Genomic DNA, 72,089 nt, shown 5'->3' on the forward strand with positions numbered 1-72,089 from the left:
AGATAAGAAATAATTACGGGGCTGAGCATTGTCTTCGGACTCCATAATAGCAATCTAAGGAACAAACTAACACTAAAGAAATAAGCTGGACTGAATTAAAACAAACTCCAACCAGCAACCAATATACTTCAACCAATCAGCCACGTCAACAATAACTCATCTATCAATGAATCAACACCAAATTATTGCAAAAAACAAGGCAGCTACAAATCCATACCAACACCAAAAAAAAAAAAATTTGCCCAATCCACCAATAAACATCAACCTAAGGTTGCCTAAACAAATACACAGAGAACGTATTGAAGAAGAGAAGAAAATCAGACCATGGTTGAAACCCTTTAATTGAAAAACTATGGCGGCGGCGCTAGGGTGCAGGAGTGGCGGCGTGAGGACCGGCGAGTAAGCTAGGATGGTCGCTGAAGGAGGGTAAGTAGAACCCTGCCTCTCTCGCGATCAGGCGACGTTGATCTGGTGTCGCGAGACCGGAAAGAGGGTCATCGGTGCTGGACAACTCCTACAGCCACTAAATCAAGATTCGGAGTCTTTATAATCGGTGGGCGGTGGTCAAAGGGTTAACGGCAGCGGCGGCTTGGTGGCTCTAATACCATGTTGTTTACTGTGAAAGTGTTTTAGGGTTTGATGATTCAACCCTAACACATAAAATATTATTTATATGTAAAGTACATGATATTACTGTTTTGCCCCTATTACTCATAACAGTCATCAATGAAGCCGGCTTCCAAACCTTTTTCCAAGCTCTTTTGGATTATGACACCAATGAATATAAGGATCTTCAACTGCTTGTTGCATTTTCTGAGCGATTCTAGGATACCACTTGTACCTTTCATTTTCTAGGCATTGGTGAGGTAATGTTGACATTGTATGACTTCTCAGCCATTACTGGCTTAAAATTGGGCAGTGAGAGAATTAAGGGTAATGATTCCATTTCACCAACGAAGATTGGGAGTTTTTTGGGTGTGATCCCTCCACGAGTCAATGGTAAAATGTGTCCTTGATGTGGCTGTATTCCAATATTGACAAGTGTGAGCTATGGCAACTGACACCCGGATGTTTATGCTCCTTTTCATTGGAACTCTCTTGTGTCCAGACTTGGGTAGCACAGTAAGTTTATGTTACTTGTGGAGTTTGAGGGACATCGATCGAATCAAAAATTATGAGTGGGGTGACATGGCTTATTCAACCCTCTTCCACTTTATGACTCAGCTTTCTCGGTGTAGTCTTTCAAGCTTAGGAGGTGCACCATTTGTTTGGCAGGTGAGGTTTTAAATTCTTGGTTAGGTGTATTTTGCAAAGATTATTTGTGTTGTTGATGTGTGCTGATTTTTTTTTTTTTCCCCTCTTTTTGCAGGTTTGGATGTGTGAACATTTTGGGGTTGGTCCACAGCTTTTGGAAGATGTTGATGATATGTTTCCACAATTTCTTTGCTGGCTGCCTAAGTATCATCTGTCAATGCCTCCCAAGCGTTCTTTGCAGGCTTGGCGGATGGTGATTGACGGCTTAGATGCCAATGAGGTGAGTTCTTTTTTTGGTGAAGTTCGGTTTGGTTTTTGTTTTTCTTTATGTTTAGGTATGGCTTCTCTTCATTTTGAGTTCTTTGTGATTTTTTTTGGGCTCTTTCTAATATTCAGATGTCCTTAAATCCTTTGCTTGGATGTAAGGAGCATGATGAGTGTGCATGGGCTCAGGAGTTAAATGATCGTCAAGTGATGTTTGAATGTGGCCATGGGAGGTATTGGTATCTTGGTGACCAGGTATTGGCTTAGGTTCAACACATGTACCCTCCTGAAACGATTCCTGCCCATTCTTTCCTTCTATCTGGCTGGCAGACCTTTTGGCTAATGAAGAAATTGCTCATGCTCGAATTGGCCACATAGTTCTTGGGATACCAGGAGACTATCTTGAATTTGTCCAGGCTCACTTGCAGGGTTGCTTAACTAACATCTCTGGAGCATCGATGGCTTTCTTTCTTTTCCAAATCAATTTTCATCACGACTCACATCATCATCTTTCATTTTCTTTTATTTTGCCCTTTGTGAAAATGTTTGAATGTTGCCTTTCTAGGCTTCATCTTCTAGAGCTGAAAGTCCTCCTCCTAGCAATGTTGGTGATCCTTCTACTTCTTTCACGGAGACATATCCCAATTTTCCAACATGGCAATACGAGATAATGAATTCTGATGGATCTTATAGCTTTGTGGATCTAGATCAGCTGGAGTATACCCCAAATCCCCTTGGACTGGCCCAGTACATTTCAAATCCCTTTGGTCTCTTGTCTCATTCTCTGTCTATGTAGCTAATTTTGAACTTGTGGCCTTATGCTCCAGGTGGGTGTTGATCTTGTGGAAGAAAGCATGCGAATGATTGGAGGTTTACAGCTGGTGGCACGCACACAATCTTCCTAACATGTGTTTAATGAAGTGAATTAGGGAAACGATGACACTTCCCTATTGTCTTTTGCTTGGGCTTTATAGTAATGAACTTAACACTTGTCTTTGATGATTTTGCAGAGCAATCGAATGGCAAATGCTGAGGCCAACACAAGATCTTTGGAAGAAAGAATCAGAAACCTTGAATTTCAGAATAGGCAACAAGAATCTCAACTTTATGCAAGTCAAGGGGGAGTAGGAGACACAAAGGGTGATTCTTCTAGGGGTGGGTCTAGAAGATCTTCCCGTAGACAGACTCGAAGTTCGAATGATGCTTGACTTGTGTTTAAATTTTCCTGCAAGAGACAAAATATTCCTTAGTCAAAAATTTGTATTAATTTCCTCTTTTAGCTCCTTGTCCTTAGATGACTTTAGCCTTGCTAGGATTTAGATGAGACAAGTTTAGAATTCACCTGATGAAGCTTTGTAGTGTACAATTTGAACTTCTTGGACCAATTTTGATGTGATTGTACTCACTTGAATGAGGCATAGCCAAATGCCCCTAGTTTGGAAATTTATGCATGGTGATTTCTTTAAAAAAAAGTTTTTTTTTTTTGGTAAAAGAGATGATTGATTTGATTTGTTTCAGAAAAGAGGATAAGGCATGACCGAATGCCCCTAGTTTAGAAAATGAATACATGATTTTGAAAAAAAAATTGAGTTAGTTAATTTCCTCTTCTCTCTTCTTCTTCTTCTTCTTCTTCTTCTTCCTCTTCTTTTTTTTGAAACAAATGATGATGATGATTTTTTTTGAAAAATGAATGAGGCATGCTCAAATTTCCCAGTTTGACAATCAATGTGAATTTTTGAGAAATTTTATTGCACAACTACTTTTTGGAATGAAGAATGGGGCCAAAACAGACCAAAAACGTGCCCAAAAATACAAAATAAGCTGAAATGCCTACAAAGGGACTGGGTGCCAATTGGCACTTAGGGAGTACTGATCGGCACTCAAGAAGTGTCGATTGGAACTTTGGGGTGCCAATGGGCACACCCAATCTTGCCCCAACTTTTCGCGTCAATTTCAAACTCTCGGAACTTATTTAAACATGGTTAGAGATTAGGAGAGCCTATCTTAACATTAAACCTGCAAACAAATCTTTGCATCAATGCTATCAAGAAACATCAATCATATACAAGAATTATTCATAACCAACAATCAAAATCCTCCTCATTCAATCATACATGATATCAACAGATGGGTTCGTAGCTATGATTCCGTTACCAAGACCAATTTCACTGCCTACAAGCTAGAGGGGATCAAGGCTCTAAGGAATGTCAAGATCAAGTGGGATTTCCTTTGTGCTGCTGTGAAGTTCTAGGATATTGAGGACCATATATTTCGGTTTAAGATTGTTGAACTTTGTCCTACAATCAAGGAATTTTTTGCTATTCTAGGTTATGAGTTTAGGAAAAAGTCTGTAGCAGTTTCCTATGATCCCAAGCATAGGGAGACTTTATCTAATGCCCTAGACCTTTTTACTTCAATTACTAGTAGTATGATTGAAGGGCGCATAGTGAATCTTCATGCAGTTGTTACAAGGCTTATTGATAAACGTACTTATGGTCTATCTAACAACATGCAGAAAAATTTTGGTTTACCTCTTTGCTTCATGGGAGAATTCTTGCTTTGCTTTGGAAGACTTGGCTTTATAGATGCTCAAGCCATAGGAATTGTGAGTCAAGTGAAGGATGGTGATAACCCTTCTTCTTTGATCTTGGCAAAAACTCTTTTAGGGCTGGACTCTGCATTTCTTGGTGGAGAATCACAACCATTCCTTGGGAGTCCCTTGACTTTGCAGACATGGTTGATGGAAAGACTAGACATGATAGCTACACCCACTATTGCCAATTATGGTCCTAGTAATTTCCCTAGTAGGGTTGTCCTCAAGACCAAGTGTCAGACTGAAAGCAACTGGGTGAAATTTTTGGACAAGAAATCCAATATATCAATTCAATAGGATTGTTATTGGTTGAAGTGCCCACCTCCTTTGTTGCGATCTTCGGGATCAGATTATATCTTCTTGGTTGGCTTAAGGAGGGCTACTACTATAAGGCTGATAAGCTCTTGAGACAATTCCAATATGAGCAAGGGATGCCTAGTGGTAGAGAGAGAAAACTTTTTATTCCCGTGGACATAGCTCCTTAAAATAATAATTATCTGAAAGATAATTATTCTAAAAAGACTTAATTATCAACAATTCCCTTGTTATCTGATTATCCTTTTTATCCCTATGCAACCAAGCTTATTTCTAATAAAATCCAACAACCAATCACATAAATTATTCAATTAATTTCAATTGTTTGACCAATCAGAATTAATTTCAATTAATCACATGTGATTAGCTTCACCCTCATACAATGCATGTAGACTATAAAAACTTGATCTTTTGATATCTTCCAATTTGACGACTCGATTTGGGAACTGGGCATATCGTTGCGACCATTAGAATCTCAAGATCATTTTTATGATATGCAATGAATGATTTAATGCATGAGATGCAACCATGATTTTTGGGTATTTGAAAGGGTCATTTTAGTCATCTTCCAAAACTAAATTATGGATGCAAAATCGCGTTTCTACAACAACATTGGTTCCCATAAACCAACCAAAAAAAATCTCAAAGCCATAGTGAAGAATACATTAAGAGAATCGCAATGGGGTCTTACTACTATAGTTTATGTGGTTGTTAATCATGGATGATTTTTTTCCACTAATGGAATACCTCTTATGTGCACTTGTGTGATGCATTCACCATTATGGATAAATAATTCTCTTTGTATATGCATAGCATAAATTAGTTCTATTGTACATACATACTAGTTGTGACATGAATATAGATGCATAACTTAGTACAAGATATGTTACTCTTTTTTTGTATTGTGACAAATTTATATCTATATATATCTAAAAACTGAAGCATAGCATTTATTGTTACTACACTCTTGTTGAGCCACATCAGCAACCACGTCATCGGTCCCACTAACTTTCTTTTTTTCTTTTTCTTTTCCTTCCTTTTGCAAATTAACATTTTCCGAATCACGTCCAAAAAAAAAAAAAGAAAAAAAAAACGCAATCTCTTAATTAACGTTTCCTAACTTTTCAATTTTCCATTTATTATTCCATCAAACCCAATCTAATAATAATTCAAACTTCTTTCAACCCTATGACTTTCCCTTTCCCTAATCAAGCAGTTATGAAAACTATTCAATTGCCAATCTATTAGAATTCCCAAAAAAATAAAAAAATAAATAAATAACTACTGATTTTTTGTCTATAAATTTGCAATTGCTCTACCTCACTCCTGTAAATTTTGAAAGTCCCTCTAAAGTGAATTTTTTTCTTCTTTCTGTTCTCCCCTATATTTTCTGGGTTTTTTGAATTTATTTTGTTAGTGATGTGCCGTCGGAGATCTCAAGTGCCAACAACATTGGTTCCCATAAACCAACCAAAAAAATCTCAAAGCCATGGTGAAGAATACAATAACGCTCCGTTTGTTTTGACGTAAAATATTTTCATTTTACAATGTATGATAGCATTTGTGAAAATGTTCAGGAAATCATTTTGTAAAAATTTTCAAATCACACAACCCACCAAATCACTGCAAAGTCCAACTAGATTAGAGCAAATCAAAGAAAAATTTTGTCTATTTGGAGCTATTGAAGCATCACTAGCAAATCCAAAGTCACAGCCTAGTAAAAAAAATACAACAATCGTTAGATCCACCTGACCAAGCTATAAAGTACACACAAAACCCATCAAACGACACTAGCCTCTGAGCACGCGCATGCTCAGAGGCTCTTCTATTTTTTGGGTTAATTTTAATAATTTGCATTCATTATAATTTGGGATTACTACATTTTCAAATTACCACAAAAAAAAAAAAAAAAAAAAAAACAAAAAGGTGTGATGAAAAAATTATTTCACCCACAAACCTATAATACTCATCACACCCCTTAGGTTTTTTTTTTTTTTTTTTTTTTTTTGGGTGATTGGAAAATGTAGTAATCTCAAATTATAATTAATGCAAATTATTAAAATTTATCCAAAAAATTAAAAGAGTCTCTAAGCAAGCGCATGAGCGCGTGCTTAGAGGCTAGTATATATAAAATTTATTTTTAAATGGTAGTTATGTAGTTATATTTAATCCTAAAAGATAGGCACATAATACACATCCACAACTAAATTTTAGAATACTTAAAAAAGCCACACAAAAAAAAAAAATACTTAGAAAGACTCTCAATGTTAGCATCTACTATTAAATCACTAATTAATCCTTTAATTTTTTTTTAAAAAAAAGTATTTTCTCTTAAAAAAATTGCAGTGAAAGGCACAACAAAATACAATATTAAATTTCATATGAAAGAGATGAGATTGAGAAAAATAAAGTTAACGTGTAACAGTTTCAATTAATTGAAAATCATAGTGTTACACAAATTGATAAACAATTGATCATGAACAAATTGAATCAAAAATTAAAGTTCCAAAGAATTTAAACGATTTGTTCACTTTTTATAACACTCAAAAGAACAAAGTAGGAAAAAAAAAAAAAAAGCCATGTATTAAACTAATATTAAAATTTAAAACAAAAATAGATAACAAAATTTTTTAATAAACAAATGAAGGTAGTACCACCACCATCAATTACTCCAGCAATCAATCTAATCACTATGTGATAATCTCTTCCAAACTGCATTTTATTCCCATCATTTTAATTTGCAATGAGACTTTTTTTATTTTGGGTTTAGTGGTATAATTTTTCATTTGTCCCAAATTGAAGTACTTTGGTTTCCTAGCCTTTTGGTATCATTGACATTTTTGAGTCCCATGTGAGTTGCAATGTTTGAAAATGAAACTAATCATTATCCAAAACACCCGATGGTTGTAGCTATGTATTTTTAAATTTTATTAGGAAAAAAAAGTAGAGAAAGGAGAAGAAGCAATACAAATTACTAATATCTCAAAATCAACCAATGGTGATACTGCATCATTTAAACACAACAAATTAATATTTCATGTGGCTTCCACCTTGCAAATTCCAATTAGCTCAAAGAGACTTGAGGTTCAATCCAAGCCAAAACTAAAAACTAATTGATGTTTTGGCCTAAATATAAAACAATTCATCATGAACAAATTGAATCTAAAATTAAAGCTCCAAATAATTTAATGGATTTGTTCACTTTTTATAACACTCAAAAAAACTTAGTAAAAAAAAAAACCACCCATGTATTAAACTAAAATTAATATTTGAAACAAAAATAGAAAACAATTTTTTTTTAATAAACAGATGACGGTAATTTTAACCAAAGCAATTTTTAAGGAAGTTTGAATTTTTATTTATTTATTTTTTTTTTTTAAGGAAACGTGGGAAGCAACTTTATAGTATTATCTTTTATTTTTTAAACTTTGAAAAACAAAGAGATATTTAAAAAAAAAAAATTATTAACAGTTATGTTTATCCAAAAACTATTTGAATGTATTTGAAAGACCATGCCCATGATTTCCACAATTCTCTGTTGGAGGGTGTGGTAGTGCCGTAGTGGCTAGTGGGTTTGTAATTTTTTTTTTTTTTTTTGGGAGAAACTATACCACAAGCCTAGGACTTTATTGAAGAAACAAAACAAAACTTAATGAACATCAAAGTCTATCAACTCGGCAATGTCTAAAGGCAAAACTTCCATCCAAATGTGGCAGCCAACAATGGAAGAGGCCTTTTTTGCAAGGGCATCTGCTACTATATTACCCGAGCAGTTTACATGACTGAAAATAACTGATGAAAAACTAGGCAGTAGGTGTCGTACATAATCTATTATATTTCCAAAGGAGGACAGTCTTGAAGTCCCCTGGGAAACTATAGAAATAATTGTGGCCAAGTCACCTTCAAATATTACGTGATGAAGATCAAGCTCAATAGATTGGAGTGAAATCAGTTTTGAAAAACTGATTTTCATAAATCTCGACAGATATCCTATCTATCGAGCAGCTATCAAGTATCGGGCTAAAACAGCTTTTTAAACCTCGATAGATAGTAGCTGTCGAGCTTTAAAATCCAACACTTCTTCACTTGATTCTTGGATAGACATGCATGATTTTAACACTTGAACTTGAAAATTGTTCCTCGAAGTATTAAACACATCCTAGATCTACCCTATTACAAATAAAGTGTGTTTTGTCAAAAGATTAGCCAATTCTATATTGACATATGTTCCTAACAATGATTCACATATGTCCTAAAATTGGGAGTGTGGTCCTATTTTGTAGATAGTATTTTACGTGGAAGTTAAAGAAGCATTTTTACCAAGTTTTGTCCCTATTTAGATTTTTTTTTTTTTTTTTTGATACTTAGTTTTGTTATTGGATAAACATGGGTTTTTCTTTTTTTTCTTTTTTTAGGAAAAAAAAAACATTGATGGGTTGTTTAACTTATTTTTATATATATTTTTTAAAAAATAAATGTGTAGTTGCTTTGAAGAAGTGGGTTAGTGAAAGAGTGTTCCTATTTTGTAGGTAATGTTTTAGTGCAAGTTAAACATGTATTTTTACCGGACTATCCTTTAGTTTTTTCTCTACTTAAACCTAGGGGTGTAGGGGTATTTTGGAACAAAGAAAAAAAATTCGATCCAAACAGGAGAAGCCCCTTAAATAGTAGTATAGACAAGTCCCGTGAAGCCACCGCCAACCTACCACTGTGAGAAATGAAACTCATACCTAAAATCCATCAAACAACCCAGGCTGTCCGTCAAGGAACCATCACCCCGCCTCTGCCACTGTCGACAAACACAAACCATACCCAAAATCCATTAGCACAAAAATCATTCACTTACCAAATCCACTGCAATCTGATCCACCAAAAGCAGCTCCACCACAATCTGACCTCCAAAAACTCAAGTCGACAATCTTAGATGAATGGTCTAATCTCTTCAATCTAGGTCTTGAAGGGTGATTTTCAAAGCTGAAGAACTGGGTCGGATTCGATAGGGAGTGGCGCCATCAGTGGTCTGTTGTTAGTGGGTGTTGTCGCTAGTCTCATTGGTTTGGCATGGGAGAGAGTTTGAGAGAGGGAGAGAAGAAATGTGAGTGAGGGAGAGAAGAACTTAGAAGAAGCGGGAGATTGGATCGGGTGAGAGGGAGTGAGAGTTTTGTAAAATGTTTTACAGTTGATTTTTTGTTAAAATATTTTACAAGTTTTTACACACAAACTTTGGTCAAACTGAAAATATTTTACAACTTTGACTATATTTTACATGCATAAAAACACTTAAAAATAGAAAAATATTTTACTACGAAACGAACGGAGCATAAAAGAATTGCAATGTGGTCTTACTACTATAGTTTATGTGGTCGTTAATCATGGATGAGTTTTTTTCCACTAATGGGATACCTCTTATGTGCACTTGTGTGATGCATTCACCATTATGGATAAATAATTCTCTTTGTATATGCATAGCATAAATTAGTTCTATTGTACATACATACTAGTTGTGACATGAATATAGATGCATAACTTAGTACAAGATATGTTACTCTTTTTTTGTATTGTGACAATCTATATCTATAAATATCTAAAAACTGAAGCATAGCATTTATTGTTACTACACTCTTGTTGAGCCACATCAGCAGCCACGTCATCGGTCCCACTAACTTTCTTTTTTTCTTTTTCTTTTCCTTCCTTTTGCAAATTAACATTTTCCCAATCACGTCCAAAAAAAAAAACTCAATCTCTTAATTAACGTTTCCTAACTTTTCAATTTTCCATTTATTATTCCATCAAACCCAATCTAATAATAATTCAAACTTCTTTCAACTCTATGAATTTCCCTTTCCCTAATCAAGCAGTTATGAAAACTATTCAATTGCCAATCTATTAGAATTCCCAAAAAAAAAAAATAAAAAATAAATAACTACTGATTTTTTGTCTATAAATTTGCAATTGCTCTACCTCACTCCTGTAAATTTGGAAAGTCCCTCTAAAGTGAATTTTTTTTCTTCTTTCTGTTCTCCCCTATATTTTCTGGGTTTTTTGAATTTATTTTGTTAGTGATGTGCCGTCGGAGATCTTAAGTGCCAACAACATTGGTTCCCATAAACCAACCAAAAAAATCTCAAAGCCATGGTGAAGAATACAATAACGCTCCATTTGTTTTGACGTAAAATATTTTCCGTAAAATATTTTCATTTTACAATGTATGGTAGCATTTGTGAAAATGTTCAGGAAATCATTTTGTAAAAATTTTCTAATCACACAACCCACCAAATCACTGCAAAGTCCAACTGGATTAGCGTAAATCAAAGAAAAATTTTGTCTATTTGGAGCTATTGAAGCATCACTAGCAAATCCAAAGTCACAGCCTAGTAAAAAAGCTACAACAATCGTTAGATCCACCTGACCAAGCTACATAGTACACACAAAACCCATCAAACAACACTAGCCTCTGAGCACGTGCATGCTCAGAGACTCTTCTATTTTTTGGGTTAATTTTAATAATTTGCATTCATTATAATTTGGAATTACTACATTTTCAAATTACCACAAAGAAAAAAAAAAAAAAAACCTAGAGGTGTGATGAAAAAATTATTTCACCCACAAATCTATAATACTCATCACTAGACATGGCAAAACGGGTCAAACCCGTTTGACCCAACCCGTTTGACCTGCAACCCGTTTGACCTGTAACCCGATTGACCCATTTAAAAATGACCCGTGACCCGTTTTGACCCGCGACTCGATTGACTCGACCCGAACCCGAACCCGACCTGCACGTTTTGCCACGTCTACCAATGTTGAGTAGATTGAGATTGAGGTGTAATTTTTATAAAATATTTACTTATTCTTCTTTACTTAATTTGTTATGTACTCCATTATAGTTTGTCATTTTTTACTTGCCACCTTCATTTTCTCTTCCTACTTTAAATAGATTGAAGATTATACCAAGATTAGTTTCTAGAAAGCTGAAACAAGAGTTGCACCAAATTTGGGTATCAATTCAAGTGTTTAGTGGTAATTGGTAACAATATCACTAGCGAGAATCTAACCACAATTAAGGAACTCATAAACAATTGACAGATTGCATCTATTTCCAAAAAAAAAAAAAAAAAAAAAAATTGTTTGAAAGATACAGGTCAACTTGACCCGACTCGCGACCCGACTCAACCGCGACCCGTTTGACCAGCAACCCGATTGACCCGACCCGCCCGTTTTGCCACATCTACTCATCACACCCTTTAGGTTTTTTTTTTTTTTTTTTTTTTTTTTTTTGGGTGATTGGAAAATGTAGTAATCTCAAATTATAATTAATGCAAATTATTAAAATTTATCCAAAAAATTAAAAGAGTCTCTAAGCAAGCGCATGAGCGCGTGCTTAGAGGCTAGTATATATAAAATTTATTTTTAAATGGTAGTTATGTAGTTATATTTAATCCTAAAAGATAGGCACATAATACACATCCACAACTAAATTTTAGAATACTTAAAAAAGCCACACAAAAAAAAAAAATACTTAGAAAGACTCTCAATGTTAGCATCTACTATTAAATCACTAATTAATCCTTTAATTTTTTTTTAAAAAAAAGTATTTTCTCTTAAAAAAATTGCAGTGAAAGGCACAACAAAATACAATATTAAATTTCATATGAAAGAGATGAGATTGAGAAAAATAAAGTTAACGTGTAACAGTTTCAATTAATTGAAAATCATAGTGTTACACAAATTGATAAACAATTGATCATGAACAAATTGAATCAAAAATTAAAGTTCCAAAGAATTTAAACGATTTGTTCACTTTTTATAACACTCAAAAGAACAAAGTAGGAAAAAAAAAAAAAAAGCCATGTATTAAACTAATATTAAAATTTAAAACAAAAATAGATAACAAAATTTTTTAATAAACAAATGAAGGTAGTACCACCACCATCAATTACTCCAGCAATCAATCTAATCACTATGTGATAATCTCTTCCAAACTGCATTTTATTCCCATCATTTTAATTTGCAATGAGACTTTTTTTATTTTGGGTTTAGTGGTATAATTTTTCATTTGTCCCAAATTGAAGTACTTTGGTTTCCTAGCCTTTTGGTATCATTGACATTTTTGAGTCCCATGTGAGTTGCAATGTTTGAAAATGAAACTAATCATTATCCAAAACACCAGATGGTTGTAGCTATGTATTTTTAAATTTTATTAGGAAAAAAAAGTAGAGAAAGGAGAAGAAGCAATACAAATTACTAATATCTCAAAATCAAACAATGGTGATACTGCATCATTTTAACACAACAAATTAATATTTCATGTGGCTTCCACCTTGCAAATTCCAATTAGCTCAAAGAGACTTGAGGTTCAATCCAAGCCAAAACTAAAAACTAATTGATGTTTTGGCCTAAATATAAAACAATTCATCATGAACAAATTGAATCTAAAATCAAAGCTCCAAATAATTTAATGGATTTGTTCACTTTTTATAACACTCAAAAAAACTTAGTAAAAAAAAAACCACCCATGTATTAAACTAAAATTAATATTTAAAACAAAAATACAAAACAATTTTTTTTTAATAAACAGATGGCGGTAATTTTAACCAAAGCAATTTTTAAGGAAGTTTGAATTTTTATTTTTTTATTTTTTATTTTTTAAGGAAACGTGGGAAGCAACTTTATAGTATTATCTTTTATTTTTTAAACTTTGAAAAACTAATAGATATTTTTAAAAAAAAATTATTAACAGTTATGTTTATCCAAAAACTATTTGAATGTATTTGAAAGACCATGCCCATGATTTCCACAATTCTCTGTTGGAGGGTGTGGTAGTGCCGTAGTGGCTAGTGGCTAGTGGGTTTGTAATTTTTTTTTTATTTATTATTATTATTATTATTTTTTTTTTTTGGGGGAGAAACTATACCACAAGCCTAGGACTTTATTGAAGAAACAAAACAAAACTTAATGAACATCAAAGTCTATCAACTCGGCAATGTCTAAAGGCAAAGCTTCCATCCAAATGTGGCAGCCAACAATGGAAGAGGCCTTTTTTGCAAGAGCATCCGCTACTATATTACCCGAGCAGTTTACATGACTAAAAATAACTGATGAAAAACTAGGCAATAGGTGTCGTACATAATCTATTATATTTCCAAAGGAGGACAGTCTTGAAGTCCCCTGGGAAACTATAGAAATAATTGTGGCCAAGTCACCTTCAAATATTACGCGATGAAGATCAAGCTCAATAGATTGGAGTGAAATCAGTTTTGAAAAGCTGATTTTCATAAACCTCGACAGATATCCTATCTATCGAGCAGCTATCAAGTATCGGGCTAAAACAGCTTTTTAAACCTCGATAGATAGTAGCTGTCGAGCTTTAAAATCCAACACTTCTTCACTTGATTCTTGGATAGACTTGCATGATTTTAACACTTGAACTTGAAACTTGTTCCTCGAAGTATTAAACACATCCTAGATCTGCCCTATTACAAATAAAGTGTGTTTTGTCAAAGAATTAGCCAATTCTATATTGACATATGTTCCTAACAATGATTCACATATGTCCTAACACTGGGAGTGTGGTCCTATTTTGTAGATAGTATTTACGTGGAAGTTAAAGAAGCATTTTTACCAAGTTTTGTCCCTATTTAAATTTTTTTTTTTTTTATTTATACCGGTTTTTTTTTTTTTTTTTAGGGAAAAAAAAAAAACATTGATGGTTTGTTTAACTTATTATATATATATATTTTTAAAAAAATAAATGTGTAGTTGCTTTGAAGAAGTGGGTTAGTGAAAGAGTGTTCCTATTTTGTAGGTAATGTTTTAGTGCAAGTTAAACATGTATTTTTACCGGACTATCCTTTAGTTTTGTCTCTGCTTAAACCTAGGGGTGTAGGGGTATTTTGGAACAAAAAAAAAATCCGATCCAAACAGGAGAAGCCCCTTAAATAGTAGTATAGACAAGTCCCGTGAAGCCACCGCCAACCTACCACCGTGAGAAATGAAACTCATACCTAAAATCCATCAAACAACCCAGGCTGTTCGTCAAGGAACCATCACCCCGCCTTTGCCACTGTCGACAAACACAAACCATACCCAAAATCCATTAGCACAAAAATCATTCACTTACCAAATCCACTGCAATCTGATCCACCAAAAGCAGCTCCACCACAATCTGACCTCCAAAAACTCAAGTCGACAATCATAGATGAATGGTCTAATCTCTTCAATCTAGGTCTTGAAGGGTGATTTTCAAAGCTGAAGAACTGGGTCGGATTCGGTAGGGAGTGGCGCCATCGGTGGTCTGTTGTTAGTGGGTGTTGTCGCTAGTCTCATTGGTTTGGCATGGGAGAGAGTTTGAGAGAGGGAGAGAAGAAATGTGAGTGAGGGAGAGAAGAACTTAGAAGAAGCAGGAGATTGGATCGGGTGAGAGGGAGTGAGAGTTTTGTAAAATGTTTTACAGTTGATTTTTTGGTAAAATATTTTACAAGTTTTTACACACAAACTTTGGTCAAACTGAAAATATTTTACAACTTTGACTATATTTTACATGCATAAAAACACTTAAAAATAGAAAAATATTTTACTACGAAACAAACGGAGCATAAAAGAATTGCAATGTGGTCTTACTACTATAGTTTATGTGGTCGTTAATCATGGATGAGTTTTTTTCCACTAATGGGATACCTCTTATGTGCATTTGTGTGATGCCTTCACCATTATGGATAAATAATTTTCTTTGTATATGTGTAGCATAAATCAATTCTATGGTACATACATATTAGTTGTGACATGAATGTAGAGGCATGACTTAGTACAAGATATATATATATATATATATATATTTTGATTTGTAACAAATTTAGATATTATTAATGGATGCCTTTGTTGTAAGACTTTTGCCAAAATTGTAGTATTTGATGTCAATGGAAAGAAAATTAAATCAAAGGACATGTATAATACCATATAAGGTAGCAATAGACAACCAAAAAAAAAAAACAAAGACTAGGGTGAAAGATTATCCAAGTTTGGACAAAGCCTCAAAATCCACAAAGACCAATTGGATGTGAGAAATTCCACGAAAATGTATGCATGAAGAAATTGAATTTGGATAAAATATGAAGACCAATTGAATTGAATTGTGTTTTCTATGACAAGTTCTCTCTCTCCTTATTGTTTTGATTTAATTTTTGTTTGAGCTAATACTTGGTTAAAAAGTTTAGTTGTAATCTAGATATTCAAGAGGAGAAAATTCTAAAAAGAAAATCAAGTTATTAAAAAAATAGCATAATCTAAAATCTAAAACTAAAAACCCAAATTAGGAAAACATAATGCACTATAACATAATTTAGAGAAATATGAACCACCTAAAAAATGGATAAATATCAATCAAATACATCCAAAAATAATAGAATGATATATTTGTATTTGTAGAGATATTGAGATGAAAAATAATTTTAGAAATTGTTTAATTTTTGAGAAGTGCTACGTCTACAACGTTTTCACAATAAGTCATAGTTGGTAAGTTATTATCAGTTCTAATTTAAACCTATCACTAAATTTTTTTTTTCAAACCAATAACAACCGACTATGTATGATTTGTTGTGAAATTATTATCGACATATCATTTCTCTTAATTTTTTGGTAGAGCAAATTATTTTTAACAAATTTAGGAGAACAAATTATACTTATATCAAAATTACAAAATAATTATCTATTCACATGCATTACATAAGTTTGCAACTAGTGAGTATTAAAGCACATGGTGGTTTGTGAGTGGTGAAGGACATGGATGTGTTGAAAGAGATGTCTCGAATCTTGAAGCCCAAAGAAGAAGAAATTATTAGGTTCACCTGAGGACTGCTGAAATGATCCTCCTAACCAATAAAATGTGCAATCCTTCCAGTAAACCTAATAATTTCTCCCACAAAAGAGGTAATGACGTATTTGTGAGACGAATATTGCTATGTACTCATGTGTGAGTGATTCACAAATGTATTCTTCTTTTTTATTATTCTTTTATATTCAAAATTATACCCTTTTTTAAAAAAATCACATAGAAATGTTATATATTTCGTCTAGTTTTTGTGGTTGAACTGGAATCAAATGATTCAGCAATCCATGGATTTGAATCATTATATTATATTTCCATTTCCGTATATGAATGGGTTTTATTGGTAATCTATAGAATTTACATTTTATCAATCAAGCGCATATTGTTGAGCTTTTTCCTAGGGGAACATTTTTCATGATATAAAATGTAATAAACTACATTGATACTCAACGGGGTTCAACTTACATATGATAAATTTTATTCAACTGTCCTTAATAAACAAGAAACAGCAGTACTAATTAATTGGGTCGTCAAATGAAGCTTTCAAACTCTTTGAAATTGCGAAAAATAGCATGTCTAGGCCTTCTTCTTATGATTTAAGACCCCTTTTTTGATGAATTTCTTCCAAGGATATGGATTTTGGGATCTACCTAATTCTACAATGGCTACGACCTACGATTGGCAGAATAGGCTTAACTGTATAGTTATTAACTTATGTCATGCACTCATTTAGAAATTAATATATGACTTTGTTATGCTTCTTATGATTGTAATCTAGGCATAAGGCAGACTTGAAGGACTACTAGTGTTTTTTTTTTTTTTTTGGGGCTGAAAATGGATAACCTAGTAGTATTTAATGTTTTGCTTCTTAAGAAGGAATGTCTACTATACGTGCCAAAAAATTTCTCTCCAAATCCCTTCAAACTTATTCTATATTTTTTTATTTGATATAAATTTTCAACTCGTGCTATATTTTTTTTTATTGGATGTAAATTATGAAAATATAAATGTTAGATTGCATGTTTTTATTATAGCTTTCAAGATTTCAAGAATGTCAAAAATCAAATAACTATACAATCAATTAAATATTTAAATTTCAAGATTTTGTGGTCTAAAATTATGCATAAAAAATAAGTTTATTGATCAATAGTAAATAATATTTGATTTAAACGAAATTTGATATATGTATGATATTAAATTAAGCAATTCTATGCATTATGGACAACTGTTCAATCTTAGACTTTGTTGGCCTTTTGAATTCCCACAAGTAGCGATTATTAGTTTTTCCTTATAATTATACCACTTTATATTTAGTTGTTGTTTCTAATGTTTCAAGAAGTGGTACCTTGTAGTTGTTCTCAAGTTTTGGTAGGAAAGCAAAGCTTTCAAGAACAATGAACACGACCCAAATTGGACGCGTAGCCAATTTTGAACACATATCGGTATCATGTAGCATCGAGTGCACTGGAACAGTGTCTGCAAGCCAAAGCCAAGGATGGATAAACAAGTTTCCTAGCAGTCAGTAGTATCAGAGAAGACCATATTTAAGATTTACTTCTATAGGCAGTGGCCCCTAGTTATTAAAACAATGGGGATGAGATGGAACATGAAAATACTTTTGCAGTACAATGTAAAATGTGGGTTCTTGAATTACTGTTGGTGAGTTTGGATTGGTTTATAATTCAACACAATGAAACTAGTTGGTACCATTCAAACAAAATAATTTATTAGGTCAAAACGTTCTCTCACACAGACTATATTTTGGTTCGGACATGGCTTATGTCCAGTGGAAATTTTCACTGGACACGTCCGGATACGGACACGTGTCCACTTTTGGTTCTTTTGCACAAAAAACTCTCACCTCGACAAAGCAGCACAGCAGTCTAGACCTTTGGAAAGGTACACTGAGCAAATTAGGAATCAATTCTAACATACTGATTGACTAGGGAATGAGAAAAAGGAAAACTCAGACACCCCATTATGCATTTGTACTGAAAAACACATGCAGGGAATCGAAACCTCAACTCATCATGGGTTCTACCCAACAGAATTTAGAGATTAAATCATCGGTGACTAAGTAAGATCTTTCAGTCTTTTTCAGAAGTGACTTTTCCTGAACTTTTTACTTGACTCTTTCCATCCTAGAGAATGCTTCAGTTTCAATAGTTTGATTAGTTTTGTGCAGAAAGGGTAAAAGAACATTTCCATTAGTCATGTTACATGGATAGAAAACTAGTCCCAGGTAAAAACGTCCCAGTACCAGTATTTCAAAGCTCCAAGCCATCTGATGGAACGCTCTCAGGAACGCTCCAGAGAAGAAGAAGCGGAACTCTGCAGAAGCACTAAAAAAGTTAAAAGAATCTCACTGTGATGATTCTCAGCAACGCCCTCCCCATGGTTTCAAAGCAAATGTTATGGGTCCTTCTTTTTTAGCGGAGTCCAGCACTACTAAGAAGTCCTTTAAGGACAAACTCATAGGAGAAATTCCAGGTGCTTATGCTCAGGCGTTTGATTTCTCTGAATACATCGACAACGGCATGGAATCGGAACCTGAATCTGAGGTGGATAGCTTGAGGCAAGGTGTTGCTGCGGTTCGTCTATCAAGAGATATTATCCACCGTATTAGAGCACCTTGGTCTAGTGCTCTCATTGTCAAGGTGGTTGGCAGAACAGTGGGTTACAATTTTTTGCTCTCCAAACTCCATTCTCTATGGAAGCCAAAGGGCAAAATAGACTGTGTGGACTTGGAATGTGATTTTTATCTCATCAGATTCTCCCTCAAAGAGGATCATGATGCTGTCCTTATCAAGGGTCCCTGGTTTATCGGGGAGCATTTTCTATCTATTAGACCTTGGTAGGCCAACTTCAGGCCTGAGGAAACTAACATTGCGTCTGTGGCAGTCTGGGTTAGGCTCCCACGCCTCCCTATTGAGTACTATGACCTTGAAGCTCTCAAGGAGATTGGCCAAGCGATTGGTATAGTGCTGTGGATAGACACTCACACAGCCTCCGAAGCCAGGGGAAGATATGCCAGATTGTGCGTCCAGGTGGATATTAATAAACCGTTGATTTATACAGTTCTGATTGGGAAATTCCAGCAATCGATAGTCTACGAGGGAATAGGCAAATTATGCTTCTCATGTGGTCGCGTCGGTCATCGACGTGACAATTGTTGTTACACCATTAAATCTCAACCGTCGAGCAACTCTGCTCAGGCAGAGGACTCACGCTCTTCGGATGGGGAGGTACGTTCACCAGCTGCAAGTAATGCTCCCACTACAAACTCTGACCCAGGACGACCTGTCACAGCAGGCTCCAATCCCACTACCGATACTGGTATGGTGACTGTACCTAACCATTCGCTAGAAGACAAGTATGGTCCGTGGCTTGTAGTAACACGCAGGAAACAAGCTAACAAATTTTCCAAGAGAACCAATGGTAACACGCCTTCAAAAGCTCCCTTTCTGGCCCCGACTCGGCCCATTATCCTATTGGCAGTAACATAGATATGGTCCAACCCAAAGATGGGAAAAGGAAGTCCACTGGGCCTGAATCGTCCGCAAATGTCATGCCTTTCTCTTTTGGGCAGTCTAAACCGTCTCCTCAAGGGTCCACTCTAAAGGCCAAGCGCAATCTTAAGGGTAAGATAGACAATCTGCATGTTGGGGCTACCCCTTTACCTAAGCCTGATGCTTTCTCAGACCAATCTTTGCCTCTCAAACACACTTCAACTCGCCCCTGTTTTTCAAGCTCTCTTGCGCTTTTTGATGGAACTTTCGAGTCCAAATGGGAAGCTCCAAGGGAGATGGGTAATAAAGGTGGTGGAAGCAGTGACCGAAATCCCAAAATTAGAGATCAATTTTCGACAGGTTCCAATTTGGCTCTTGATGGAAATCCCGTGGTGGACGTTCAAACCAATTATTCAAGAGCATTGAAAAGTGAAGGTCATTCTATGGAAGAGTGTGCAGCAGCTATTTCTTTTGCTACTCTTGTGCGAATTCGCCCCAAGCCCGGTGCCATTGGAAAGGTTGATCCTGTGGCGCCAACCGATCTTGATGTCTGTGATGGGGATTAAGAGCTCCACCATGCTTGCTCAGGTCCTCCAACCGATCAAGTTCATCCTACCCATTGCAATTCCCACGCCGGGGAAGGGGTAGCCCAAGGAGATAATGCTCTGGACCGAATGGTTTGTGAGGAAGGAGGAGATGCCTACCTCTCTTCCAGATGACTTTCTTCTCCTCTCCCATTTAGTCTCCATGAATTTAGTTATTTGGAACTGCAGGGGGTCCTTGAAACCTTCCTTTCAAAATCATGTTAGGGATTTGGTTCCTTTGCATGACCTAGCCATTTTTGTTGTGATGGAAACCCACATCGAAGGTGATAGAGCCAATGATATCACTGATAGACTTCCCTTTCAAGGAGCTATTCTCACTGATACCATAGGTTTTGCTGGTGGCCTTTGGTTACTTTGGGACACTAACAGGGTGGAGATTACCAATCTGGCTAGCATAGAGCAAGAAATCCATGTTCTCGTTAAGGTGAAATCTTCTAATCTTAGTTGGTTTTTTATTGCAATTTATGCTAGTCTTAGGTTTAGGGAAAGAAAGTTTCTCTGGAATAATTTATCTATTGTTGCCAATTCTCATAATATGCCTTGGTTAATGGCTGGTGACTTTAATGAATTACTCTCTGCTAATGATAAATTTGGTGGTAGACCCATCATCCCCTCTAGGGCCACTACCTTTAAAGACTGTTTTGATTTCTGCAATATGGCTGACCTCGGCTTCCAAGGTCCAAGGTTTACATGGACTAATAAAAATGATGTTAGCTCCATCATCCAGGAAAGATTGGACAGGTTTTTCGCCAACCCTGACTGGTGTTTGTTGTATCCAAAAGCTCAAGTATCACACCTTGCCAGGTCTCTCTCGGATCACTGCCCTATTCTTCTTGAGCTTCATCCTTAGAATAACAGTAGACTGATCAGACCTTTCCGATTTCAGAGCTTCTGGTTATCGGACTCCTTGTTCCCAAATATTGTTCGCAATGCGTGGGCAAACCAGTCCAACCCGGATCAAGCTACTAAAAAGTTTGTAAGAGAAGCTCAAATCTGGAATAGGGAACATTTTGGAAATATCTTTGTCAAAAAGAAAAGGTTGTTAGCTAGATTATTGGGCATTCAAAAGGCCAAGGCAAGCAGACCAAGTGTGTTTCTAGTAAACCCAGTGTGTTTCTAGTAAACCTGGAAAAGCAACTTCAAGGGGAGCTTAATAAGGTGTTAAATCATGAAGAAGAATTGTTGGTGATGAAATCCCGCATTAACTGGATGATCCAAGGTGACCGGAACACCTCTTTCTTTCATGTATCCACTATTGTTAGAAGGAAGCACAATAAAATCTTCAGTATCAAAACCACCCAGGGAGACTGGATTTCTGAGCAGTCAGTAGTCATGGATTTCATTCAGAATCACTTTCGAAATCATTTTTCCTCTGAGATGCTGTTTTCTTCCAGGCATGCTCCTCCCACCGCAGCAAACCTCCCCCATCTATCTGCATCAGATGTCCAAGCTTTATCTCTCCCGGTTCTGGATGAAGAAATTAAAAATGCCCTTTGGTCTCTCAAACCATTCAAATCCCCTGGGCCTGATGGCATTCATGCTGGCTTCTATTAGAGATTCTGGTTGCTTGTGAAGGATTCCGTCACTAAGGAGATCAAAGAAGTTTTCAATGAAAGGAAGGTTCCTGCCTATCTAAACCAGACGCATATCGCCCTTATTCCTAAGATAAAAGGGCCGAAAACCATCGATAATTACCGTCCCATTTCCCTTTGTAATTCCGTTTATAAGATTATCTCCAAAATTATTGTTACAAGGATTAGACCTTGCCTAGATAGTTCGGTATCTCCCTTCCAAACAGCTTTTGTCCTAGGGCAAAAAGGCGTGGACAATGCCATTATCGCTCAAGAGATAATCCATACTGTTGGTAGGAAAAGAGGTAAAGTGGGGAATATGGTCATCAAAATTGACCTTGAAAAAGCTTATGATAGACTTGAATGGTCTTTTATTCGAGATGTTCTTCAAGCAGCCAACTTTCCTTCGGATATGGTTCAGCTTATTATGAGTTGTGGGTCCTCCTCCACGGCTTCCATTTTAGTTAATGGTGGAGCCCTTGACTCTTTCCTTCCCTCGAGAGGTACTCGGCAGGGTGATCCTCTCTCTCCCTATCTCTTCATCCTTTGTATGGAAGTCTTAGGCAAAATCATTGAGGACAAATGCTTTCAGAAAGCTTGGAATCCTATTAAAGCTTCTTCTAATGGTCCATCCTTTTCGCACTTGTTCTTTGCTGATGACTTACTTCTTTTTGCGAAAGCTAACGAGGAAAATTGCGGTAATGTGAGAGAGGCTATTGAGGAGTTTTGCTTGCTGTCTGGGCAAAGAGTCAATTTCTCCAAATCCAAAGTTTTCTTTTCCCCTAATGTGGATCAGGAGTAGAGGGAAACATTGAGCAATATTCTTGGTTTTCGCTCCACCCCTAATCTTGGTAGCTACTTGGGATTTCCCCTTAGACATGCGGGTTCTTCAAATCAAGACCTTAACTTCGTCTTGAGCCGTGTTGAATAGAAACTAGCTGGGTGGAAAGCTAACCTTCTGTCCTTTGCTGGTCAAAAGGTTCTTGTCCAAGCTTCCATTAGCTCCATACCTTCCTATGTCATGCAATCTACTATTCTCCCCTCCAGAATCCTAGATAACCTAGATAAAACCAATCGGAATTTTCTGTGGGGCTCTTCAGAGTCTAAGAGGAAAATGCACTGGTTGGGTTGGGAAAAAGTCACTAAATCCAAGGCTGAGGGTGGTCTCGGTATTCAAACGGTGAAGGGTAGAAATTTGGCCTATCTCTCTAAGTTAAACTGGAGGTTCCATGAGGAGAAAAATGCTCTCTAGTCCCAAGTCTTGAGGAAGAAATACTTATCCCAAAGACGTCTCCAATCCAACAATGAGAAATCCCTTCCTAGCTCCCGTACTTGGAAGGCTCTTCAAAAAGGCAAGGTGATTTTTAATGTAGGAACTAGATGGAGCTTGGGTCGGGACAGTGACATTAGTTTCTGGTTTGATAACCGGACTTCAGAGGGTTCGCTGAGGTATCTTATTCACGGACCTCTCACTAGGGAGGAGGAGGAGCTGACAATTGGTGATGTTGAATTGGAATTTGGGTGGAATTGGTGTAAAATCTCTATGGAACTCCTTGCAAAGATCTATATGGAAATAAAGGCCATGCCCCATTCCTGTGTGTCAAATGAAAAGGATAAACTCATATGGGCTACTACCTCCAATGGGGAATTCAGCCTTGCTAGTGCATACAAGCTTGCAACCACTCAGGCTGATTTTGTTCCTCCTTTCAATGGTAGGTGGATTTGGAAGTTGAATCTTTTGCCAAAAATCCAGACATTCATTTGGATGTGTTTACACAAAAGTATTGCTACTTGAGAATGCCTTGCCAAAAGGGGTTTACATATTAATCCATTATGCCCTATCTGCCACCAATATCCAGAATCAATCTTGCATCTCCTTCGGGATTGCCCTGTTGCGTCGCAGGTCTGGCACAATCTCAAACCTCAAAGCCTTACATCTACTTTTTTTTCTCAAGACTTACATACTTGGTTTGAAGTCAACTGCAGAATGGTAAATAATGCCAGCCTTTTCTCTATTCCATGGCATACTTTATTTTCTTTTGGCATCTGGACCATTTGGATTCATCGTAACAAGGTGGTATTCCAAAACCAAGCTCCTTCTCCTTCTATTCACCAGGAAGTCATTCAAAGAGCTGTGGAATTTTTCTTTTGTGCTCAAGGGAATAGCTTGTATAAGCCAAGGATTCTTAAGATGGTAAGATGGGAAAGGCCCTATAGGGGCTGGTATAAACTGAACACGGACGGATCTACTTTAAGGAATCTCGAGATTGCTGGGGGAGGTGGTGTGCTCAGGGATGATGCAGGGTTATGGGTCAACGGTTTTGCTAGACAAATTCGGCGTACCACCAACTTCTTGGCAGAACTATGGGCTCTTAGGGATGGCCTCACTATGTGTCTTGATCTCAATATTAATGCCTTAGAAATAGATTTGGATGCTAAGGTGGTAGCTGATCTAATGAACAATTCGGGGTCCTCCAATGCATCTAACTCCTCTATTGTGGCAGATTGCAGATTGTTGATTTCTAGAATTCCCCAAGTCAAAGTGAGGCATTGCTACTGTGAATCTAATTCCTGTGCAGATGCTCTTGCTCGCCTTGGTGCAAAGATGTTTCCTGATTTTCTGTATTTCTCCTCCCCTCCCCCCAATTTGTTTAGCACCTATGTTTCAGACCTTTATGGTCTTTATCACTCCAGGCTTTGTCCTAGCCCAGTTGTAATTCCTCATCTGTTTTAGTTTTATGCCTTTCTCTAGATTACCAAAAAAAAAAAAAACTAGTCCCAGGCCATTAACCTTAATGAATTTCCCAAAGCCAATGGTTCTGCTGTCTCTAGGAATAATTGGATTATGGGAAAGGAAAAGGAAAAGGAAAAATAGAGCTTCCACATAGGGAAAGGCTCCCCTCCCGTTTAAAACTCTCCCATTCTCTCCCATTTTAATGTAGATGAAGGACACATGATAGATAAACAATCTAAAGGCTAAAAGTATGCCATGTCATTCTCTCAATTTTTTGTCTCTTTTTCCCTTCTTTTATTCTTTCTCCCATTAGCACTTTCATGGTCTGAGCATCAGAGGTGTTCAGTTCAAAACGTGCTAGAAATTTTTCGTTGCAATTTGGTTGCGTGCGACTGTGAGGGACACACCCAAGAAACTGTGGCAGTTGGGACTGATGTAGTGGTGAGTGTTGTGGCTAGAGCGTTGACGCCGTTAGCTAGGTCCAATAGTGGCACACGAAACGGAGGTCCTCCGATGAGCTTGTGGTAAAGCGAAACTAGATAAGTTGGGCCGTCTGGTTCGACAGCAGAGGCTAGGTTTTTTTAATGTGGGTTTGGTTTCTCTAGATTTGCAAATATGGATAGAACAAATATGCGTTGTGGGTGGTTAATGAGTTGACAGTGCTTTTTATTTTTATAGATGGTGGTTTTGGAGAATTGGATCAGATTTGATGTGAGTTTTAGGCATGGGGATTCACAGATAAATCTCACCATCAATAAAAGTTCATGTGTTTCAATCGATGGAAAAGCAAGTCCTGTGCCTAGGGGTGGCAATTTTTATCCATATCCATGAATCCGCCTATTACCCACCATATTTGGATAAGTCTTAACCCAACTCATTTGAGTATTTGAGTTAAATGGATAAAAAATCATTTGGTTATTTAATTAGATGGGTCTAAATGGATAAATTCACTAATACCTACTAAACCCATCTAAAATTTAAAATTAAATAAACCCACTAATATCTATTAAACCCTTTTAAATTCTAAAACTTAAATAAAAGTATGACCTCAGTCTCACTCTCCCTCAGATTTTCTCATTAACCAAACACTTTTCCAAACACTTTAACCTCTAGATCTCTAAGCCCAAACACTTTCCCTCAGATTTTCTCACCAACCAAACAAAAGGAAATTCTAGAGAGAGAACTGAGTGTACTTGTCGACGGCAATGACGGCTTTGGAGTAGTCCGACAGCGGCTTCTCCGGCAAGGCCTCGCGAGAGTGGTACAGAGGCGTCTCGGGAGGGTCGCCAAGTTCGTATCGAAGCGGCGAGTGAGGCGAGTCATTGTAGTGAGCCGATGAATCGGAGTTTTTCGACGAAGACTTCTTCATGTTCGCCTTGTTCTTCTGGTTTTGTTGCTGCTGCTGTTGCTGTGGTAATGTTTCTTGGCTTTGCTTTTGGTTTTGAGTTTGAGTTTCCACTCTTTGCTTTGGCTTTCTCTGATTTTAAGGTGAGTGAGAAAGAGAAAGAAAGAGAGAGAAAAAGCAAAGAGTGGAAACTCAAACTCAAAACCAAAAGCAAAGCTAAGAAACATTACCACAGCAACAGCAAAGAGAAAGAGAAAGAAAGAGAGAGAAAAAGCAAAAGAAAGCGATTTTTGAACTTTTTTTCTTTGTTTTTTGAAGTTGACAACTTTAACTTTTTCTCTTTCTTTCTCTGATGGTATGTTTGGTTCCCGAGTAAAATAGAGGGAATAGAAGGGAAAGAGGAAATGAAAGGAATTTTATGACCTTCAGTGTGCTTGAGACTCTGTTTCATTGCCGAGAAAAAAAAAAAAAAAAAAAAAAAAACGTAGAGAAGAAAAAAGTCATTTTTTCCTCTCTCTGTGGCTTTGTTTGGATGCTGAGAAATGAATTTTGTAAAGGGAAAATGAAAGGAAAGTATAGGAAAAGTGATTTTTGAAATTTTTTATTTTTTTAAAAAAGTTTTTAACAAATTATTTATTTATTTGGATCATATTGGGTTAAATGGGCGGATTACTAATTAAATGGGTTGGGCGGGTAATGGATAATTAATTTATATATAAACGGGTCATAAATGAATAATTACACACCCAATCCATTTAGGACCCAACCCATTTATGATCCAACCCGCCCATTTGCCACCCCTACCTGTGCCTTTGCCATCATTTCCAATGGCTCTGTCCTATTTGCTGCAAAGTCGTTGTAAGAAGCATCATCTCCAATGGCTCCATCTTGTTTGCTCAAAGTCGTTGTTGCATCAGTGGTGGCCCCGGTGGGTTTGCAAGGTGATTACTAAAAGGTGCGGGCAATTAAGAATAAAAAATATTTTGTGACGTGTTTTATTTTCTACCGTTAGATTTGTTACTTGCCACGTCTCCCCCATCTGTATTAAAAAGGGAGGAAACATGAGAGTTTTAAACAGGAGGGGAGCCTCTCCCTTGTACATAATACTGCCTTCCTTTATTCCTTGTGTAATTTTAGAAATTCTTATGCATTTTCCTTCCCTTGTTTTCCCAAGAACAAATGAAGGGAATCAGGTTATGGAAATGCTCCACCAACCCATCCAATTATTTCCGTGCTTAGGTTGTCTGTATCCTTGGTTAATGTCATATCAATCTGAACCCTACTTAAACCAATTCAGTCCTAACTCGAATCCACCAAGATGCTCTTGGCATGCCTATTACTGTCTTTTCATGCTGTGAATTCAAACTTGAAACTCAGAAGAAAGTAGTTCTTCTGCGTATCTATTTAACAATTATGTAAAACTAGTCGCAAGCCCATACGCTGCGTAGGAATTGATAATTATTTTGTAGTTATAGTATAATATATAATTTGTTCTTTAAATTCTATGAAAAATAATTTTTTCACTCAAAAAATTAAATAATTTCTAAAATTATTTTTCATTTATCTATCCCAAAAAAATATCATCTTTTTATTATTTGGATTTTTTTTATTGATATTATTCATTTTTTAGGTGGTCCATATTTTCTTAAATTATGTTATTGTGCATTATAATTTCTTAATTTTTTTTTTCCTATATAACTAAATTGTTTAAATTTCAAATATATTATTCAAAAATTTCATTCTCTTAGAAGAGATTATCATATTTATAATTTTTCATATTTTATGAGTAACTTCGAACTATTGATTGGGTTTTGTTTACTAATATAGATACATGAGATGGAACTGCATATTTCTAAAAAAAAATTCCCAAGAGATTATACCATATTATAAATGTAATATTTAAAATAATATGTAAAAAAAAAAATGTATACTTTATTTCTAAAATTGAACACTTCACCTATTGAATTGAAAGAAAATAATTTGTATAACAACATAAAGAGAATTTCCTTAAAAAAATAAAATAAAAATAAAAATAAAAAACATAAAGAGAATGTGATCTAATAAAAAAAAAATTGACTATATACACTTTCACTTATTAAGATTTAATTGCCTTTAACTGGTCTTTATATTGCATTTATTGTTGCTATGCTCCTATTTAGCCTCCTCATCTACCACATCATTGGCCACATCATTATTCTTTTTATTATTTATTTTTTACTTTTAATTTTTTGACAATATTAAATATATAAATATATTGGCTTTACAAATACATTTAGGCAATTTTAACTTTACATATTCATCTATTTTAATTTTGATGTTATAACTAAATAATAAATCAATGAAAAATGAAAACAAAAATATTGTCTATACATATTCATCTTGGGCGGTTTTAATAGTTGATAAACACATTCAACTACATAGCCAAGATTGTATTTTGATATAAATTCAGAATCTCACTTACAAAATAACTAAGTATTATGTCAAAAAAATCAAACAAAAGTTATAAGAGGAAAAGAGAAGACTTGTGATGGAAAACTAAAAATAAAAAAAATAAGAAAAACACACACACACTACCAAATCATATTAACGCAAAATAGTATTATAAAAAAAAATACAATGATTCATCAACCTAAAGTAAAATTGCAAGAAAGAATAAATTTTATATATATATATATATATATAGAGAGAGAGAGAGAGAGAGAGAGAGAGAGAGAGAGAGAGAGAATAATTACATATTTTGGGAGATAAATAGAAAATAAAATGAGAAGAAGCATCACAAAAAATATAGTTATGAGTCAAATACCAAATTATCCAAGTCATGTTATATAATAAAATAACATTATATTCTTGTAAACTATCTTTATATGCAATTGGATAACATTTAACAATCATAGAAAAGAAAAAAGCTAGATAATAACTTAAAAACTCAAAACATAAAACCAAATTGTATCAACCCAAAGTAAAATTCTAAAGAACACATAAATTCATCAATCTAAAGTAGAGATACAAAAAATAAAAATTCACATAAAAATAAAACATGAGAGAGAGAGAGAGAGAGAAGTAATAACCTTTTTTCATGTGGAAAAATATGTATAGAATGAGAGAAAGAATCACATATTTATAGTAATTGAATGGGGATAAGAAGAGTCAAAATAAAAGGAAGAGAAAGGGATAGATAAAGAGTGACATTAAAGTTGAGAGTAGTGGAGAGATAGAAATGTAAAAGAAACATTATGGTTTGAAATAGGGGAAGAAATGGTTGGAAATAGGTAGATGATGTGGCTGCTAATGTAGCTCAACAGGAGTATAACAGTAATAAATGTTACGTTTTAGTTTTTAAATATATATTGATATGTATTGCTCGATTCTTCCAATAAGGAGAACCTAAGTTCGAATGCCTTTCTCCCACTTGTTAAAAAAATAAAATAAAATACCGTAGAAACGAAACTTGCAACCTGTGGCTTTATCTGCATTTAGTTATAATGAATGTCAATCTTTTCTTCTTTACATTGCTAAAAACAAAGAGTTTAGAGACCGAAGAAACTACTTGTGGCAAACTTCCTTCTGCTTAGCGACTATATAATTAATCACTTAAAACCAATTTTGGCACTAGAGGAAGATGAGTAAAAAAGTGAGGAAGCAGAGAAGCTTGTATTATTGCTTTTTGGAAACAAGCTTTGCATTGCAGGTCTTGATGATGAAGTGGCTGGAACTCCACTAGAATTCTTATTTTCTTGAACATTGTTTGCTGGGGATCCCTTCAGGAGCACATCCACCTTTGCATACTCCTCTCTTTCATGTTTAATCTCCTTAAGCATTGCTGCTACATCTTTCATGGTTGGTCTTTCATCAGGAGAGGAGTTTACACATAATAAGGCTATGCCTAATGCTTGCATCATTTCCTCTATTTCTGATTCTGATCTAGATAGTAGGCTGGGATCAAGGACCTCAATTCCTCCCCTCTTTTGTCTAACCCAATCCACTAGATGGATCCCATCCGGTATTGTAGGATCAATTGGTTGCTTCCCTGTCAAGACTTCCAAAACTACAACACCATAGCTGTAAACATCACTCTTCTCTGTGATCTTCATCATGTAGCCATATTCTGAAAATAACATTACGGTTAGCTGTTTCTAATATGATATTAGGTTGTGAATTTAAAGGGCTTGTTAAACCATCCATTATAAAAATTGTTTGAAATCTCATTCTTCTGTTTGCAAGTATGGTAACTCTCAAATGCTTACGAGAGAACTCATGGTGAAATTTCCATAACAAATTGCATTTGGTAAAATTCAGAAATACAAAAAATGAAATACATCCAAATACAGCATGAATATTAATTTTGCTTGAGTATAAAATATGTGATTTGAAAAAGTAACAAGCACAACTATATTTCAAAAGGAAATAGTACTCACCAGGTTGCATTTGGTCAAATTCAGAAATGTGAAAATGTAATACTTCCAAATACACCATAATTATTAATTTTAATTTTGTATAAAATCTTTGATTTGCATAAGAAAGTAACAAGCATCAAAACATATCAACAACTATATTGCAAAAGGAAACAGTACTCACCAGGAGCAATATATCCATAAGAGCCAGCAACTGTATTAGAAGACCGTGCATAATCTCCATCATCAACAAGCTTGGCTAGGCCAAAATCAGCAATATAAGGCTCAAATTCAAGGCCAATAAGGATGTTATTGGCCTTGATATCTCTGTGAACAATTGGAGGGACACAATCATGGTGTAGATAAGCAAGGCCTTGTGCTGCCCCCAACAAAATTTGGTATCTAAGTTCCCATTCCAAGGCATTTCCTGTCCTCTCATGGAGTATACTTCCCAAACTTCCATTGGGCATATAGTCATACATGAGCAATTTTGTGTTTCGATTCCAACAACAACCCAGAAACCTAACAATGTTTTTATGACGGATTGAGCCAAGGGTTTTCACCTCTGTGGAGAAGGAATCGCGAACTGTACATTTATCATCAGCACATCCATTGCCTCCAGCCATTGTTGATGGCCAGAGCTTCTTCACTGCAATCACTTCACCATTGTCCATATCAGCTCGATAAACGACCCCAGAACACCCTTTTCCAATTACATTGGCATCTACCAAGCATCTCAGAACTTGCTCCACAGAGAAATTTAGTTTCTGGAATGGAGTGAATTGCCATGGCCATGAGTCCCCCAGTTCTGATTCATCATCATCTCTGATGGTTCTTCGCGCCCTTATGACTGCAAAGATCCCCATAACTAGCATTGCCACTGTCAGGGTGACCAGCAATGCAATTGCTAGTTTAAGTTTCCGTGACCGCCTTACATAATTCTCGTTTCTTGTTAGTCCTGTCTTACCATCATTGCTCAAGAAACAAGATTCGCGATTTGAACAGAGACCTTGGTTTCCTGCTAGATCCATTGGTGATAACTGCCGAAAGAGCTTGTTGTCAGGAAGATAACCAGTGAAATTATTGTAAGAGACATTGAGTAAAACAAGATTATCAAGCCCAGAAAGTGGACTCAAATCCCCCTCTAGCTTGTTATGAGAAAGGTCTAGGATGGAAAGTTTGTTCAGTGCAGATATTTTAGATGGGATTGTTCCAGTGAGTCCATTGCAACTGAGGTTAAGAGCGATTTCAAGAGCTTCAATCTGACACACCTCCATAGGAATGCTGCCTATGAGTTCATTACTGCTAAGATCAAGCAATTGGAGACTTGAACAGAGGCCAAGAGATGGAGGAATCGACCCAGAAAGTGAATTCCTGCTTAGCATGAGCTTGTTTAATGAGACAAGACGACCCAAGCTTGCTGGAATCTGACCTGAAAATCTATTAGACGAAACATCCAAGACCTGGAGCTCAGATAGAGATGACAATGAATTAGGTAGAGGACCTTCCAAAGTATTGTTGCTGAGGTCTATCATTTGCAATTCTGTGCAACTTCCAATCTCATCTGGCACCGACCCAGAAAGACGATTTCCAGACATATCAAGAAAGTTTAAACTCCTAAGGCCACCAATTGAGTTAGGAATCCCACCAGCAATCCTGTTGTTTCCAAGCCTCAGCCTCACAAGAGAGCTGCAATTACCAATTTCTATTGGTATTGAACCAGAAATATCATTGGAAAGCAATAGCAGTTTTGTGAGGTTTTGGAGCTGAAATAAGCTAGGAGGAATGCTGCCAGTGAGTGAATTGTGAGACAAATCTAATGCTTGGAGATTACTACAGCCACCCAAAGTGGAAGGAATACTTCCTTCTAGCTGGTTGTCCCAAGCCAATAACACAGTGAGCTTTGACAACACCCCAAGCTCTGGTGGGATCAAACCTGAGATCTGATTTGTGTCAAGTTGTAACTGTACAAGATTTGTAGCATTGGAAAGATTTGAGGGTATTGAACCCGACACATTGTTATTACTAATCATAAACTCCTCAAGCTCCAAAAGGCCACCTAAAGTTAAAGGTATGGTTCCGGATAGAGAATTCAGTGAAAAATCAATCATTCTTAAGCTACTACAATTCCCAATCTCATTTGGGATAACCCCAACAAGATTATTCCTCCACAACATCAACTGCTCCATTTTTTGGAGCTTACCAAGCTCTGGTGGTATTGGACCAGAGAGACTATTTTCATAAAGAAACAAGTTTACAAGCTCAGAGCAGTTACCTATATCAGGAGGAATTTCACCAGAGACCATTGTGGTATATATTGACAAAGTCTGAAGCTTGCTAAGCCTACCCAATGAGGTTGGTAAAGAGCCTGAAACTCTGCTATCAGCCAGCCCCAGCACTCTCAAATTGCTGCAATTTCCAAACTCATCTGGGATTTTCCCAATAATGTCTTTGTTACCACCTGCTCGAAGAACTTCAAGGCTTGCCAATTTGCCTAGCTCGGGTGGTATAGACCCACTTAGCTGATTATCAAAAAGCTGCAGGTTCTTTAGGCTAGTGCAGCCACTTAGCTCAACTGGGATTTTCCCAGTGAGCTGGTTGGAGCTCAAGATCAAGTCTTTGAGGCTTTTGAGCTTGCCTATGCTTGCAGGGATAGAACCAGCAAGACTATTTGAGCTAAGGTCTATGGTTGTAAGTCCCATACAATCACCAATCTCATCTGGGATAGTCCCTGTGAGATTGGCATCAGATATGACAAGTTTTTGAAGATAGTGGAAAGAGGAGAGATTGAATGGCAAAGGAAGCTCAAGCTGGATAGATTGTATAGTAATGTCGGTGACAAAACCTTGGGAAGAGCATTTTATGTAGGTCCAATTACATGGGTTGGAGTCAAGTATGTTCCAGTTGGAGAAAAATGGAGGTGGTGTTGATGCAGAGCTGTGGAGCCAAGAGAATAGAAGGGAGGCTTCATGGTTGGATGTGAAGGCAGGGGTGTAGAGAAGGTTGATAAGGAAGAAGAAGAAGAAGAAAAAGAATGAAGAGGAGGGGTTGTAGAAGAAGAAGGATTGCCTCGTGCTAAGCATCGACGACATTTGCCTCAAATTCTAAACCTTTCTTCTCGGGTTTGCATCATTGGGTTTTGCAGCCTCTCTCTCTGTCTCTCTTTCTCTCTCTCGCTCTCTCTCTATGTGACTTGCTTTCTTGCTTTGAACTCAAGCTCAAAGAGTAGTAGTACTTAGTTTTTCTACTACACTAGGAAAAGCAAAGCACAACACCACAAACACACACCTAAACAAACAAAACAACAATAAAGAAATGAAACCCAAAGAAAATCCAATGCCTAGAGATCAGCAAAAACTGCACCACCACCTCCACCCCCACCCCCACACTTTGAAATAAAGTAAGGTTTATTGGAATAAAGAAAGGTTGATAGCTGGGTTCACGCGCAGAGAGGGAAAAACACCATTTTTATATATGGACCATGACTTCACATCTTTCTGGTAGGACTGATTTGTTTAGTTTTTAAGTTATATTTTGACTCCACTATCGAATTGAGAGTAGTGACTACTTACTAGTTAGCTCCAACTTCAAGTCAGTGTCGTTGTTTGCCTCCATCTCCAATTTTTTATATAATGAAAATAGACGTGGATTTACTACCCCATTTGGATCACATGCATGAGAAGCTTTTTGGGCTTCAGTAACTCAGTTACTGTTCATTCACTCCTCTCTTTGCATCCAATTATTTGGTACCATACCATCCTATGCCAGTCATAACTCATAAATATCAAGATAAAATTTAAAGGGGGCTTTTCTTTTGATAAGATTTGAATTTCGGACCCATGGTTTCATTTTCACACAATGGAGAAACGTATTTAATAATTGTTAAAAGAGGTAAGTATTAAAAGAGGTAGTGTACTATTGTAACTTATAAGGCAAGAGACAATTGTGTCATTGTATGGGCCCAAAATTAGAACTTTGGCAACTATGATTGAAAGACATTAGTGTTTTTACCACTTGTTTTCTTGTAAGTGACAACTTATTTCTGAAATTAGATGGGACAAATGATTTGTATTCAGACATTTAGATGATGACAGGTGTTTATAGTTTCTTACTAACTATATTTGAGTGATGCTATATGCATGCTCATTAGATAAAGAAGTTTAATTTGTTCCATCTTTGATCATACTAATTTCCCTTTTTTTCTCCTTTTTTGTTGTGTGTATATATATAATTCAAAGGGAAATTCAATCAAGAATCCTTTTTTTTTTTTTTTGAAAATCTAAATCTAAATCTACGTATCTATATATAAAACTAGGTAATAGTAAGAGTTGTAATAGTGATCTAAAGTTTTACCATGTGGCACAATCTTGGGAATTATCTTCATTTAGCCTTCCACATCATAGAAATTTTGCATTTATGTTAAAATATTAATTAATTATCATGTGTTAATGAGCAAACACATTTATTTCTATTTTCTATACACTAATTATTTTAGTTTAAGAAATCTCTCTCTCTCTCTCTCTCTCTCTCTCTCATGTGTAACTTTTGTTAATGCTACATTACTAAAAATAATTATTAATTTAATATATTCAAAGTTACATCGTTGAATTACACATTTTCATTATCCTTAACACGTATTTCGAATTACAAGTTAATCAGATATTATTTATTATTTAATCAAATATTTTACGACTAAATTAATTATTGATACCTAGTCATCTTAATATTGTGTGAGTATGAGGTTACATTTTATAACTCATTTAACAACACATAATATATAATTATAATTACCTTTCGAAAAATTATAGAATACTTTAGGAATACCATAAATGCAAACTCCAACCTCTCACATGAATTGTGGGTCACATTATGAATTTAATTAATGGAACTCAGTATTATGTAAAAGGAGATAGTATGCATTTAATTTATGGCACTTCCGAGGTATTCTATAATCACCCTTAATTTCCCAAATTTAATTAATGACATGTAATATAATTAAAATTAATTTCTCAAATATTATAACACATAATCTCTCTCTCTCTCTCTCTCTCTCTCTCTCTCTCTCTCTCTCTCTCTCTCTCTCTCTCTCTCTCTCTCTCTCTCTCTCTCTCTATATATATATATATATATATATGTAAAGCTAAGGGAAAATTCAATTATATTTCAAATTGGAATTCAATTAGAGTCTAATTTTGCGCCAGATGTCTCATCTAATCTAAGCTTTTAAATTTTTATGCCAAGTAAGTTAATTCAATATAGAAAACGAGGAGTTCAATATAAATAAACCGTAAAAAAACTTAATCATATGTATATACCATGACTATATACTGTCCATTACTAACTAATACACACACACACACACACCAATGCTTAGAGAAAATTTAATTAGATTCAAAACTGAATTTTGCTTTTGTTAGATTTCCATACAAATTAAACTGTTTATATTTTTTCTGTTATTTTTCTCTAAACTAGTGAGCATATTTTTTATACTATTTCTATTCAGATATTTTGTATGCCAGGATCTTAAACGTAACAAATTGTAATTGAGCTGAACGATCCCATATACCTATCCCCATTCAATTTAGGAGATACTATTAGACCAATTTATTCTTTTATTTAGTGTTGTATTTATTTATAATTAGTAGAATATCACGGACAATGATTGTGAATTAATGTTGTATATGTAATATCCAATAGTGATTTTAAAAATAATATACATAATAGCAGTGTAATGAGAAACTTGATGTAACCAATATCATGAAAATTATAAGAAAAAACTATTTTAGTGCATCCAAATATCCTGATTGAACTAATATCCTATATGTTTTATAACCCAAGCTAATATCAATAGCACCACTGCAATTCATCATACCCGTGCGTAAGCACTGGTTACATACTAGTAAGTATAATACATGAACCATAAAAATAATTTTTTATTCGAAATGAACTAATATATATATATAATATTAATAGCCAAAACTCAGAGAAAATTCAATTAAATTTTAATTGAATTCTCAATTTTGCACCACATGTCCCATTTAGTTTTTAATTTTGTGTCAAGTAAATTATTGAGTGTACAAATCGAAGAGTCCAAATCCAATTTAAATTTTAAATTTGGTTTCAATTGGAATCCAATTTTTCACAATGTATCCATTTAAGTTTTTAATTTTTGTGACAAGTGAATTATTGGGTGCAAAAACCAAAGAGTTTAAAACCAATTAAATTCTAAACCATATATATATAGACAAAGTTTAGCTACAAAATTAATTGTAGCTTAAGACTACTACATTTCTCAATAAAATAAACATTACTACATATTTTGAAAATCTAACCGTTAAATTGCATGTTTTTTGTGCTCTTAATACATATATCAAATTTTGTGTAAATCAGATATTATTTACAATATGATCTATAAGCTTATATTTTATGTGTAATTTTAAGCTACAAAAACTTGAAATTTATAAAATTTATTAATGAAATAGCTATTAATCTTTAATTTTTTAGAAATTTTACAAGCATAGAGGATATAAAAAGAAGATGTAATCCAATGGTGGATTTGTCAAAATTCAACTCCAATAATGAGATGGGTTCAAGTTAAACCTAGTGTAACTCTAAAAAGTTAAACATTTTTTTAACCATTAGATTTAAGTAAATCCAACAGTAAAATAAATAAAAAAATAAAAAAAGATACTCATTAATGTTGGTATTCTGATTAGAATCTCATTTAATATCCCTTATTTATAACATTCTAGACCTATCTCTAAACCCAAAAAAGGTCTACGTTCTCTCTCTCTCTCTCTCTCCTCCATAATCACTTTTTTTTTTCTGCTCTCTCTTTCTCCTCTATCACTTTTCCCCAAATCAATTCCATTGTCTTTCTCTTAATTCCAATCTCACCACCATGCTCCTTGCCTCATCAACATGAACACTCCAGATCTTGACTCTTGATCATAAAGGTTGTTTCTTCAACAAGAACCCACTACAAACAAGTATTAGTTACTTAATGTATCAATATAACTGTTGCATGTGTGGTTTGGGATATGCGTGGTCAAATCTTCATAAGTTTTTCTTGACCAATCTTGTCACAAACAATCTCATCACAAAAGTGCTCTTATAATACAACTCAATTAAACTCAACTACGCTTTAATCTCATCTGGTTGGATCTGCTACATGAACTTCTTTGCTTCCATTTAGCTCTTTTAAAGGTTATATATATACTCATGGCGTTCATAACAAGAAAGAAAAAAAATCATATTATCCCCTTTTTTGGGTTTAGAGATATGTATAGAATGTCATAAATAAGAGATAATAAATGAGATCCTAATCAAAATATCTACATTAATGAGTGTCTTTTTCTTTTCTTTTTTTTTACCGTTAGATCTATTTAAATCCAATAGTCTAAAGAAAAAAAAAAAGTTAAACCTTTTTTAAACCATTGGATTTAAGTAGATCCAATGGTCAAAAAATACACCCATTAATGCTAATATTCTGATTAGGATATCATTAATTATCTTTTAGCTAAAAAAAATAAAGGTATACATCTCTCTCTCTAATTTTTTTCCTCCACTACACCATCTCTTTCTCTCTCTCTCTCTCTCTCTCTCTCTCTCTCTCTCTCTCTCCTACACCGCTCTTCCACCTCCACGGCCAGGTCTCTGGCAGCCAAAAAAAAAAAAAGTCGCAGCTGCTGGTTGCACAACTAGGATTTCTTATGCTAGGGAGTATCACATGTTATTGCACCATTTAGCTTATCACCACGCTTTGCTTGATACTTTCCAATATTCCCCTTACCCTCTGGTTAGTCTCCCACTTTTTTTTCCCTTGTTATAATTTCTTAGATAGAACTATTTTATTGTATTCAACTATATTGTAGTACAAACGTTAAAAATTTTGGTGGATGTAGAGGTTCTTTTTATATGCAATAATATTGATGATTTAGCATAAAGTGAATTTTTTCATTTCATTTTTTTGAGTCACTTTTTTTTTTAATTTTAATTTTGATTGTAATAATATATATCTTGTGTTTCAAATTTACTTATAACTTTTTTTTTCAACTTTAAGTACATGTGGCTAAAGAGAATCACAAAATGAGCTTCACTTGGTAGAATTCAGATATATAGAGTCCAAGTAGCTTAGAATATAAGTGTTTAAGGACCTATGTTGTTAATCATGATGAAATATTACATTTTGGTTTTTTGTTTTGTTTTTATAAGGACCTATGTTGGAATACTATTTGAAATTTTCTAGCAAGAACCTTAGCTATTAGTCTTTAATCCATGACAACATATATATGGAGGGTAGTAGCAGTGCAGCCATAGTTTTGGTTACAACTACTCATTTGTTTTTGCTTTAATTTAATGTGATTAACGGTGTGTTTATGGCACATTTTTCATATTTTCAAGCAATTCTATACTCTTTGTTTAGTCCTATATTTATTTTTCACATAGGAAATCTTTTTGTGAAAAGCAAGAAATTGTAGACCTCTTTACTTGGATGTTACTCTAGATTTAAGTAGTATCATTTTGCACTATGGGTTCAGGGTATGTTTCATAATTCATTTCTATTCCCTATAATACTAGGGAGCATGGAAACTGCATGGCAGTGTAAAGAAAGAAGAAAATTTATTTAGTATAGGTTTATACTTTTGCATAGAACCATTTGCGTTCTTAGACAACTTAGGATTTCAGACATACGGTTGAGGATTGTATATTATCTTTGAAAGTTTTGAAGATGGGATAGACAGATTGTTGTCCAAAAAAGTTTTAATGATTTTAAGTATATCCTGGTGTGATTGTATATTCTATCAAATGAAGGAAAAGCAGAGGCATCCCACCATGTAAAATGCAAGATGTAGATACATTCATACCTACTGCTATTAGAAATAATCATTATTCTCATTTTAGAATCCAATTTTTAAAGTGCTTTTATTTATTTATTTAAATTTTGTGATTCAAATTTCAGTATTTAAATAGCATGGAAATTGGATAAAATTTTATATTTGAGAAGCAATCTGTTAGAATAATGAAAATGTTTTGGAGGAAGTCTATTAACAATTTTGCTAAAATGTGTTAATGTCTCCAAGGATGGCTTTCAATTAAACATAGTCAACATATTGAAATAATGCATTAGCAACCTGCTCGTTATCCTGATTCAAGACTCTTTTGCTTATAGAAATTGATCAACAAAATCATATTTTGATCTAAAGATAAAATACAAATGTTAAAAAAAACTAGCAGTTTCTTGGGTGGCAAAGTTACAGCATTTCTTAATCCAAACATCTCTAATTACAAAAGTCTTAAGTGTACAACTAACATAAATTCATTTGTAACAACTAACAAGATACAAAGCATTTGCTGCTTCATAATCACTCTCGAACTTCCATAATCACTCCAATACCAGGTGAAGCAGAGATCTAAGGATCATTTTTGCTGCTCCATAATCACTTTCAATCCTACAAAAATTCTTAGTCACTAATAATACATTTTGTATTCCCATCAAAACGTTTGTCAATGAGCTTTCTAGCATTTCCCTTAAAAATGAAGTGTTTGTTTTAAGTCTTCACAATCAGCTATAGGCGATAAATCTTACTTTAAGAGCCTGTTTAAAAAATTAGAGCAAGCTAATACTACTACTACTTCCATAAGGTGTTGTTATCTTCAAATGAAAGGAGCACCACCCCCACCCCCAAAAATAAAAAAGAGGGAGGTGGCAATTATTAACTTTTTAGAGAGAAAATCTTACAAGATTAAAAAATGATAAATTGAAAGGTTTATTGCATATAAAAAGAACCAACACACCCACCAAAATTTTTAATGTCTACTAAAATATAGTTGAATACAATAAAATAGTTCTATCTAAGAAATTATAATAAAGGAAAAAAAGTGGGAGACTAACCAAAGGGTAAGGGGAATATTGGAAAGTATCAAATAAAGCGTAGAGGTGGAAGAGCGGTGGAGGAGAAAGAGAGAGAGAGAAAGAGACGTGCAGTGGAGGAAAAAATTAGAGAGAAAGACGCATACCCTTTTTTTTTTTAGGTTTAGAGATAGATATGGAATGTAATAAATAACGGATAATTAATGAAATCCTAATCAGAATATTAGCATTAATGAATGTTTTTATTTTTACCATTGGATCTACTTAAATCCAATTTAAAAAATGTATAACTCTTTAGAGTTACATTATATGTAACTTGAACCCATCTCATATATATATATATATATATATGACAAAGTTTAGCTACAAACCTGGTTATAGTATAAGGCTACAACATTACTCAATATCTTTTTATTATGGGTGAATTTTGACAAATCCACCGTTGGATTACATCTTTTTTTTTTTTATCCTCTATGCTTGCAAAATTTTTAAAAATTAAAGATCAATAGTTATGTCATCAATAAATTGTTTAAATTGCAAGTTTTTGTAGTTTAAAATTATGCATAAAATATAAGCTTATAGATTATATAATAAATAATATCTGATTGACACAAAATTTGACATGTGTATTATGAGCGTAAAGAACATGTAATTTAACGATTAGATTTTCAAAATATGTAGTAATATTTATTTTATTAAGAAAGGTTGTAGTCTTAGGTTACAACCAATTTTGTAGCTAAACGTTGTCCACATATATATATAAGAATCCAAATTAATTAGTCCTTTAAATGTTTCTTAATTAGCCATTTAATTCAAGCTATTTAAGGATATCTAATTAATGTAGGTGTACTATTAGTTTAATGACACATTCTCTCCTTTAGGAATTGTTTTTAATTATAGGGTAATGTACTACGAAAGAAATATTTTTTGGACTTTTTGTTGTTGTAATTATTTAGTCATTATTCATTTAGTAATGCATAATTTATTATTATTACATTTAGGGATAGGGGCCCAAGAACATATGTTGGGCCTTAGGCCTTGTTCGAGAACACTTTGCGGTCCGAGGACAAACAAACAATAATGAATATGTAAGGCTCAGGACTCCATGAGCGAGCTATGAATGAGAAGGTTGGGGAAGGTAAGCCAAGGAGGAGTTTCTTCTCGGCTAAACGCAGCAGAGGACCAAAAGTTTGTTTTGTCATCCAGGGTGACATTCTAGGAAATTCTATTGATAAAGATATATGTTATGAACGTACAAGACAAATGGAAGGTGGGAAATATCTAAGGAAAAGCTGTTACCACTGCATTGAATGCTCTGCAGCTGACTCTCTAGCCGCATTGATGAGAAAGTGATACCTGAATAGTAGTTATCAGCCTTACAACTACTCCCCAGAGACCTCAGGAAGGTGCTGATGTGACAGGGATCAATACTAACAATCTAATCTACATGTGGAGGACAGAGATGAAAGGGAAAAGATAGTATAAAATAGAAGGGAGGCACTGAGAGAAAGGGATCGAAAAATTAAGGAAAGAATATTGTAGCACTAAGAACTGTACTTGTAATCAAATTCAAGAAATATATACAAGAACTAATCTCCTCGGACTGTACCGAGAACTATTTTCTTTAGTAAAAACCAGTCTATCTTTACCTTATTCTCATTTGGATCCACTATAATTGCTACCCAACTCATTATAACTTAGTTTTTCAACCCACTCTCTACAAATTCATTGTATTGGGCTCTTCGGGCCTAGATCCTTTTAACTCTTAGGCTTAGGATCCAAATTAAGTCCTTACAATTGGCGCCATTTGTGGGAAAACTCTAGTGTTATGGTGAGTTTAACATTCAATTATGGTAGGTTCAGGTCCGAATCGGGAGGAATCTATGGGGTCCCAACATCAAGATCATTTTGTTAATCTTGAGCGAAAAAGGGACTGAGAGGTTAGTATGCATACCACCCATACTAGTGGAAGCCAGTCTCAAAGAGGAAATCACATTTCTCATGAGGAGAATACCAAAGCCATGCAGCTAGATATTGATCATCTGAAAAGGAAATTACGCCACGAACGGCGAAGGCGAACTCCCTCCAATTCTGATTTCTCTTCTGGTGTTAAGGAGGATAGTAGTTATAGGCCTAAGTCAAGGACTCCCCCCCCCCCCTAGTGAATCTTTCTCATGTGATAGGGACTACCACCAAGGGCGTAGGAATAAGAGTCCATCTTGCAAAGGCCTAGGAAATGACGCTATGAGCAAGGCATTGAATCAAATTTCCAGGTCACCTTTCACGCGTAGAATCAAGGGAAGGAGACTTCATCGACAATTTACTCAGCCAAAATTCACCATGTACAATGGTCAAACAGATCCTGTGGAGCACATGAGCCACTTCAACCAAAGAATGACTGTCCACTCTAAGAACGAGACCTTAATGTGCAAGGTATTCCCATCCAGTCTGGGGCATATGGCCATGAGGTGGTTTGATGGCTTGGGGGCAGGTTCTATTGATTCTTTCAAAAAATTCAACTAGGTGTTTGGATCTCGCTTTATTACATGCAGTAGAGTTCCTCAGCCTTTAAAATCCCTGTTGTCTATGACCATGCGAGAAAAGGAGACCCTGAAGATGTACTCGGATAGATACTGGGAGATGTTCAATGAAATAGATGGGGATTTTGATGACATAGCCATAAGGACTTTCAAGGTCGGCCTACCTGCCGAGCATGGCTTAAGGAAATCTTTGACCAGGAAACCCATTAACAGTGTGTGCCAACTCATGGGCCGAATTGATAAGTATAAGCGGGTCAAGGATGACCAACAACAAGGGAAGGGGAAGGCTAAGGTTATCCATCAAGAGAAGAGGGATTTCAAGAGGGACCACTACAACAATAACCGGCCTCACAGGGACTTTGCTGGGAAATTAGTGTCTACCACTACTCAAATGGTTAACATGGTGTTCCGAGAATCAGTACACCAAGTTTTGGAGAAAATCAAGAACGAGTCATTCTTTAAGTGGCCAAATAAGATGAGAGGTGACCCTATGAAACGCAATCAAAACCTTCATTGCCAATACCACTAGGACCGAGGACACACCACAGAAGATTGCAGAACCTTAAGAAGTCATCTGGTGCAACTGGTCAAGGAAGGGAGGCTGAAACAATTCCTACATCAGCCCAATGAACCAAGGGGTCAGACAGGATCAAGATTTCAGAGGAATGCTTTTTCTAGAGCCCATTTGGACACCATCAATGTCATCTTTACGGCCCTAGGAAGAACTGGTTCTCACCCTTCTAGGGTGATGTCTGTAGCCCGGCCACCAGCCGAGGACTCTAGACCTGAGCTAAAGAAGGCTAGAGTGGAAAACCAACCATCGATAAGTTTCTCTAAGAAGAACAAGGTTGGAACCGTACAGCCACATGATGATGCCTTGGTGGTCATCCTCAGGATAGGGGGATATGATGTTAGGAGGGTGATGGTGAATCAAGGCAATGAGGCAGAGATTATGTACCCTGATTTGTACAACGGACTGAACTTGAAACCTGAGGACTTGACAGCTTATGATTCACCTTTGGTAAGCTTCGACGGGAAATTTTTTAGTCCAAGGGGCCAGATTCGACTTCCTGTACAAGCAAGATCAGAGGTGGTGGAGGTGGATTTTATTGTAGAGGGTGCTTATTCTCCCTACACAGCCATTGTAGCAAGACCTTGGCTTCATGCCCTAGGAGCTATTTCCTCCACTCTACATTTAAAGATGAAATATCCATCTGGGGACCGAATTGAGGAGTTGGTTAGGAGCTAGTTCGTGGCAAGGCAGTGCTTGGTCGTTGCAATAATGCATCAGCCAATACTATACTGGTAAAAAAAAAGAGTGGAAAGTGACGAGTGTGCTTGGACTTCACAGATTTGAACAAGGTCTGTCCAAAAGACTATTTTTCCATGCCTCAGATAGATTAGCTAGTGGATGCCACTATAAGCCATCCACGGATGAGATTTCTAGATGCCTTCCAAGAATACCACCAAATACCACTAGCTTTGGATGATCAAGAAAAGATAGCTTTTGTCACTCCCACTAGAAATTACCACTACAAGGTGATGCCTTTTGGGTTGAAGAATGCAAGGTCTACCTATCAGAGGATGATGACAAGGATGTTTGAACCACAATTGGGCAAGAATATTGAGATTTATATAGATGATATGGTGGTGGAGAGTAAGGTGGTGTCCAAGCATGTAGGAGACCTTGAGAATATTTTTGAAATCTTGAGGAGACACAAAATGCACCTTAATGCTTCCAAGTGCTCATTTGGCATAGGGTCAGGCAAATTTCTAAGCTATATGGTCACTCATGGTGGAATTGAGGTCAACCATGATTAGGTCAAGGCAATTAATAGTTTACAGCCACCTCGGAATCCCAAGGAAGTCCAGAAATTGATAGGAATGACTGTTGCCTTGAACCAATTTATATCTCGGTCAATGGACAGGTGCCAACCTTTCTTCTAGTTGTTAAATAAATGGAAGTAAATTGAATAGACCCAGGCGTGCGCCTCAGCCTTCTAGCAGCTCAAGAAATACTTTTCTCGGCCACCTATTATGTCTAGGCCCGAAGCGGATGATGTCTTGTTTGCATACATTGCTGTGGCTTCTCACGCCGTGAGCTTGGTGCTAATACGGGTTAACAATGGCATACAAAAGCCAGTCTACTATGTGAGCAAGTCCTTACATGAAGCAGAAGTTTGTTACTTACCATTGGAGAAAACCATTTTGGCAGTAGTACATGCTACACGTAAACTCCCTCACTACTTCCAATCCCACACAGTTGTTGTTTTATCCCAATTTCCACTTCAATCACTACTTCGGAGTGCTGATTACACTGGGAGAATTGCCAAATGGGGCACGATCCTAGGGGCTTTTTATATCAAGTATATGTCTCGCACCTCTATCAAGGGCCAAATCCTCACAGATTTGGTGGCAGAGTTTGTTGAATCCCCATTAGAAGAGGAGATAGAGAAGTAGGACAGGGATGGAAAATCAGTTGGTATGGTCACCTTGCAAGAGCCTTTATCCTGGAGGGTATATGTTGATGGTGCAACGAATCAAAGAGGATCTAGAGTAGGGCTGGTTTTAATATCTCCTAAGAAGATCACTATTGAGAAATCCTTAAGATTGGGCTTCTCAGCCATAAAAAATGAGGCTGAATATGAGGCTCTATTGGTAGGGATAACCATGGTTCAAAAAATGGGAGTAAAAGCAGTGGAGATATTCTTGAATTCAAGGTTGATGGTAGGTCAAGTAAGGGAAGAGTTAGAGGCCAGGGATGTGAGAATGCAAGGATATTTAAGTCAGGTTAGGCACTTGCGATCAGGATTTGAGTCTTTCAATTTGCTGTAAATCCCGAGAAGTGGAAACACATGTTGATTCCCTAGCCACTCTGGCAACCTCCTTGGTACAGGGCTTGCCTCGAGTTATCCTTGTTGAAGACTTGTGCAAGCTTACTAAGATGAAGAAGGAAATGGTTCAAATTCATCAAATTAGGGTGGGACCTAGCTGGATGGACCCTATAGTGCTATTCCTGAAAAGGATATCTTGCCCCAGGGGAAATTCGAGGCTGATAAAGTGTGAAGGGTGGCTCCTCGGTTTTGGTTATCTGAGGACCAAAAGTTGTACAAGTACTCTTTTTCTAGGTCATACTTGTTATGCATACACCCTGAAGCGTCAAAGCTACTCCTCAAAGAGTTACATGAAGGGATTTGTGGAAGTCATACAAGAGGTAGGTCTTTATCTCACAAAGCTCTCACTCAGGGATACTGGTGGCCAAACATGTAGAAGGAAGCACAAGAATATGTGAAAAAGTGTGACCAATACCAAAAATTTGCACCAAACATTCACCAGTCAGGGGGAGTCCTTAATCCTCTATCCAGCCCTTGGCCATTTACTCAATAGGGCTTGGATATTGTAGGACCTTTCCTCAAGGCAACAAGGAATAAGAGATGGTTACTGGTCAGCACGGATTACTTCATCAAATGGGTTGAAATTAAACCATTGGCAAATATCAGAGATGTGGATGCCAAGAGATTTGTTTGGGAAAATATTTTCACTCGGTTTGGGATCCCCTATACCCTTATCTCTGACAATGGCCTTCAGTTTGATAGCAAAGCCTTCAAAAGGTACTATTGTGACTTGGGAATTACGAATAGGTATTCCATCCCGGCTTATCCACAAGGGAATGGACAGGCCGAGATTGTCAATAAGGTCATAGTGAATGGACGCAAGAAGAGATTGGATGATACGAAGCGAAAATGGGAGGAAGAGCTATCACACGTCCTTTAGACATATCGGACCACACCTCGTAGGTTAACATGGGAGACACCCTTTTCAATGACTTATAGGGTTGAGGCTGTTATTCCTCTAGAGATTGGATTCCCAACACTGAGAATGAATTCTTTCACTCCAAGCAACAATGATGGGCTGTTAGGGAAGAACTTGGACTTAATTGAAGAGCGAAAAGAGAATGTCATGGTCCAACTAGCGTAACTTAAGCAAGGGTATGATGCCAACGTGAAGTTAAGGCCATTGGCACCTAGAGACTTAGTATTAAGAAAGGTTTTGGGTACTGCAAAGAACCCAGCATGGGGAAAATTAGGGCCCAACTGAGAAGGGTCACATCACATCACCTTAGTGGCTGGAATAGGTGCATATTATTTGGAAGATCTAGATGAAAATGTTGTACCACGCCCATGGAATGTAAATAACTTGAGAAGGTATTATTATTAATGGAAGTTTTCTCTGCCATATTTTGGTTTATTACATTATGCGTTATGCGTCCTATAATTTGTTTGAATATCAAACAAACCCTAGGTCATACCTAAGTCCTCAAACCATATTCTTTGGGTAAATTGATATTTTCCAATCATTTTTCTAAGTGGTAAACAGAACCTTAGTTATGCCTGGTCCCTCAGACCACATACTTTGGGTAAATTAATACTTCAAGACATTTTTCTAAGTGTTACACAGAACCTTAGTTATGCCTAGTCTCTCAGACCACATACTTTCGGTAAATTAATAATTCATGACATTTTTCTAAGTGTTAAACAAAACCCTAGTTATGCCTGATCCCTCGGACCACATACTTTGAGTAAATTAATACTTCATGACATTTTTCTAAATGTTAAATAGAACCTTAGTCATGTGGGACTCCTCGGACCACATACTTTGGGTAAATTCATGCTTCCTATTATTTTCCTAAGTATTAAACAAAACCTTGGCACTATCAGGTCCTTCAGACCATATGTCTTGGGTAAATTAACACTTTCCATTACCTATATGAGTATTAAGCAGAACCTTGGCTATGTTTGGTTCCTTGGACCGCATGCCTTGGGAAAATTAATATTATGAATTATTCATTTAAGTGTTGAACAGAACATCAGACGTGTCAGGTTTCTCAAATCATGTACCTTGGGGAAGTTAACACTTGGAAAGTCCACCATGGGTCTTGATTAAAGGATTCTAAGGATACATTTATAAGATACTCTTAAAGGGAAAAGCCTCAGGCTCCCTCTTTCCCTATTAAGCATTTCATTTGTTTCTCAGGACTTAGTCATTTTTCTCGCCGTGTACACATGTTTGATTTATTTAAGTTAATGGTTAGTTATTACTACTAGCTTTGATCAAAGTGTGGGTGTTCACCTTTAGAGGCATCATCAGTTTAAAGGTCAGTAAAGAGCAAGACAAGGATTATAGCCAACTAGAAATAAGTATTGCAAGAAAAATAAAGATTCAGAAAATAAAGTTGAAGTCTTTTCATTAAATAAAGGAAAAATACATTGTAGACAATGGCAAACTGCCAATACAAAAGAAGAACTGCAAAGAGAAAATAAAATCCTAAAGCTAAGCCTTAGAATTGGAAGGAGGGTCTTCTTTGTTGCCAGGCTGGAAAGCAAGAGTATCTTTGGCCTTGGCAGCATCCTTGGACTTGTCCTTGGCCTCCTTTGCCTTGACAGCAGCGTCCTTGGCCTTGGCAATATCCTTTGCCTTGGCGGCATCCTTGGCCTTGGCAGCATCCTTGGCCTCTGGTAGAGGCTGGACCTCCCTACCCTTAGCCTTGGTCACCAACTTGGCTAGGCTCTTTTGGGACCTCAAGAAGGGAAAGAGAGGCCTGGGTAGTAAGGGGCTGCTCAATTGAGAGTGGTGCAAGAGCAATGGAAGATGGGAGTTCAGTTGGAACCTCGCGAATGTCAAGAGGGTAGTAGATGTTCCTAGCCTCCCTCCACTCCAAGGTAGCGAGGACTCCTGCAAGGTTGAGGGCCTCAAGCCACACTTCCTTGCAGTAGTCCCTGCAGACCTCGGCCAACTCATCTGCCAGTCGGACCTCGGTCTCCTGCACCCCTAGCTCGTAGGATGCTTGCTTTGAGGCCTCTGCAGATTCCTCGGCCATCCAAGCGGCGACCTTAGCTTTCTCCAGGTCAGCATTCAGTTCCAGGACCTACTGCTTTGCTATGGCTAGCTCTATCTCGGTGTGGTAGAGCCTTTTACGTTGGTCCTCAACCTGGTCCTAAGCATTCTTCAAGCCCACCTCGGCACTCAGACGTGCCCTTTCCTCGACAATCAACTTACTGGTAAGCTCTTTATTTTTTTTTATTCAGATGCATCAAAGGCCTTGTTGGCCTCGGCGCGGAGGTTGGCCTCAACGCAAGCATCATTCCGGGCATCCTTAACCCACTCCTCGACTACAAAAACTTCCTGGATAGCTTGTTCAAAATATATATATATATATATATGTATAATGAAATAGTAATAATAAAATAAATGGGAAGGGCAACTTAGTATTTAAACTAAAAGGTATGACAGTGAACCTACCAGGGCTAGATCCCTTTTCAGGGACATAAAGAGGTCTGGCTACCTCATGTGCCTCAGAGCAGCCATATCTTTTGGCAAGAAGAGGGGCTACTCCAAGGCCTCAACCACGTAAGAGGAGTGCCCTCTCTGAAACTCCCTAATAGAGGAGTTCCATGAAATGGCAGCGTTGTCTAACTCCAGCCGAGGAGCCCAGGTGTGGTGTTGTTGGTGCACCTCGACCACACCCAGGTCCTCCCTACTCTCCACTAAGGTAGCCCACCCTTTGTCTTGGGCCATTTTCTGCTTCTTATTCTCTTGGAAAACCACCTCACCCTGCTCCACTTCTTGCTCCTTCCTTTTCTTCTTCAAATTAGGAATGGGAAGCAGGCCGGTAGTAGGAGGAGAAGAAGGGGGAAGAGAAGAAAGGAGCTGAGACTTTAAGGTCTCCTTAGAGGATGACCTTTTATTCCTCCCCGTGAGGAGGTCCTTCAAGCCTTTCCTCGGGTTGAGTGTCATCTCTTCTTCTTCCTCCTCGAAACTGTTGTCTATTTTTGCAAGTATAAGGCCTAGGGTGCGAACACCTAAGATTCTATCTAACTCGTCCTCAAGGTCTGATATGTGGATGACAGGATCTCCCTACTCCTCTCTTTCTTCCTTGAGTTGGAATTGGTCTATTTCCTCCTCAAGTAATAGGTGTAAGGAAGCAGTTTCTTCCCTCAAGGCCGCTTCTTTAGGGAGAGCAAGTTGGGGAGGCAGCTCAACAAGCACAACGTTTTCTTAAGCAAGGAACCCAGGTACAGAGACGTCTATCCTGCGGAGCCGAGGGTCGCCTACCTTGATTGCGTTGCCCATTTCCTGGAAGTTGTCTAATAGTGGCTTAAAGTCTAGAATGAGGTGGACCGCTCTTAGCTGCCTATCCTCACTCACGAACACCTCGGACCTTAGGACTCTGTTGAGGTCTGCAACATTGACCAAATTGAGGCTAGGCACTATGTGCCTTTCATCTGCAAAAAATAGCCGAGGAGAAAAATCACAGTCAAACCGATAAAATCCATGATTAAAAAGAAATGAAATGTTAAAGGTAAGAGTAGCAAAACTAAATCCCATGTCAAGGGACCTAACCCTAGGGTACCCCACCTAGCTCTCCCTCCCGAGTTGGGCAATGAAGACCGTCGTGTCATTCCCCAAAGGCGATTAGGTAGTCATCATTCATGCCTTTTTTGGACTTGGGAAGACATGATACAAGCCTAACAATTGAGGACCTAGACTTGAGGTAATACCTCGAGTCAGCAAGCGAATGGCATTCATACGTACAGACGACGTCGTGCAAGGTGAGTCTCAAACCCATTTGCTCGTTGAGAGCATCGACGCTGCTTAAGACTCTAAATAGATTGGGCACACACTAGTGGAGACACATCCTATGGGCAATTAGGTAGTCTCTGGTTACCCTACCCGTAAGAAGCGTCATTCCCCCTTCTATGAAGGCAATCATTGGAATGACGGCCTCCCCTTCATTCCTATGTGTGAGCACCTAGTCTGGAGCACAATACCGCAAGGAAACTCCCTGGGGAATGTGGTACTTGGCCCTAAAGCCCTCCATACCGGTAGAAGAATCTACAAGGTGCTTGAATCTACCCATCTAAGCAAGCTAAGGGGAAGTAAGGGAAATGTTTTTGAAAAGGAATTGAAGATTAGAAGGCTATGGAGGTTGGCCGAGAAGAAAAGAACTTAGAACGTCAAAGACTTTCAAAAATAAAAACAGGTGACACTTCAGGAGCTTCTTGAGAGTTGGGCAATTTGGGAAATCTTGAAAGTTTGAAAGTTTGAAAGGTCTTAAGAGTTTGCAAATTTGTGAAGTAAAGGAAAAAGTAAACCCATCGGGCGCCTTATATAGGAGGTGGAATTAATGAGACATTAATGAGACAAAGTGCCGCCTAGAGCAATTAAACCCACCGTGGGATGCAGGAAACAAAGTGCTGCCTAGAGCAATTAATGAGACATTGTAGGCTCCAAAGCGTCAGGAACAGTTACAAGACACGCAAAGCGGCATTCTCATGTGTGGAGATTAGAGAAACATATGGAATTAATTATCTAAAGTTAAAACCCCATTTTTTCTCCTCAAAAAAAAATAAAATAAAATAAAACCGAAATTTTGAGGGGCTATTGTAGGGATAAGGGGCCCAAGAACATATGTTGGGCCTTAGGCCTTGTCCGAGAACATTTGCGGTCCGAGGACAGACAAATAATAATGAATATGTAAGGCTCAGGACTCTGTGAGTGAGCTATGAATGAGAAGGCTGGGGAAGGTAAGCCGAGGAGGAGTATTTCCTATGCTAAACGAAGCAAAGGACAGAAAGTATGTTCTGTCATCCAAGGTGACATTCCAGGAAATTATATTGGTAAAGATATACGTTATGAACGTAAAGGACAAATGGGAGGTAGGAAATATCTAAGGAAAAGCTGCTATCACCGCATTGAATACTTGTACTTGTAATCAAATTTAAGAAATATATACAAGAACTGATCTCCTCAGACTGTACCAAGGACTATTTTCTTTAGTAAAAACCAGTCTATCTCTACCTTATTGTCATTTGGATCCACTATAATTGCTACCCAACTCATTATAGCCTAATTTTCCAACCCACTCTCTACAAATTCATTGTATTGGGCTTTTTGGGCCTAGATCCTTTTAACTCTTAAGCCTAGGAACCAAATTAAGTCCTTACAAATATAATTAGTAATATATATTGTCAAAATTGATTGACAAATAATAATGAATAAAAAATTAATACACCATTAATTTTAGCAGTATTTTTTTATACAAGATAAAATTCTACTATAGCCTAATTTAAGTATATATATGTGTGAAGCTCCCTCTTGGAGATTTGAACCCCGGCTCTTGCCCCCCACACCCCACCAGCACTTATACTTGTGAAATGATTATCGCACTAAGGATGTGCGGTGATTATTTTAGTAGTATTAAATACATAATACTTTGTAACCTATCATTAATATTATTAAAGTTGTTTTCTTTTTACTCTTGGACTTCTTAAAAAATTTATGGATAATTTTAGTAGTACTAAACACAAAATTTTTGATTAATTGTAACCTATCACTAATATTATTGATAGTTTTTTCTCTTGAACTTGCTAAAATGTTTATGGGGGGAGAAATTAATTGTCTTCATTATTTTTTACTAATTATGTTTCTAAAATCAAAATGGATTTTAAGGATTTTAACACATGTCATTCTCATATGCTTTGAGAGAAGTACATGTGTCATCATTGCATGCATCCTCATATTTCCCATGGCAAAAATAATTACATATTTCTAGCTTCATTGTAAATTTTTTTTTAAACTTGAATTACCAAAATTTCTTTTTTTTTTTTAAAGTTGAATTACCAAAAATGTTAGATTTTATATTTTCATGTCCTTGTTTTTATGGGAAGAAAGTAACTAGTTTCACCATTGTCGTCTCATGGAATATAATTTATAATAATTCAAATAAAAATAAATTGAAGATAGGATTTTTTAAGTCTTTTGAAAGATGTATTATTTTTTTTAGTAGTATATGTGTATAATTAGATATATACAACTTTCTCTTATATTCTCATTTACATATGAAATTTTATTTATAGCAATTATTTAAATTTTACATAATTAAATCAAGAGTTTAAAATATTTATGTTGAAATAGAACTATATATATATATATATATATATATAAAAGTTGAATTCAAGTATACAATAGTATTATTTATTATAATAGATAAAAGAGATATATATATATATATATAAAAATTAAATGGATGTGTTGAAGATAATTATAGATTAAATTTTATGCATAATTCAGAAAGATAAAAGTTTTTTTTTTTTTTTTTTAATAATAAGTAAAGAAGATATGCATTTTTCTTGAGAATATGTTTTCGAATTTCAATGTCCATTTGCTTATCCATAAACTTGAGGGTTTTTGTGTAGAGATAGATGAAATTAAATAAAAAAAATAAATAAATAAAGACCTTGAAAATTTTAGAGAGATAGAAAATAGGTGTTTGGAGAAAAAGTCCAAATTAATTTTTGGTGAAACTTATTTAAAAGTAAAAAAATTATAATAATAAGTGGTTAAGGATCATTTTGTGAATGGCCAAAATAAAAGTCTTAACTTAATAAACTATCATTACTTTTAAAAAATAACTAAAGATATATAACATAACTTATCAAATTATTCAAACAAATGTTTGTCAATAAATCATTTAAATCACCTGTAAACATGGATTTTACCAAAAAAAAAAATTTGACATAATAATAAAAGAAGTAGAAAAGAAGAAAAGAAGAAAATCCTATATATAGAGAGAGAGACAAACAGACAGACAGACAGAGAGAGAGAGAGAGAGAGAGAGATGAAAATATAAAATGAAGGTGAAAAGGTTAGAGAAAGTATAACAATAAATTGAGAAATTAAGAAGAAGAAGAAGAGTTAAAAATAAGAGAGAGTAGGAAATAGGTGGATGATATGGTACGATGAGAGAATAAGAAAACTAAAATACATTTCAACTTTTATATATATATATATATATATATATATATGTGTGTGTGTGTGTATAAAAGACTAGTGGTTGTCTGTGCTCTGCACGGATTTTTATTTTATTTTTCTATATTTACTTTTTGCAAATTTGTATTTATTAGTCCTTAGATAACTACTACATTTTTTTTTTTACATAAATGTCTTAAGAAATATAATGAGTATTATAATTTTTTTTATAGATAATAATTATTTAAACCTATGGTGTTTATTCCATGAAGTTCATTACCTAATAGAATTTTTTTTAGAGAGTTTCAATCTTGTGAGAGATTGGAAAAGTTCTTCTAAAAAAAAATAAGAGATTTTTGAGTGCTTTTAATGGCACCTCTCTTTTTGGAGAAGTGGTGTGGAGTGGCCACTTATTTTTTTGTACAAAAAAAAAAAAAGAAAAAAATAATAAATAAATAAAAATACATGACCGAATTGTTTCCTTTCATTGATTAAAAAAATACATGTTTGAAAAATTGAAAATTACATGGCTTTGGATCCTAATTACAAACTAACAAATAAGTACATGACTTTTTGTCCTAGTTACAGTCTACCCAAAATAAAAGCAAAGATAAGACCTAGGTCTACCTATCCAAAGAAACTAAATTCGGAGGCTAAGTTATGGAATGGAAATGTGTTAAGCACCCATTTTGCCCAGACAAAGTTTGGTCTTCTAGACTCTTCTGACCAATGTACCCCTTTATGCATGCTATGAATGATATGTTGCACATGTGAAATAAACTAACTCACACAAATTTATTTATGAATGCATCTTTTTTGTTTTAAAAAATTCAGATCTATTGTTGTGAATAAAAAAAATTAAACTTGGTTTTAAAAAAAAATTAGATATGTTTTTATTTAATTAAAAATAAAGTCTTTTAATTTGAAAAAAATATCAAATCTGTTTTTAAGAACTTAGAAAAAATGGCTTTTGATTTGTAAAAGATTAGATTTGTTTTGTGATAATTAAAAAAAAAAAATTAGATTTGTGTATTTAAAAAATTCAGATCTATTTTTATATGTGTAAAAAAAATGAAAAAAGAATTCTTGAGAAGAGGATCTCATTCATGAAATAAATTTATGATAGGTGTACTAAATAAAACAAATACAACTAACACAACCATTCATGATCCTTTTTTATTTCAAAATCTGCTATGTTAAAAAAAAAAAAAAAATCAAATCTACATCTAATGAAAACATAGATCAATGTTTAATTTGAAAAAAATGCAGATTTGCATCTAATGAAGATGCAGATCCATTTTTTTGATTTAAGAAAAATTCAGATCTGCATCTAATGAAGATGCAGATCCGTTTTTGATTTAAGAAAAATTTAGATCTGCATCTAAGGAAGATGCGCATCCATTTTTTATTTAAGAAAAATTCAAATCTACATTTAAGGAAGATGCAGATCCGTTTTTCATTTTAAGAAAAATTCAAATCTACATCTAAGGAAGATGCAGATTCGTTTTTATTTTGAAAAAAATAATTGATTATATGCAGATCTTTGAAATCAAGAAAGAGATCATAACCATATTAAAATAATCAAGAACATGCTTTAACAATATAAATTAACAACTCATGTTATGGATACTTGAAACAACTAAACTAAAAAATATATACAAAAATGCATCTTTACTACAAGAAAAGCATAAAGAAAAGAAAAGGGTAATTAGAACCAACCTCTTGCATGGAGCACTTCTTCTTCTTCTTGAGAGGATGTTTTAGGATTCAAAAAAATTTATGCAATTATCTTTGAAACCTAAAAACCCTAATTTAAGAGAGAATACCAGAAAGGTGGTAAGAATTTGAGAGTGTGAAAAGGTGTCTCTCCTAAAGCGTAAAAGAATGTGCTAAATTTTTGAGATCTAGTCTCTATTTATAGAGGCTGGAATGCTTAAAAATAAGCAACAACGGGTAGAATGCAAATCAGGACGTGTCAAAATCGAAAAGAACATGCCTTATCGGTACCTAAAAAGAGTTGGGCCAAAGCCCAAAAGAGTGCCATTCAGCACTTTGAAAGTGCCGATCGACACTCCAAAAGTGCCAAATGGTACTTTTGGACACCAAACGCACTTTCATGCTCAAGTGCATTTTGGACTCCATTTTTTAGGTTTTCTTGAGCCGAGCCTTACACTTAGACGTGTTTTCAATCCATATTCTAAGATTTTTAACTCTTTTTTGGATAATTTAGGTCTCTTCAGCAACAATTATCTTGTAAATAAATACTCTAAAATAAATCTTGATAAAGTTCAGATTATTTATAATTTTATTATTATCCAATTATCCCCTTTATTCATATGTAAGCAATCCTATTTTAAACACTAATTATCAACCAATCACAAAATTATTTAATTAATTTTAATTATTTAACCAATCAGAATTAATTTAAATTAATCATACGTGGTCGACTCTACCTAGACACAATGCATGTTGACCGTGTAAACTTGATCATGTGATATCTTTCGATCCGACAGTCTGATTTTAAAACCAAACATACCGTCGCGACCGTTAGAATCTCAAGATCATTTTTATGATATACAATGAATGAATTAGTGCATGTTATGCAATCATGATTTTTGGGGTACATGGGTGCAAAATCAAGTGTCGACAAACCTATGGTGTCTGCTCCTGATGAGAGCTCTTTATAATCAGACTAAGACACCAATCGGTTTTTGGTGTAGGTGGGGATTGAATCTCAGATCTCTTATTCAATTATAAAAAACTTTATCAGTTGAGCTAACTAGAACCCACTTACCTAATAGAAATTTATATCTATATTTCATTTCCCTTTCATTTGAATTTTAATGTTTGAACTAAGTCAAATAAAAACAAAATACAAAAAAAAGAAGAATAAGATTTCAATTGTTCTTGATCTCTTTCTTTTTTACAAAGTCTACTTTTATAATTATTTTCTCAAATAGCTAGACATTTTTTAAAATGTGTGTTAGGACATATGTGAATCATGTTAGGAACATATGTCAATATTTTATGTAATTGACTAATCTTTTGACAAAATGCACTTTACTTGTAATTGGATAGATCTAGAAGGTGTTTAATACTTCAAGGAACAAGGTTTCAAGTTCAAGTGTTAAAGCCATGCAAATCTATCCAAGAAACAAGTGAAGAAATGCTGGATTTTAAAGCTCGACGGCTAGTATCTATCAAGGTTTAAAAGTTGCTAAAACCCGATGCTTGACAACTAGCTTGATAGATAAGCTATCTGTCGAGATTTATGAAAAATAGACTTTCAGTTTTGTTTTGCATCCAATTCGTGGGTACATGTTTAGGATTTCTTTTCTCACAACCCTAAACATATATAAGGATTATTTTAAAGGCCGTCAAAGGTTACGCGAGTGTTAAGCAAAGTTTTGTTTATGCTAATTGTGATCAGAGACAAAATTTGCCCTAGTTCATCTTTCTCTTGAAGAAGCTGCTGTGTTTGTACACCGTAGGGTTTTGTGACCAAGGAGCTTGATGATCTTCATTGTGTAATAAACTAAAGAACTTTGCAGCCAACATCTTTCTCAAGTTGATGATTAAGTCACGTACTGGGATCTGTGCATCTATTGGTTAATCACGTACTGGGAGCCGTGCATTGAAAAGGAGAGATTGTCATTATAGAACAAGTCCAATTGGGTATTGGGGTAAGAGTTCGACTGTAAGTTGGTATAAGGTACTGGGATTCTTTTATAACTTGTAATCGCTTGTTTTGATAATAGTGGATTCTCAGGAGTAGTGACCTTAAAATCACCAGGTGGGGTTTTTGCTGTGTAGGTTTTTCCCATTCGTAAACAAATCACCGTGTCAATTTAATTTCCGCTGCACTTAGATTAATTGGTGATTTGTTTGTGCTATCACGCGTATTGCATGCTAATTGAATTAATTAATTAACTTGGCTTATCAATTTGTTAATTCATCAGAAATGGTCAATACATTCTTGGCCTATCAATGTAGGTAATATTCTATAATTGTATATTCACCCTTTCCCATTTGGTAGACCAAGGGGGATTTAAGTATGATTTTATCCCATGAATAATATAAAATAAAAAGTTTGATTTTTTTTTTTTTTTTTGATCCAATCAACTTTCCTTTTTAAAAGGTTATTTGAAAATTTTCCTTAAAAACAATTGGTGTAAGAAATAATTTCATTATCACATAATTCCAATATTATATATATTATCAAGCATTTATAAGGGTTTTTCCATAGATCAGCCTTTTTTTCCTTCCAAATTGAGAGTAATTTGACTTCGTAGTAACTAACAGATTTTCAACAAGTGGAGCTTTATCATTAATCTTCTAGGACACTTGTCCAAAGTTATCATCAAAGCATTAACTTTTTTTTTTTTTTCTTTTAAGAAACAAACACACACATAAGGGAGCCTCTCATAAAAATGGGGAACTGTCACCTCATTTTAGTACGGGGATTATCACTGTAATCTTCTAATATTTATCACATGTTGTTTCTTTTTGGTTCCATTTATCCTTTAATTATGATTCTGTCATTGTTAACTTAAATTCAAAATTCCAATACAATCAAGCAGCTTCACTAGTATTAGTGCGTCAAACTGAGTCCAATACTCCAATTAAACTGGGGATATTCACTAGGACTATCCACATTTTCGTGATTGAAATTAAGTTGAAACACAGAGCAGTCATCGATCATAAAATAAAAAGCATTGAATTAAATTATAAAGAATGCCACAGTCAAAGTTCTACTAATTAAAGATCTAACTACTCACACAGCAGTCTCAAACTTAGGCTTAGTCATGTTATTGAGCACAACCCCCATTTATCATTTCTCTTACTTTTCTTTTCTTTTTGTTTCAAACATTATGGTCGGTTCATGGCTTCCTATAAGACTATATATATAACAATCAGGAATTGGTTAATATTTACAACATACTCAAAAGCATTCCAGACATTAGGAAACAAGTGCTGTGCTTTCTAATTAAGTATGTTCGTCAGGCACACACAAAATCTTAGACCGTCTCTGACTAACCACATCGATCACCCCCTAAAATTAATCAAATCCCTGAGCAGAGCTTATAAATATTGCTGTAATTCTTTACTAAGAAGTAAAAGTTGTACGGAAAAATGTAAGATTTCCAGAGCTTCTCTGTATGTGAATTAGTTTCATCTTATTATCTTACACCAAAAGAAACAGCAGAATGTGCAGAAGATGATGGTAGATTGTAAACTCCGCAAGCTTGCAGTACCATGCAGATGCAGTGTCATGCGTCTTAAGCATGGCTTAATATAATTTGCAATTTTGCATTAGTTTATTGTTTGAGAAATTAATAATCTATATCTATTAAGTACTAAACTAAGCAGTTTATATATATTAACCATACTGCCTTTCACGTGATCTTAATGCGTTTGGGCACGCGCCAATTAAGCAGGTATGGCTTACATTTCGACTTTCTTTTTAACCCTAAAAAACTGACAAACGTAGGAGCATCCTTAGGGAAAAGAGATTGGCCTTCACATTGCCGTTTGATCCAATGGCATTTCTATGTTTTTCCTATTAATATATTCCAAAAAACAAGGTCCAGAATTTCTTAGTTGTCAATAATTGAACAAGTGTTATGACCCGAAGGTATTCTTTACACCACCCCACATTCTTGGTGTGAAGGTTACTCCATAAGTATAAGTGCTTGTGGGGTGTAGGGAGTAAGGGTCGGGGTTCAAGTCTCCATAAAGGAGTTTTACACATATATATACACTTAGATTAGGATAGAGTAGAAATTCTATCTTGTAAAAAAAAAAAAAGTATTCTTTACAATTTAATATGTAACATAGACTTTTATGGACCATATCGAATACAAAATATTATGTGTAGAAATCTATATTATTACTATTGTAAGGACTCAATTCGTAACGACCCGTAACAATGTTGGGTTCGTATGTAAAATGGCCCAAACAATATCATTTGTAGAGCGTGGGTTTGAAAGGCTAGGCCTCAGTTACCAGACGGTGGGTTTTTCGTGGTACTCATACATGATTAAGTCATTTTCGCCCTAGGAGTCTTTCTCCTGGAGGCGGGCTGGGAGGCTCTGGTTTTTGGCCATTTTTTTCCAGCCCCCCCCCCCTTTGGTGCACTAACCTTTACATTATATAGTCCTTCTTGGTCGATCTTAGCCCTCCACTTGTTGGTCTGGCAGGTGCTTACTTCTGTACCCATCCCATCAGCTGTCCCCTCTTACTTTCTGTTAGTTGCGATGATTGAAGTTACACCGCCCAAGCGTCTTTTCTCATTAACATGATCAGGGCGCTGGCGGGTGCATTTAATGCGGATGGGACGTATTTTCCTTGAACCAATTTTGCACCGTACTTCCACGTGAACCCCATTCCACTCACATCCCCTTCAGGGGGTTATTTGGGGATAGCCTTCATCGAGACGTTGCTCTCCCTATTGAAGTCTTGGAGTGCCGAGGATAGGGTCGTCCTCAGCTATTCCCCTTGACACCTCGGCCTTCGATCATTCGTCCTCGGCACACGACCTCCTCGGCACGGGCCCTGAGCCTGGATAAAGCGTGGGTCGGATTGTAAGCTTCCCGGCCCCACAACTATTATTATGTTTTTTTTATATCAAATTACTATTATAATGTAAAACACACAAAAAGAAAATCTATATTATGTGAATCCAAAAACATTCAATTTTAATGGGGTCAACCAAAATCGAGTCAAATCAGATAATACATCTTTCCATTTTATTTTATTTTTTAAAATTCTCACTTGTGATAACTTGAACAATGCTAGATTCTTTCTTTAAAAAAAATATTTAAAATATAGTCTTAACTCTTTGGTTAAGAGTCTAATGGTTCAATGATGTTATCTTGTTCTTCAATGAAAAAAAAAAATACTTGGTTTCAAATCTCTCTCTCTCTCTCTCTCTCTCTCTCTATATATATATATATAATTTATCCCTCAAAAGATTTCCAACCATCAATAAAAATAAAAATAAAAATGTTAGATATACACATATGAGTTAAGTTTCACATTGAATATAATTAAAAAAGTGATTTTTTTTTTTTTTTTAATAAGAAGAGCGAATGGTTGACATAACATAATTGAACCTAAAGTCATTGGCTTAAGTTTTTGGGTTAACTAGTGTCTCTATATGTTATATTATTTATTCAAAAAATTCTATAAAAGAAATTAAAAAAAAAAAAAAAAAAAAAAAAAAAAAAACCTACTCAAGGGCTATCCCTCTTGACCTCACAAATTTCTTTTTTATAATTTATATACAATTAAGTGATTTTGTAGTACATATCATTAAAATCAAAATTTTAAATTTTAAAAAATTACGTCTAACACTGAGTAGAATTAAGTTAGCCTAGAAAGACCCCAAAATTGGAAATGACCCGCTAGCTTACACCTATTTATTCCCCCTCTAAAACTAAAATAATAAAAAATAAAGAGTTTTAGTTAATAAATACCTAAACTCAAATGGTGCCATTGTATTGAAGATGCTTGCCAACTCATCTACGGACCAACTCAATGGTGCCTTTTTGTTAACATAAGATAAATTGTTGTAAATTTATCACAACTTGAGATGATTAAGTTAAAATGTATTAAGTAATAATTTTTATTTAATTATATTTTATTAATACTTAATAGACATAAGTTTAAATTTCAAGTATTAGTTTAATCTTGAATATTTTTGTAATTCTCATCATTAAATGAATAAAAAAAGTATCCATACTCTAAACCCATTGAGATTAAATCCAAATTCCATCCATGTAAGTGACTCTTCTATATAATATATTTTTATACAGGAAAAAGAATATAAGCTATGATAAAGAGCAAAAGGATGATAATCAATTGGCAAGCTAAGGAAATCTTTGAAATGGAGCTCCTTAAGGGTGAATCAAATCCTACATTCCATAATCATGAAAAGAGGAAAAAAAAAGCAAAAGACAAAACAAGGTATCTCTCCGGCTAGAACCTTGGCTTATAGTTGAATACGCGAGAAAATAATAAGATTTTGGAAGGGAGTGGATTTGAGTGGAGTAGTAACTTTAACAAATATGAACACGTCCCTGATTTTGAGAACACTTCACGTGAGGATAGGAATCCAATTTTTTTTCCTGACCAAACCAAACCCTTTTAAAAAAATAATAATAATAATAACAAACAAATCTCAATATTTTTGTTTTGAGAACCATAACAAATCTGAATATAATATTATTGATATATAATTATTATACTAGTAAAGTATAATATTCCATATAGGACTTTAAGGTCTCCTTCCTTAAACTAATAATTTAAGAACTTTAGGACCATAAAGAACCAAAATATAAAAGCAAGCGGCGCTGCTTCGCAGCCCCTATTTTAAGGGTCGTGGCCTCGGAAAGCTCCAAATGGAATCTATGCACGTTTTGTTTCTGTCACCAAGCCCATACAAAAAATAAAACAACCCACTCACACCCCACCTCTCTCTCTCTCTCTCTCTCTCTCTGCCTTTTGAAAAAAAAAAAATGTATAGATTCAGACTTAATAGCTAGCTAGGAGGAAGATTATGAAGTGGGTCATCTCATTTTTAGATCTTTCTTTTGAATTGATGATTCTTTCATATATATATATATATATATATATATATAGATGGGTTCAAGTTACACCTGGTGTAACTCCACAAGACTTACACCTTTTTATGACCATTGATTTCTATTAGATCTAATGGTTAAAAATCTCTTATATCCACCTCATCTTGCATAATTAATAGTAGCATTTTTTTTCTCTCTCTCCCTATTTATTACATTTACAGTCATCTAAACGTTGAGAGGAATGGGGAAAAAAACTGCAAATTCGATGCCACCCTCTTCGACGGTGAATATGGAGCTAGTTGCGATATTGTGGCATGAATGAGAAGGAGCTCAAGGAGGCAGACCCAATCGCAGTGGCCTTAAAAGAAACTTTTATTCATTTTCTCTAAGATTCGTTTAAAGAGATCAAAGACTTCTTTGATTTAGGCATGGCTATGATTTTCCTCATTTTAACTTTCCAAAATTACCCATACTCTCGCCCTTTATTTACTGACTGCTACAATTAAAATCATAGAAAATGCATTTTGCGTGGAGGAGTATTTTGATAGCTAAATTTGTCCTTTTATATCTTTCACATTATTTTCTTTGATCACCATGGCCTTTCATATATCCTAAATAATGAGGCTGTTGTGCCATGTCCCATGCGTGGCTCTTATTTCTAAAACAATGCAACTCTAAAATCATCATAACAATTAACTTTGACCCAATTCTTACTGAGTTTCAATTCTCTGAATTTTGATCAAATTTTCATTCAGACTACTAGAACACCCCTATTTCATTGTTAAGTGACAGAGGACTCTAACCAGTAAAAAAATTTAACAGATCGGTGTTAGACTTATATCTAAAACTAAATTATACTTTTGAATTTAACTAGCTAAATTTAAAGTGTAGCTTTGGTGAGTTGAGTGGGTTAGCGGAGGAGGAGGTGAGCTCAAAGAGGCCTAGGCAGATGAGAGAGAGAAGAGGAGAAGAAGAAGACGATGGGAAGAGAAAGTGGAGCTTAATGACTTTAAATATATATATATATATATATATATATAAATGCATTAATGACTTTTAATGCTTTGACATCACTTATTTTTAGAAAGTGAATAACATGGCAATTAGTGTGTTATTTACCATTAGATCTAATAGAAATCAATGGTCAGAAAAAGGTGTAACTCTTATTAAGTTACACCAAGTGTAACTTGAACCCATCTCATATAGGTATATCTGCACCTACAATATATATGTTACCCGTAGCATCTTTACGATATAGCAGCTAAGTGGCATGGATATTTGAGACTTGAAAAGCTCGCGGTTTCCAAGTTTCATTTTATCAAATATTTAGTAGTACATTTTTGTGAGTTGTGGATAAGTCATACCATCCAAAGTTTATATTATCCTCTATATATATACACCATTCAAAGTTTATAGATTTTAGTTCTTATTTTTCGATCGTGTTTATAATTTGATTTGGTTCTGATTAATAAATAATAATAATAATAAATTCTTAAAACTAGTTTAATCATGTGGTTTTATTATTAGTTGCTCGTCAAATTATTTGATTACATGCATTCAATAATATGGATGTTTTAACTAAAATTGCAGAAACAATGTTATCTTCTTAAAAAATAATAAAATAAACCATATAGTTCAATTAATACGATCACATAATAGTATATATCAATTTAATCACAAGTTCATAACACCTGAATTTTGTTCTTCATAACTAAAAATAATGGGATGGAATTGTTATAATGCCGCATGTGAATATGTGATATATATTTAAATATTAATACCATCTTTATAGATATTAGAATCCTAAAGTCAAGAAGAAGAGCTCATGATTCATACCGTGAGGGCAACTTCTTTATAGCATTTTCCCTTAATGAATTGATAATAGCTTCACTAGTGTACGACTAGTTTTGAAAATGATCCAAGGCTCAGCAGAATGACAATTTAATAAAGTGCCATGTGCTTATAGTCATAGACATGTCCAGCTCAAATGGATAATCAAATATACTACAGAAAATACAAAAGCTTTTGGATTATCGATAAATAAATAAACAAATATATATATATATATATATATATATAAGCTTTTTGACTAAAACTCACCTCTATCTCTTCTGGTCCTATTGCTATATCTCTCACTCAATCAGTAAGGGTAGGCAGAGCAGTTTCATATTATTTTAGAAGCAAAGGCCCAGCTAGTCTGGTGGATTAAGGGAACAATGACCAGTCAATAGGGGTTGTTATCTGACTCTTTTTCATATAAACCATCATACATGCATGAGCAGGCACCAAAACTCTATTGCCCCCAGCCTTAAGAAGAAGAAAACCTTTGAGACAAGGTATAAGTGGGCCTGGGGTGGGCCAAGGTTGTCCTTAAAGCTTTCCGCAACACCTAGTGCAGGTAATTGGCCCGGCAGGTACATCAAGGCCTCGATGATTTTTTTTCTTTTTTCTTTTTGGGGCGGGGATGAGGCCTCGATATGTTCTAGTTGCTAAATTATAGTAAAAAACGAGGATGCCAATTAACCTAATTAATATGTATAGTTTTTAATTTGTGAATTTTCAGTTAGGTTAATTAGTCGCTAACCCGTGCGATGCACGGGTTGATCTCTTCTTCAAATAGTTTTTTTTATAGATATGTGAGTTCAAGCTAATAGAGCATGTTCTCAGTGTCCATAAATCTGTCAATAAGAAACATTACATACAAATCTCTGCACTGAAATAGACAATAAACATGTAATATGATTTTAGCTAATACAAAGTTGGCGGATGAAAGTTGTGTGAGACATTTATAGATTGAAAGAAAAGAAGAAGAAAGTTGATAGTAAATTTTGAATAGAATAGAACTTCTCTATTTGTGGTCTACTCTCATAAAAAAATAAAAATAATGAGAAAGTTGATATTACATTTTAAGCTTCTCTAACAAACTTATCATTAGCTCACACAGTAGAGAGCACATAATTATATTCCTGACCAAATACTTGCACAAACTCCAACTATAAATCTTACAAACCTCAAAGTTCATGAATACATTCTAACATAAAAATTGATAAGTAAAAATTTTAGTTTAAAAGATTTTTTGTTTTAAATTCAATACTTACAACGGAGGAAGGAGGATGTTCTGACATAAAAAGCAAACAAAAACATACCCTTTAAACTATAGAAACTTATTACCTTAAAAAGGAATCATAAACATGCACATAATTTTGAAATCAAACTAAAGAATTAAAAAACATAGAATTAGACAAACTCATATCTAAAAAAAAAAATACACATACCAAGTTCTTTGTAGCTGTAGATTTAGATTCTAATATTTGTAAAACACCACCTTTGGAAGGTTTAGATTTTGATGGTTGTAAAGTACCTTCAATTATCTACTCTCTATATACCAGATTATATGTGACATTAAGTGAGGAAAAATTACTAATTCTCTTACCTAAAAGAAAAATTAGATAAAAACATTACTGATTCTCTTACCTGCTAGGTTGTGTTCCTAGGAAACCTACAAAATCAAAAGGAAAACAAAAACAGAAAAATATGAAGAACCATCAAACAAATGAAAAGAGGAGTTATTAATAACATATTTCATAATTTAAATCAAAATTCAAATCTACAGAGATGCATAATAAAAAAATCATAACCAAACACTTTCACAAAACTGAGCCAACAATACTACTATAACAAAACTGGCTTTGTACTTAATACAACTATAATAGAATTCTCTCTCTTATTTTTTATTATTTTTTTAAACGACGGATTAGAAGAGTGTTGGTTTGTATTGTAGAATTCTAATCATAACAAACAATATCAATAATTTTTTTTACGCCCCTCCAAACAAAATATTAGCTAATGTAGATACAAATTTAGGCAGACGACCTATCAAAAAAATAGGTAGACAAATTGTTATGTTTATGGATTGAAACACGTATAGCAAAGTTTGTTTTTTTTTTTTTGGCTGTGCAATGGCCTAATAATTAGAATTATACTATGTTTAAACTACCTCCAAAGTGTCCTTGGAGTAAGGACATCACCAAGACCAAAACTCTATATAGTGGGGGAACAAATAGCAAAGTTTTTTTTTTTTTTGCTGTGCAATGGCCTAATAATTGGAATTATACTATGTTTAAACTACCTCCAAAGTATCCTTGGAGTAAGGACATCACCACGACCAAAACTCTATATAGTGGGGGAACGAAAATAAAAAGAAAAAGAAAATTGTGATAATGTGGAAATTTGTGGGAGTTTCAGAAGTTTCGGTTTTATATATATATATATATATATATATATATAGATTTGTAAAATTTTCTACATTCACCAAAAAATTAATCGATTTCTTACCATAATAAGCAATTATCATAGAAATCCTGGCTACACCAAAAAAAACTAATTGATGTGGTTGATCTGATGATAAATAGCCATATGTTAAAATTTGATTATATATAAAAATAAATAAATAAAAGAAGTATAAGTTTTATGGCATTATATTTAAACCAAATATTTGAGATTAAATTCTACTCACACTGGTAGAAGTGAAACGACAGAGGAAAGAGTGTGAGTCTGGGACCAAGAGGGAAGAAAAATGTTTTCACCAATCGTAACTACTTATTAGGCCATGGTGGATGCCTTTGTTCTTTTTATTTGCCAAAAAGACACTATCGGCTAAGGTTTGGGCTTCCGTTGGGCCAAGGTTCCCAGGGCCTTTTGCATTCCTGATGGTAATGACTGGTGTGAAAGGAAAAGGATGCCCAGCCCAAAACTGTTATCAGTATATTCAGATTCTAGAACATACGAGAAACCCAAATTAGTCCCTTTTTAATGGACGCAGCAACGTTAACCACAACCCCGCAAATAAAGTTTTTTAGCTCCACCATTGGGCCTCCGGCTCTCCAATGCATAGGTCAGAGTGAGCTTTTCTTATATTTTTAAAAAAAAAAAAAGTGTAAGCTCAAAGAATTTAAGAGAATTATTTTATGATGTGTTTAGTTACTTTAATTTTGATTTTGATTTTGATTTTAAATCAAGATTTTTGGATTAAAAAACTCCTTATTTGGGTTCATTTGTTACATAGGAGGATTTGAATTTTAGAATTGTTATATCTATTGTTTGGATGCTTTAAGTTCATATAAATTTGAATTTGAAATACTCACAAAAAGTCCTCTAAAACCTTCAAAAAAAAAAAAAAAAAAAGCTTTGAGACCTCTAAAATAATAGAACAGATACAAAACCTCTAAAATTATCATAATATCCCAAAAAATGTTTAAAATGATATAATAGCCCCCAAATCTCCACCGTGATTGAGATTCCACTGTATCAACACAAATGAAAATAAATTTGATGCCTCCCAAATGATTAAAATTAACTCAAAACGTATAGTATGACGAAAATGCTTGTAAAATCACCAAATAATTGTTGCAGGTTGTTTTGGAAACCCTTGATATGAAAGCCAAAGCCAAATACTTTTGCGATGTGTTATACCATATTGTATATACTAGAGTGGATGCGGAATGAGAAGCATAGAATAGGAATACCGAGAACACAAAGGTTACGTGGGAGAAATCTCTTAAGAGCTACATCTTTATTGTATAAGAGTGTAGTACAATAACCTGTGTTACAATAAATCCTAACATGAGTATATATAGGCGACTAAACCCTAGACTACTAGTACAGGTAAGACTGGGTTTGGACCTATTACATTGGGCTAATATGTCTAATATATCTCTAACAACTTCTAAGGCAGATGGGTCAAGCAAATACTGGGCTTCTTGGCCTATACCCAGGAACTTAGGCCGGTGAATTGAGCAACCTAGAGCCTTTTATATGCTAGGAAGCCCAAGTCCGCAAGCCCCACACGCAATAAGGAGAGTCCATCACCACTTGGCATGGACTAGCAATTAAAGATTTCATTGTCCCAAATCTCCAACAAGAGCACCTCTCTTATTACTTATTAGCAAAGCTTCAATAAAAGTAAACCAATTCTTCAGCAACACCATCCATCCCTATTAGAGAAGCTCCAGTGAATGGTAGAACACTAGAACCATGTAACTCTTTTTTTATAAAAAAATTCCATGTAAAATAATTGAGGTTGTAGTAGAAAAACTAGACAAGGTTTCTCTTCAAACTAGTTTAGAGAGAAACTCTCTAAACTTGTCCTATTTCTTTTTATTGAATATGAATTTGAAAATCTAACCATTAGATTACATGTTCTTAATGTTATTAACATACATGTCAAATTTCATTCAAATAAGATGTTATTTACTATTTATTCAATAAACTTATATTTTGTACATAATTTTACCACAAAAACTGGAAATTTAAATATGTTTCATTGATGACATAATTATTAATCTTTGATCTTTTTGAAACTTCGTTAGCATGGAAAATTCATAACTAATAAAAAGATATAAGAGGAGTTTGAAGAATTTCTCTCCAAACTAGTTTGGAAAGAAACTTTTTCCAGCAAAACCCATGACCCAAGCCATGGGTTCTTAGAACTGGTAAAGAGACAAGAGGGGGAAAACAATTTGGAAGGTTCAAAATTCCCCCTAGATACACATGTCCTGGTATTTTATTTCACAATTGAACCAATTTAAAAAATTAAAGAACACCAAGGAAGGTGATCATGGATTATCAATAGGCTTGGAATTGATTCTTTCTAGGTCGATGCCCGAGCGGTTAATGGGGACGGACTTTTAAGAGTAATGCTATAGCCATAAACTTTTCTACACTTGCCATAGACTATCTTAATGGGTTAATGGGGAACTATCATAAAGGCCGGTTTTCTTGGTCACGGTACAACCCACTACCTCGTTTTTGAAAATAGTGCTGAAAATTGTCTACAGCAAGGTTTGAACCTACATTCTCTTAGCAGATATGCATATCTTGTGTGGCAACCATTGGGCCACAAGCTTTATGTTGGTCGAAATTGGGAAATTACTATATATAAATATACTTTATTATTTGAATTGATTAAAAAATTAAATGAAATGTCACTATTTGACCTTGATTAAACATCGACCCGACCTCAAAAACTTTGAACATCTCTCTTTTTCAGTCCTTTGAATGGTCTGGGTTTCAAAATTATGGTAAATATTGCAAAAGTGTCTAATCCACACACCACCTCACTACATTACCCTTTCCTTCTCTCCATACCTATTTGCCCCTAAAAGTATGCACATTTGTTTTGCTTTCATTAGGTGAGCAAATCCTAAGAGCACTCGCACCAGTCTCTCTATAATAGAAAAAAATGCATCATTTTACTCATTTTCGCTCAAAATCTACCAACATCAGTCCTTCAATAATATTGTGCATTTCCAAAATTGCTACCCGTGTATATTTACACGATTATTGTAGCTTTTTATATGATTTTTTTATTTTTTTTCTCTCTCTTCTCTCATCCAATTCTCTCTCTTCCTCTACCCTCTTTCTCCTTCTATCCTCTCTTAAATCCAACAACAAACCTATACAAATCATCAAATTCTTCAAACTTATTCTAAATTTATATCCCAAATTCATTAAACCCTCTCTTAAAAAAAAAAAATCATCAAACCCATATAAATAATCAAATCCAAATTGCAAAAGAAGAAGAAAATGCAAAAGTAGTAGAAGAAGAGAAAGCAGCAGCAGAGAGCTCAAAATCACCACCTAGATTGCACATACAAAATCACTACCCATAATCAAACTCAAATTGCAAAAGAAGAAGAAGAAAGAAGAGGATGCCGAAGAAGAAGAAGATGCAGAAGAAGAAAGAATGAGAAGGAGAAGGAGAAGAAGAAAGAAGAAAGAAGAAAGAAGAAAGAGAAGGAGAAATAGAAAGAAAGAGAGAATGTTTAGAGAAGTAATGAGTTTGGAGACTTTGGAGTGTGTGGTAAGGTGGGTGGGGCCACAAGTAAATGTGAAATAAAAATAAAAAGAGAAAAATATTATTTAAATAAAAGAGGGTATATTATAGATAATCTGATGTAAGTGTTTTTACAATGTGATTATGTAAAATAGAAAAAATAGGTTATTATGCTAAAATAGATAGAATATTTTAGACGGACTGATGCAAATACGCCAAGAACCAAGAACATTTTTTCTTTTCTTTATTTATTGGTACTAATACAATATATGGAAGTTTGGTTTGGATTTCTTTTGTGTCTTCTCTTTGTAGGTGTTGGATTAAGCTATACCACTGGTGTTCAAGCAGATCCTTGAATTAGAGTGGTGGGTCTAACTCCCCATAATGGACTTGGGCCTAGCTAAAGTACGTTTCGCCTACTCAGCCTTGTACATCTTCACACATCTTATTTTTCTCAAAATTATTAATTTAGTATTGTTGAGTCCTGTATCGATTCATGTCCGTTTACATGCTTTTAACCACATTTTCCTTGCGAGTGTTTTACTTCACAGTTCTGAGCATCATTAAAAGCTATGTCTCATGCTTCGTGAATCATGATATTGTAGTTTGTGGGATCACAAAGGAGTGTGCCTACCTATTTGAGTTAAAATTGTGTGGCACAGATATTCCATGGCATAATTTCTTTAAACCTCTTGAGTTGCGAAGCTGTCAAGGAGAGAGATTCTAGGGGACATAGTGGCACAATTGGGCATATTGTCACACATGCTTTAGGGGTAAGGCAACATATTATTCTTAAGAATGTGAATTATATATATAGGCTTTATGGGTACTGTGCAAAGTTTTTTAGCAAAATGAGAAGAGAGGCAAAAAAGAAACTAGAGAGAAACTGACAAGTTTGACATAATATTGGTATTTCGGTATTAATGTTGCTGAAATTCAAGATGAGAGAGAAGCTGACTTTTCGTTAAAGGGATTGCCGAAATTCTTTTCCCAGTTTTGTTTGTTTCTTCATTGGTTTCAATTTACTGTTAGCTTCTTTCTATTTTAAAAAGCGTAGAACCTAAGGATCGAACCCATGAGGAAGGGCTATACACACTAAAAACCAACCAACAGAATGTTGCATGACATGTTTACTACAAATGGAAACTAAAAGCTAGATATTTCAAGTTTTCAAAAAAAATATATATACATTTTTTTAATATACTTTCTAAAATTTGATGGTTATGACAATGAGGATAGTGGATTTGAACATTAAGCATATTTAGAGACATTTTAATTAATATATTTTAATTTTTAATTGGAGCTAAGGGGAAAATGTAAAATAATATATAATAAAGAAAGAAAATGAACTACATCAAAATCAAAGGTTTCTAAAAAAAAAATGGGAATTAAAAATAAAATAAAATACAAAAAAATTTTTGAGTTATTTTGTTCAACAAATAATCTAACAATTCCATTGAGTTGAAATAAATAAATAAATAAATTTACCATGTCACGCATCAAATTCGTTGGCCAACTTGGGTTGACCGATATTGTCAATGATTGTATTCTATTTTCTCTTTATTTGCTACAATAAACAAAGAGTTACTTGTGATGACAAAAATTAGTATTAACAAGTCAATAACTTTAATTTTAAAAAAGAAGATAATTTAGTTAATCCTTTTAAGTACATGGCATGACTACATAAATAAAAAAACATGATTTCAAAATTTTGGAAAATAATATTTTATTTTGAGAATAGACTAATGACAATAAAAAATTATAAATATATTAATTATAATTATAATAAAAATTAAAAAATGCTTTTTTTTTTTTATCAAGTTATGCTAATTGGCACTTTTTTTTTTTACTAGATAGAAATTCTACTCTACCTAATCTAAGTGTATATGTATGTAAAATTCTCTGATAAGAGTTTTGCTATTATACCTATCATTACTATTACACAGCTAGCCTAGAAGTTAGTTAGTTATGCCAGTTGTATAGGGAGTAGTTAGTTGGTCCAGTGGTGTAACTGAATGTCCAATGGTATAATTGATTGAACA

General features: G+C 34.8%; 4 protein-coding genes across 4 annotated transcripts; 3 read left to right on the forward strand and 1 right to left on the reverse strand.

The window, feature by feature from the left end:
• The first annotated feature begins 17,838 nt into the window (after positions 1-17,838).
• LOC115950001 lies at positions 17,839-19,756 on the forward strand. Its single transcript, XM_031067256.1, has 3 exons — positions 17,839-17,909; positions 18,553-19,068; positions 19,120-19,756. The coding sequence occupies exons 1-3, from the start codon at positions 17,839-17,841 to the stop codon at positions 19,754-19,756; spliced, it is 1,224 nt and encodes a 407-aa protein (XP_030923116.1).
• Positions 19,757-29,080: 9,324 nt separating this feature from the next.
• Positions 29,081-33,750, reverse strand: LOC115994224 (receptor-like protein kinase 2). Its single transcript, XM_031118287.1, has 2 exons — positions 30,590-33,750; positions 29,081-30,119 (listed from the first exon to the last, which is right to left on the reverse strand). The coding sequence occupies exons 1-2, from the start codon at positions 33,495-33,497 to the stop codon at positions 29,602-29,604; spliced, it is 3,426 nt and encodes a 1,141-aa protein (XP_030974147.1). The 5' UTR covers positions 33,498-33,750; the 3' UTR covers positions 29,081-29,601.
• A 9,121-nt stretch (positions 33,751-42,871) lies between these two features.
• LOC115950002 lies at positions 42,872-43,348 on the forward strand. The gene has a single exon (XM_031067257.1). It carries the CDS (start codon positions 42,872-42,874, stop codon positions 43,346-43,348), a length of 477 nt encoding a protein of 158 aa, XP_030923117.1.
• A 219-nt stretch (positions 43,349-43,567) lies between these two features.
• Positions 43,568-44,068, forward strand: LOC115950003. The gene has a single exon (XM_031067258.1). It carries the CDS (start codon positions 43,568-43,570, stop codon positions 44,066-44,068), a length of 501 nt encoding a protein of 166 aa, XP_030923118.1.
• Positions 44,069-72,089: the final 28,021 nt, after the last annotated feature.

Source organism: Quercus lobata, chromosome 6 (assembly GCF_001633185.2).
Source record: "Quercus lobata isolate SW786 chromosome 6, ValleyOak3.0 Primary Assembly, whole genome shotgun sequence".
Lineage (NCBI taxonomy): Eukaryota > Viridiplantae > Streptophyta > Magnoliopsida > Fagales > Fagaceae > Quercus > Quercus lobata.

What these genes read in the sequence shown, in the direction of transcription:
- LOC115950001 (XM_031067256.1), top strand. Translation starts at nt 17,839, where the DNA reads ATGGGGATGAGATGGAACATGAAAATACTTTTGCAGTACAATGTAAAA. An exon ending in GGGTTCTTGAATTACTGTTG is followed by an intron (nt 17,910 to 18,552) that starts GTGAGTTTGGAT and finishes GAACGCTCTCAG; the next exon opens with GAACGCTCCAGAGAAGAAGA. An exon ending in GTCCTTATCAAGGGTCCCTG is followed by an intron (nt 19,069 to 19,119) that starts GTTTATCGGGGA and finishes GGCCAACTTCAG; the next exon opens with GCCTGAGGAAACTAACATTG.
- LOC115994224 (XM_031118287.1), bottom strand. Translation starts at nt 33,497, where the DNA reads ATGTCGTCGATGCTTAGCACGAGGCAATCCTTCTTCTTCTACAACCCC. An exon ending in TTATGGATATATTGCTCCTG is followed by an intron (nt 30,120 to 30,589) that starts GTGAGTACTGTT and finishes TGTTATTTTCAG; the next exon opens with AATATGGCTACATGATGAAG.
- LOC115950002 (XM_031067257.1), top strand. Translation starts at nt 42,872, where the DNA reads ATGCGAGAAAAGGAGACCCTGAAGATGTACTCGGATAGATACTGGGAG.
- LOC115950003 (XM_031067258.1), top strand. Translation starts at nt 43,568, where the DNA reads ATGTCTGTAGCCCGGCCACCAGCCGAGGACTCTAGACCTGAGCTAAAG.